This window comes from Azolla caroliniana, unplaced genomic scaffold (assembly GCF_043228905.1).
Source record: "Azolla caroliniana isolate FFs.n. ecotype wild unplaced genomic scaffold, voAzoCaro1.0.p SCAF_21, whole genome shotgun sequence".
Classification (NCBI taxonomy): domain Eukaryota; kingdom Viridiplantae; phylum Streptophyta; class Polypodiopsida; order Salviniales; family Salviniaceae; genus Azolla; species Azolla caroliniana.
Window position 1 is genome coordinate 3,460,272 of NW_028230456.1, and position 72,089 is coordinate 3,532,360.

The window sequence follows — 72,089 nt, forward strand, 5'->3', positions numbered from 1 at the left end:
ATGGAGGGTGTGGAAATGACTGGATTCTCATATGGAGAAACTTAGGAATATTAAAATTGATCTTGAATCTTTTGTCTAAAGAAAAATTCCGGTGCACCCATCACAATTTGCAAATCCCAAGCCATATCCCTTTGATGCAAAAAAGAGTAATTAAAATATACATAACCAAATCAAGCACATCTTACCTACATTTTCCACATGTGCATACACAAAATAGATGAAAAGGTGAAGGATCTAATGAAAGGTCCTTCTGAGGCGAGCAAATTCCCCAAAAAAGTTGTTTTAAATAATGTTATAATAAACGGAACATTCAACTATGACTTTCAATGTGGTTGGAGATTTCTAATTAGTCATTAGAAAGGAATAATCTGTGAGTGGTTGCCTTCATAATCTTGACAACATCTTGTCGTAAAGACTTGTTTCTCCGCATGCTTAAATTTCAAACGGAGGGTGACCAGGAATGTTTTAGATGAGCCTAATAGTAGTAGTACGGATTCACTTTGTTTCCTATGGAGAGACTACATCGAATGGAATAAACACATAAATGCTAAAAGATCACCCACACAATAAGAGAAATTTAAATACATCTTTATATTATCGATCTCATATGAGAGGAGATAGTCAACAATTTTATTTCACATGAATATGTTAAAGCCTCATATCTAGACATAATGGCATAATATATATTCGTGCATGGATGTATACTTTAAATCATTCCCCAAAAATGTGTACTTAAATGGTGGCTTTTTGTGTGCATATGTTCCATGATATCTTTTTTCCTAGGCAAAATTCATGATACTCTTTACTAGATGGTCCCGTTTCTATACAACAACAATATGCTTCACAAGATCTTCTCCAACCTACAACAAAATTTAGATTTGACAACCCAATTATAGAGTTATTAGCCTTTGTAGTATCTTTCATAGAGAAAATTAAGAACCACTATTTTTGCCTTTTTTATTGAATATTCACTACACTAATTTTGATCATTGATGGATTCTTCCCCTCTCTTTCTAATGTAATGTTTTTCATCATTTATTGATTTGTTCTTTGTCTCTCCTCCTCTCTGAATGACTTGTATGGTTTATTAATGTGACTCATTGAGGAATATTGCTATTTATGGATTGTATGGGAGGCCTCCAACACTGATGTTTAATTCTGATGGTCAATAGTAAGGAAACAATCAAGGGATCTAGCTCCGATGAAAGATGGAGGATATGATATATCCAAGTCCCTCTTAAACTTTTCTTGTAAACCCTAAACCATGAAAATACATCTTAACCATGTTTTAATCCCAATAACAAGCTATACATAATCGAGGTGACCCATGAAAATAAATGTTGAAGTTGAGGTATTGAGAACCTTGTTATAGAAGCTCACACTGTAGAAATATGTCCAAATAGATATTGCCAGGAGGCAAATAATAAAGTGATACCTACTACGTTTCTAACAAGAATATTTTGCTTTCTTATGGCGACCCTTATGGGTGAATGCCTATTATGACCAACTAGAAAAATATCTTAGCCCCAAACGAAAAACTAGGATACAAACCCATTTGTATCACATGTTGCCACCACATTGTGGGCTTCATTATTCTCCATTCTCTCATCCACTCATGCATATAAATTAGAATTATGATCTAGACATCATTTATTTTTACTTTAGTAAGACACCTTTTTCCTTCAAATGCTCAACTAGTCTTAGATGAAGACTTGAGGAACTCTGCAATCAAGCATCAGAAAATTGACTACCCAATCTCAGAGAAAATAAGTTTGTAACTTTGAGGACATTCCAATATTTGAATGACACCTATATTGTTTGTTAAAAAGAAGGACGGTTCATTGTGTCTATATGTCCATTATCAAAGCTTCAACTAGGTCGACAAGCAAAATCTTTACGTGATGCTATTGATTCTCGGGCTCCTCGACCAATTCCAAATTGGACACATATTTTCCATAATTGATCTTAGAGGCACTTACATTTTTACATTTTGGTTCGTATTAAACATGTTGATGAATGGAAGACCACATTTTGAATATGATATGGAGAATTTGAATATATAGTAATGCCATTTTGAACAATACATTCAATGTATGGTGAGTTATCAACAAGTTGAGTGGTTCAATCTCTCCTATTAGTTGGGTTTGGCCTACAATGATACTCTTCATTCCTCGATTGGTGCCACACCCTTCTTTGCCAACTATGCATTCTATCCCTACTTTAGTGTGGCTATGTATTTCTATCGGTATCGCGTAAATGCGTGTGCATGTGCTACTCAAGCAAGACCACAGGGATCTTGGACCAATGAGGACGTGAAGTTAAGAGGACGTGAAGATTGGGAGGATATGAACATAGGGGAACTTGTACTTAGGAGAGATTATTTATTTATTTATTTTTAACTACGCCATAGTTTCCATTACCAATGCAATAAGCAAATACAAACCTATAATGGTACATTTTAGTGGCGGGTAAGATATCCCCCCTTACGTCAAAATTGAAACGAACCTCCACCTATGGAGGGAACAACCATCGTGGGGGTACATATTGCCATTCCATTTTGTCATTTCTCTCCACAAAAACTAGTAAATCCTTCCATTTGCCTTTAAAGGATTGTTGTTTCAGAAAAATCATATCTTCATTACCCATGAAGGAGGCATATTGACCTTTTAGAGTTGAGATAAGCATCAACCAGATTTCCTTCACACAATGAACAGGATTTTGCTTTATTTGCTTAAACACATTTTGGCATCGACCTATCCAAATATTCCATAGAACCACCGATGATATCGTAGCCCATATTGTGGCATCCACATTCCATCGATTTGGGCTTGAATATGGTATGTACTTAGGAGAGATTAGCACATGGGATTAGGTTTAATACACTTGGTTAACACAAGTACACAAGATTAAGATCAAAATTAACTCGTATATAATTGAGATCTAGATTCACGAATATACAAGAAATCCTTTTATAATGTAGGGTTTACAAAAGATATGTCGTGAATAAGCACAATAATGGTAACGAGAAGTGATACAATGAATTATTAGAAGAGATTTGGGTACGGTAGGTTCATTGCTAGGATCCAAGCTAAGTAGACTTCGACGAGGCCTTGCCTACCATCAACGGCTACGCCCACCTTCATTGTTGAGAGAGTATCCTCGTTCCACTTTGAGCCACTTTCATCGAGTGAGGCAAACCCTAAACACTCTCGAGTGGAAAGAAAATAAGAAAAGGAAGAAAGAACCTAAACTTTCATGAAGATGATGAAGAAGAAAACCCTCAAATCTCAAATATGTTGAGGAAAAGAAGAAACAAACCTTAAAATTCGAAGAAGAAGCCCTAAAACCCCAAGTAAAGGGAGTAGAGAAGAAGAAGATTAAGAAAAATCTCATAAGAAGGAAAGGTTGCGCACTCTCAAAAACCATGTGGGAACTTGTTAATCACTTGACCAATGCTCCAAAGGTAGTTCATGATTTTCATTTGCTTTATCCACACAAACCTACACAACTTGGAAGTTGATCCATGATGATAAAGGAGGGGATAATGGCATAGCCATGTATATGTATACTCAAATCTTGTACATTAGTTTCCATTTGTTGGTATTAGGGAGTCGAGTATATGGGGAGTCTAAGGTGGTGTGTAGGAATTGGTAAGCATGTGATAACTCCATGTATATAAAGGGTTATAGATCTCCCTTGTTAAAATCAAGGAGATCAACACCAATTACACCCTTGTTTTAGCTTCTTATGCACTCATTTTATAATCTTGTTCTTGTTCTTATCCCTTTATTTGTATTCGTAAATATTGTCCTTCATAGAATGTCTCAACCACAATTATCTTTTATCACAACTCATGGTTGATAAAGATCTCCAATAAACATAAAAAATGTCAAAATAGTGATTAGGATTTATGCTTGTATAGAACAACTGATAAACCTTTATAGGAGATCCAACATTTTTGTGATCCTTAAATTATCCCATTAACTATAAAGATTCAAAGGATCCTACAACTCATCCAGATTCCACTCTAAAACGAGAAAAAAGCCCTCCCACATTCCATATTGTCAACTTTCGTCATTATTAAACCCTTGGATCTTCACTACTCCCTCTCCTCTAATGCTAGTGTTTCTATGAAATCTTGGAAAAAGATCTCCCAAATGTGTATAAGATTTATGTTGAACACATGATTTTGTTGGCTTAGAAACATCAACCTCTTATTATGTTCAATACATCACAAAGCAACTTTACTCGCCCCTGATGTGTCATCCCTCCCCAATTCACTAAACTGTGTTGTGTTTTTCTTTTCTTATCTTTATTTATACCCCTTGATAGTTTTTAATTAATAATTCCAAATATCTTGTATGTGGCCTTCGCTTCTCCATTGCCTCTTACATTTCCCATCTCCTTAGCATGATCTATTAGTTGTACCACGAATATTTTATTTTATTTTCAAAATGAAGCTACTTTCCCATTAGTTAGGAATGGTTATTACAAAGAGACTATACAAGGAGGCTTAAACATAGATCGGGGAATCTCCCTCCAATCAAGTTCAAGAAAATAAGACTAGTTACAGACTGACTGCTTAATGTAAGTACCTACAGCTAAAACGGTGCCCTTCAATGATGGCTAGTACGAGACAACTCTTGGGGTCGACAGCGAAGGGAGGGTGGTAAGTGAGCCGAAAACAGCCAGCGTGGGGGTTGGTAGTTCCACCTCGGGCCACTTCCTCCTTGTGTCACCATAGGCGTGTTCCGCCATTTCTGCCAAAAGCACAAACGGGCAGTACCCACGTCAGTGGAATGGCTGAAAACCTCGTCCAATTGCCCTCGTAGGCAGCTAATAAGCACAAACCATATGTCCATGATCACTTCCTCCGGGGGCCGCACCAGATCCTGGAAGACCTTTAGGCAACGCCTTTCCATACATACCACAGGGTGAAGCCTGCGATCAACATCCAAATGTCCGAGAACCTAGGGGATGCGGACTGCAAGCCTCTCTCAAATCGAATCTTGGCGATTTTGCCTCATGCATACGTAGCACCAACTATCCACATTGAAGGCATCCGTCCACCTATCAACGGAGTGATCAAGCTATGCCACAACACTCCACGATGTTGTTCCTTCCACTTCACATGCCACAAGGAGGCGAGTCACTCTATCCCATACCTTTTGAGCGTGAGGGCAATAACAATGCCTCAGAGTCTCAATAGGTGAATGACAAAGTGGGCAGCCTAACGGGCCGCCACGTTTACCTAGCCATTCACCAACAGGAACCACATTATGACCGATTTGCCACCAAAAAAACTTTATCTTTTCCGGCAAGTGGAGACGTCAGAGACCTTTCCAAAAGGTAATGAGCACCTCATCATGGATGCCCAATGTACGCCAGCCATTGCATAAGGGGTCGTCTAGCTGTAGTTGAAAGGTCTGACCCAGTTTAGTGTTGTACTCGAAGAAATGGCGAAATCTGCCATCATGTTTCCACCTGAAATCCCCTAGGTCCCATTCTAGTTCAATGAGGGGACAACAACCATATACCCATAAATTCCAATGGGGTTCCACCTTAGCAACATCCTGTCATGATATGGCAAGACTCGAACCCATGACCTTAGGTTATATGGGTCGAGCTCTTGACCATTAGATCATCTATTGTAATACATAGAATATTATTTTCATTTACATTTTATTATAGGAAATTAGTGTATATTCCAGATTTCTCTGGAACATTCTAGAAGCTTCAGGATTACTCCTGAAAACACTATAAAAGAGGGCACTAGGCATTATGTTGAACCAAATTGGTTCAACGCCAGTCTTAAGCCTTTTAGCCACCATTGTATATTCTCTTCACATAATACATATATTTCTTATCATCACTCTCTCCCTCTCTCGATCTCTCTTTTTCTCTCCGTCTCGCTCACTTCTTCCTTCTCTCGAAGAAGTTCTACACCTCTCATAGTACTAATCCTTCGTTTAGTACTAATTCCTTCTCTGTCTTAGTACTGTTCCTGACACATCCGGGTCTGTCTTCCTCTTCCAGATGTTACCAACCTGCGCCACCATGCGGATTGGGTGCCAAGAGCCCCTACTCTGACTCTCCCCAAAAATCCTGTCTCTTCCCGATCCGCCCACGCCCTTCAGCGCCTTAACCCTTCCAGCCTCATCAAAGAGACCGAACCAAGCATTTTCTCTCACCTCCCCCATTGGAACCCTATCAACTGCCTCAACTATCAATCTCTGCATCTTCATGGCTCCCCTGAGGGGAGGGAATGGGACCTCCTAGGCTCCTCCTAAAGCCACCATGCGTCTCCAATCATCTAAAGAGTGAAGCCCTGTTTGCGCCATCTTTCCCCGTCCTAGGCCTAACATCATGCCGTCACTTGTTCGTACCTGAGGGTTCCAAAATAATGGTTGTCTAGACCACTCGATTAGTGTCTCCGTCGTGTGCTTGACCAAATGATGTTGTACGTGACACCATGCCTACAAGATGGAGTTCGACCCTCTCCTCCAGAAGACAAGCCATCTTGGGAGGGACTCCGCTTGTGCAACACCAATTCAAGGAGTCGGACCAAGGCCTACCATACTTGGGAGTCCCTGCCTACAACCTATTGCGAAGTAGAACCTTCCAACACCCCTTACCTGGCAAGAGGCAACGAACCACCATTTTGGCTAGCAATGCTCGGCTCTGCATTAAGGGGTCTATGAGGCCAAGCCCCCCTTTGGCCCACAGTTGTGTTAACCAATGCCATGACACTCTGGCGGCAACCATCGGGTTGTCCTTACCTGACCATATAAACCCCCTGATGGCAGCCTTAATCGCGTGCAAGCCTGAAGGGTCCATAATCCAGCACGAGACTGAGTGCCACATGGTGGCGACCATCACTTTGTTCGCAATAAGAACCCTACCAGCTAAGGATAGTTTAAACCTGCTCCATTGGTTCAACTTCTTGCTTAGTTTGGCTTGCAAATGGGACAATTGCGCTCCCTTGGGGATTGTCCTCCCCATCGTAAATCTGAGGTACTTGAATGTCGTCCCATCAGGGACCCATGCAAAATCAGCATGGGGATGCCACCTTGGCTTCTCTTATTCATTGAACCAAAGGCCTTGGGTTTTATCTCAATTGATCTTGGCACCAACAGACTGACAAAAGTCTTCAACAAGATGTTCAGCTCGCTACAAATTTGCATCATTGCCCTACAAGAAAAGGACTGTATCGTCGGCATATTTAGATAACAGAAGATCCTCCGTCACATTGGGGATGTGCAATCTCCTCAGTCCGTTGCTTGGTGCTTGTAAGTAGGCCGAGAAAGCCTCGGTTACAAATAGATAGAGATATGGGGCTAGAGGACAACCTTGCCTCACTGAGCAATGTAGTTGGAAGGTGGGGCCCCTAGCACCAGATACCAACACGCTACTGGTAGCAGTTCGATAGAGTGCAGAAGTGCAATTCCTCCATTGCGGGGGAAGGCCCATAGCTCTCATCACTCTTTCCAAAAAGGGCCATAACACCCTGTCGTAGGCCTTCTCAAAGTCTAACATCAAAATAGTCGAGCTCGATGCGGTGCGATCTACCAATGCCATAACTTCCTAGAGAAGCAGCACAACCATGCTTGATTATCATGTATGATGTCCAATAGGAAGCTTGTTATCTGCCTAGCTAGGACTTTTGCGAGTATCTTGTATATCATGTTAAGGATCGTGATTGGACGCCATTGGCGCAGCTCGAGGCTTCGCCCTGTTGCTTTAGGGATGAGATAGATCATCCCTAAAGGACAACCTTGTTTGATTCTCATGTATGATGTCCGGTAGGAAGCTTGTTATCTGCCTAGCTAGGACTTTTGCGAGTGTCTTATATATCGTGTTAAGGATCGTGATTGGACGCCATTAGCGCAGCTCGAGGCTTCGCCCTACCGCTTTAGGGATGAGATAGATCATCCCCTCCGCCAGGCCAGTTGGCATCGCTCCTGAGGACCAAATCTCCTTAATCCTAGCTTCCACTGATGGGATAACAGTTTCCCAATGAATCTCAAAAAAAACTCGTGAGAGACCATCAGGGCCGGGGTATGCTCCTCTCCACAAATCCCTAAGTGCCTCCGAGAGTTCTAATCGAGAAAATTTGGGGCTATCGAGCACAACTTCCATCTCATGGGTGACCTTGGGGTGAATGCAAGCCATCACTCTCTCAGCCAGCTCCGTTTTTTGCCGCATATGCATAGGTGCGAGCAAGTCATGATAGTAGTATTGTGTTACCATATGCAGAATCTCATCCTTGTCCTCCGTTATTGAGCCGTCTGGTTTGCACAGCCCTTGTATATGTCCACCACCACCCTTGGGTGCGCTGGAGTGAAAGCAATGACGGTTGTTGTACCATGTATATTACATTTATTACCTCCTTCACCATATCCTTCTTCTTACCATACTGATTCTCCCATTTTGAGAGCCTCTACCATTTCAAGTGGGGTATTAATACCTTTTATGGGTTGTCTGCCATAAAATAACCTAACATTTTGCACCAAAAACAATGTCACACAAATGTACGCCATTTAAGCATAAGACACCAATGTGGAAGGTTCCATGATTGTGAAAAAGAGGGATTTCACACTACTAACTTCTAAGGGTTGTTCCAAGAGTTTACTGTAAAATGTTTCAAATATGAAGAGCAACTTAAAGATAGGCCAATTGTTAGAATATCATCAAATCAAGGTGGAACTCTGGCCACATTTTAAAAAATAATAAAAGTATCCTAAATAAATAAATAAAGTTTAAAAAGTACATAACTTTTAGTAGAGAGCGTGTTAAGGTTTATACGTAAGTTCAAAGCACACAAAACATGGCATTTTCATATTCTCATTCACATATGCATGTAGTGCACAGATAGTACCAAATGTTTCAAATAGCTATCCTCATCTTATTGATGAGATTATTAGTTCCCTAATGAGCACCCACTTTTGGCATTTGCATTGATTGATACCTAGAATATTACAATGCTGACAAACAAGTATGTAAAATTTCCACCCAAATTACTACACGTCACCTAGGTCATGGACATTTTGTCATGTGTACAAATTCAATGTAAATGACTTTTGGCTAATTCCTAAGATTCATAAAAGTGGTGCTCATTTCTTACTTTCCTACATGAAACAAGATACCATGGTTGTACCCCAAATCTTGTTTCTTTTTATCAAGAAAATGATTTATTAATGTAGTAAAGCATGAGTATAGGACAATGCAAGTAAGGATGTAAGATATTTTTATGCTAAGGAATACCTTTGCTTTGTGTAGAACACATTCTATAGCTTTGGAAATGGATGGTGCACAAGTCGATATAGAAGCTAAAAAGGAAGAGACCTAGGAAGAAATGTCTAATGTGTCACTTATGCTAAGATTGAGTGACAATGGAGAGAAACAATCTAGCACCCAAGGGAATCCTAGTAAGTTTGGGAGATAGTACAGACAAACACAACATGAGAGAGAGGAGGTGAGGACCTAGAGAAGGGAGGATGTCCTTATCCTTTTAATGATGCTACACTTTTGCCTACTACTTGCTACTCCCTACAAACACCGACCCATATGGCTATATATCGGCAAGCAGTGAACCCATCCCTATTGCCACCAATGTCCATGGATTGCTTCTAGTAGTATGCCAAGGTTGAGTTCCATGCATAAAATAATAGAAATTGATTAGAATGATATACCATTTTTTACTAAAAGACATGTTTCTATAAAACAAAATTCTTTTTCTAGGAAATTGTGTGAAAATGCGAGGAGTTGGTGGGCCAACAAACATGAAGATGAATTTTGTGGTGAGGAGAATTCCATCTTTTCCGTAGTCGAGTTGTATCATAGTTATGACTAGTGACGTTGTAGGAATGTACGATGATGGTTTGAATTGAACTCTTTTCACAACATAGTATGATATTAAAACAATGTGATAATGCACAAAAACCTTGTTGTCCCTACAATAGTAAGCATCTTATGGCAAGGTATACCCGCTAGTGTGTTGTAAGACTAGGTGACATAAAGGCAACTTTTTTAAGGACAATATACCCCATAGAACTTAATCTCACTTTCTATTACATATGTTGCACTCACGTATACATCCTAGAACCTATCCCCTTCTTCATCATTTGCCCCACTACATTAATTGTACATTCTCACAAATGTGAGATGGGGTGTTGGGGCACTAATAAGGAAATTCATTAACAATGCATGTTTAACTCCAACCATAGTTTATTGACACTAATAAGGGGATTCATTGACTATGCATGTTTAGCTCCAACCATAGTTTATTCTACTATACTTAACCTCTATCACATTTGAGTTCTAGCTCCCCAAAATTTCAGCCTTGATCTCTCTAACATTTCTCTCATAGTAATACTGTGCACTCTAAATTGCAAGCCAATCACGAACGCCATACGCACTACGTGAAAATGTTTCACTTTGGTCTCATTGGTCATTTCTAACCTGTTGTGGCATTACCAAAGTCTCAATCTTGACCATGGACCTGGCCTCATCTTGTACATCACAATTCTCTTGTTCCCCTCTCCCTCTCTCACTTGAAAATGTTATATTTTTTGTCTCATTCTTCATATTTGACCCTATATACGATAATAAAATCTCTCTATATATATAACTTAAACATACAGTTATATTAATTGTGTGTGTTAACATAGGTGACACATTGCTACAACTTTCCACGAAACATTATTACAACTAATTCACTATCATTGTTTACATAGGTAATGAGACACATTGAAGAGCCAATAGCCATGAACCATGAAAGTGGTGTGCATGTCCAACATATAAAGCGATCCCCAATACCTACAACATAAAATCAAACTCCATCACTAATTTTAGGTTGGGTTGTTCTACCTTGCTTTACAACACATGAATGTTTTAATGAGTCTTTTTAAGCTAAGCAGAGATGAGAAGGATAACGTTTTGTATGTATTTCTAACTCGAGATTTTCAGGAGTAGAAAAAACAGGTTGTTGCATTAAAATGCATATCTTCTAATGGAAAACATTGTTGTGATCTTGCTATACCATTCTTCCTTCTTAATGGTGATTTAAGATCAGATCAGTTGACATGTTAGAATTCATGCATTTAACATCTAATATAGGATTACTTTTGTTGGATAATAAGGGCAAGCTTGAAGTTGAACCAAAGATGATAGTTCTCCTACACATCTTAAGCAGTATTTGTTCTTGGCAGCAGTGATGAACATTGATATTAAATCTAGAACAACATCTCTTTCGGTGATGAACATTGAGATTGATGCTAACATTTACCTTTGGTCCTTTCTCGGATGATCTATACTAGTTGAGATGGAAAATATTATAGACTATTTGTATATTGGCTTTGGCCACTTTAATTTTAATACCAATGGAGGATATTTTTAAATAATTAATTAATTAATTTAGGTTGGGTTGTATAAATTGTGCAGATACCCTCTTTCTCTTTCTCTCGTGTACTAGATGGTTAGAGATATTAATTAACTTGTAGGCCTTGGGTTAGAGATCCACACATATCTATATTTCACTAGATAGTCATAGATATTTAGGTGTTGAACATAGTACTCAAGCATTTGGTATTCTAATGGTGCCCAAGACGTTGCTATACAATGATATCCACCACCTACATGTGTACACAAACATGCTAGGTATACCTTGTTGGTTTTAAGCGTAGGAATTAGGGAATGAGGTATCCTAGCAAGCAAAAGATTGTGGGACTTTTCTATGCAGTTGTATCTTTTTTTCATGAGCAAGCTTGCAATCTCGATTGTGTATCAAACTTAGATGTTTCCAAATCTTGAAGTTAGAGTCGGCAAGCATAAAACAATAGAAAATTAGCACTCCAATTAAGAATTAGACATGCACACACAAAAGTGATAATTGAAACACCCCCACCCCTACCCCCCTCTCACTTTATCATTCCAAGTGTCAATGTCATTTTCTCTCCTTCTCTCACTTTCCAGCCTCTATCTTTCCGAATGGCATTTTGAACAGATTCATTATTAATGAATCCATTCCCTCACACACATATATACTAAAAAAAGATTGGAATTTGGCATTGAGAATACAATTGCTTTTTCATGATTAGCTCTCTCACACCCAATTATACTTTAATCCACGCACAATTAGATATAAGATGGTTCGATGCATGGGGTCGGCAGCACTCTCTCACTCTCATTGCCATTCATGTTGCACCTCATGATTAAGAAAATGAATTGAATGGCAAATACAAAGGTTGCCTTATCATTAAATCTCAAAAGCATCTTAGGTTTACAAAAAATCTCTCGCCTACTTATTTTTATTGTATTTAAGGGAGCTTCACTTTAAAGGTTCCTTTTTACATAGTGGATCATAGAGAGAGAGAGAGAGAGAGAGAGAGAGAGAGAGAGAGAGAGAGTAGAGACGTTTGCTTTTGTCACATAATAAGACAAAATCAATCTCTCTCTCTCTCTCTCTCTCTCCCATCCCCAAGGTTCCAAACCCTTCAAATTCTTTTTATGCTTTCTTTTTGTAGCCCTTGTTTTCTTCCTTGCACATCATTGCCTCTAGAAATTCTACATACTCACTTGGGTTGGTTGGTTTGTTTGTTTCTCAAGTGCCAATCCTTATTCTAATCTCTCCTCCCCCCTTCCCCCCAAGGGCCTATAAAAATGCAAACACTCATTAAAGAGGAATCAGCTTATTGGTGCTTCACTTCCTTCATCTCTAGTCTTGCTTCTTTCTTCCAATACAACTGATCCCCCCTCCCAATACTTACCCCTTGTAAGACAACTTACTTTCCAAGTGTTTATCCTTTTTCTATAAGAATGTCCACCACTTTGCTTTCTCGCCCAACCCCATCTCCATCCCCCTTCCCCTTCCATCAACCTCCTAAGTCATCATTCTTAGATCCAGATCCAAATCAAATTTACTCAATTCCAATTGACACCTTACCCAACTCATATATTTGGCCCGAGCAAGATAGACCTTCATGCATCCATGAAGATACATATCAATCCCCATCAAATATTCAAATACCCATCATTGATATGAACGAGGGAGACACGTGTTCAATCATTGAGAAGCTTACTGATGCTTGTGAGAAATGGGGCATTTTCTATGTAACAAACCATGGTGTCCCCCCCAATTTAATAAACACAATGAGGGAGAAATCAATGAAGCTCTTTTCTCTTCCACTTGACATGAAAATGAGGGCTCTTAGAAAGGATGAAACTTTTGAAGGATATGGTAAGCCAGTAATTGCAAAATTCTTTAAGAAGCTCATGTGGGTTGAGGGCTTCACTATGATGGGACATCCTAGCTCATCTATAGTTGATACCACAAATAGAATTTGTGGAGGAGAAGACAATGAATTCAGGTGTGCAATATGTTAAATGAATATATTTGTGTCCATGTAACAAACTTACAAAAACTCTTATATGGATGGTTGAACATTAAAAAAACCTTCAATAACACAAATGTAGGTGATTTTTAGTATTGCGCTAAAACAACTTCCTTTTTTTATCAATAAAATTGGCATATGGGTATTAAAATCTATTATAAGGTCAGCATTGGTTGAAAGAAGTCATATGGTAGTACAAGTGAAATCATTTAAGATGTAACTTAACAATTATCCAAATGGTCATTTATGTTGTTTGCTTTCTCTTAACTTTAATAAGTAAAACATTCTTATCTTTTGCCTATAGGGAAACATTTGAAGACTATGATGTTGCAATGAAAAAATTGTCAGGAAAGCTATTGAGTAAAATCCTTATTGGTTTGGGGATTGACATGGACCAATTTAAGAGTGAGCAATTCATTCCTGAAGAAGATTGTTATGCAGCATTACAACTTAATCACTACCCTCCATGCCCTAACCCATTGATGACCATGGGCCTTCCAGCCCACACAGACTCAACATGTCTCACCATTCTCAACCAAGGGGAGGTTACAGGATTAGAAATATATAAATATGGTGATTGGATTCGTGTACCCCCGTTGCAAGGTTCTCTTGTCATCCATGTTGGTGATATGCTTCAAGTAAGTATCTTAAACCCTCACATTTTCAATAAATTTTGTTCCTAAAAGACAAGCCCTCATTAAGTATCACACACCTAAAAAATCAAATGCTACATTTCATGTGATGATAAGTTTCAAACAAATGTTTGTGAAATATAAACATGAATTCATGTACACTTAGGTATACAATTTTAGCTAATTTCAACTTACCTCTTCATCTTTTTAACTTCCAGGTCCTAAGTAATGACAAATACAAGAGCATTGTGCATAGGGCAATTACAAATAAGACGAGGCCTAGGCTAAGCATAGCTTATCTATGTGGGCCCCCTCTCCATAAGACTATCAACTCCCCTCATGAAGTTGTGAAATCATCATTCGAGCAACAACCTATGTATGGGCCAACAAAGTGGATAGAGTTTCTACATGCAAAAACCATTCATTTCATGGGAACTCTAGATTACCTCAAGGCTAAATGGCATCATAGCAATTACATTTGAGATCTAGTAGGAAACTAACACCCATGTAATTGTTTTGTATAATACCACTTTAGAATGTTACCATGTTCATCACTAGTATTGTTTGGCATTGTATACATTTTCTATGGATAGACTTTTCATATGCACTTGTTGCTTATCTTTCTTCTTAACTTTTGTCAAATCATTGTATCATGCAATGATGATAAAGAGTCAGTAAGGTGGTGATGTACGTGTGCCCAATGCCCACATGGTTCACGAAAAAAAACTAGAAAAGTTTTAATGAATCAAGTCACCATAGAAATGTGTTTGTAGTCCAAGGGTTCATAAAATTGACGGGATTTAGATAATCCAACATTCAAACATTATTTATAAATTGAATAGAGAAGGAGCTTCCAAGATATCAATTTTACAAGCATAGGAAGAAGCTAGTTGTTAAAGATCAATTTGTGCTCGAGGGGACAATTGAAGAAACATGGACAAGGTTAAAGGATTCGGACCCTTCACCTTGAAATGTCCAAGCAACTACGTTACCAACTTGTATCAAGTTGATGTCATTTGGTTTGATTTCAAATTATTTCGCTTTGGTAGTTTGCAATATATCCATTTCAAAACCGTGATTTAATTAGCTCAAAAGATCAATTGACATAATGGTTTGTCGCCTTTATGTTTATTAATTTCATCAACCTCTTGTGAGTTATGACTTTTTGTTTTCATGTAATCAAATCGTTAGAACTTTGTTCTCACATTTTACATTTTTTGCTTCATATTTTAAAGTGATGAGTTTCAATGTTATCGTTTATGCAAATTGATTGATAAATTTTTTACAATTTAAATGGTTTGGGTTTGACGATGTCTTAATCAATTCAGCTTAGGCTTGAGAATCTCTTAAATGGTTTAGTTTAAACGGTTTCTAAGTCATGATCACTAAAGTTTCAATTTTTTAAAACAACTTAAGGTTGAAACTCAAAACTCTGTTTGAGTTGAACCACACTATTGCCAATAGGTCATTCACTATCAACACATTACTCTCTCTACAACAATCTTTACTAATTTAAGCTTACAAACCTACCCTAACTATTGTAACTTTGTTATAGAAAGAGTAATGTATTGTTCCTTTGTGCCCCCCTTTTAGCACGCCCTTTTTAGCTAAGCCAACCCAAATGTGTACCTTTGTATAAACTATAAATTGAGTAAGAAGTAAGAAGCTAACTAGGTTGGTTTTCATCTCTTATGTGCAGTTCACATATTGGTGGAGAAGCGGGCACCAGTTCCCCACGTCCAAGTATCCACCTCTTCCCCCTCACCTTAGGTTGCCCACTAACTTCTTGTCCCACGAGTTTCTCCAATCCCCTTCCTACATGATAGCCCTCCTGTCCCCCACATCAATCAAGTCTAGGTGTCCCTCAGTCCCCAAGAGCGATTGATCTCTATCCTCTTGTAGCCCTCATGTCCCCCACCTTAACCAAGTCCAGGTGACCCTCAGTCCATAGGATTGATTGATCTCTATCCGCCTATAGCCCTCTTGTCTCCCACCTCTACCAAGTCTAAGTGGCCCTCAGTCCACAAGAGGGATTGATCTCTATCCGCCAATTGTTAGCTCGTTTTCCGTCACTAACCTCGTCCAAGTGGCCCTCAGTCCACATGAGGGATTGATCTCTATCCGCCAATTGCTAGCTCGTTTTCCGTCACTAGCCTCGTCCAAGTGGCCCTTAGTCCACAGGAGGGATTGATCTCTATCCTCCAATTGATAACTTGTTTTCCGTCACTAGCCCCGTCCAACTATCATCTGATCAGGGTCACCAGTTCCATGGAGATCTCCTCAATGTCGTTGCAGCTCAACTCGGTGTCCAGTAGATGTTTACGTCCCCATACCATCCTCAGACAAATGGCCTCACCAAACGCCTCAACAAGACCCTCAAGAAGGAAATTGCCGCTTACATTGATCCATGCCACAAAACCTAGGATCAAATCTTGCCTTTGATCACCCACGCCTACAATACATCTGTATAGGCGTCAACACAAATCAACCCTTTTCGAGCACTCTATGGGCGTAACCCTCACCTCCCACTAGAATCATCCATTGATGTACATTCAAAACCTACCAACATGGATACCACTTGGGGGGCTCTATCTCCACAGATGCTCCCCCTCCTTCAACAAGCATTGCTCCTATTCCTGTTCCTGCTCCTCAGTCTCTTGTTTCTCTCAAGGGGGAAATGTGGTGTGCGTGTGTTCCTTTGTCCCTTTTAGCACACCCTTTTTAGCTAAGCCAACCCAAATGGGTACCTTTGTATAAACTATAAAATGAGTAAGAACAAGAAGCTAACTAGGCTGGTTTTGATCTCTTATATGCATTTCACAATGTCAAAATGAATTATTATTTATCATCTATTAGCAAACACAAGCAATTCATATGCACATATGTAATCATGAAAACACATGGGTACGTAAGGTTAGTTGGGACCCTTTGCAATGGACGTGGCATGATCCTTATGCGAGTCAAGGAAGCAAAGCCATCCCTTTCTTCCAAGTCATGACTACATTGGGTTGCCACCTTCTAACCGCTCAAACCGCCCGCAAGCCAACTGCTGCAAAGGTATGGCACACATATCATGTTCCTCATACAATTATCACGAAGTTTTGGTAGAAAATCTGGACACAACAACATGCTAGGCGAATTACCATGTTCCAATGGCTATTAATACATAAGTCACTACCGGTTGGAGTGTGGCAACATGGGAACCTTAGCTCTCCTAATTCTATAGTGTGCCCAAATGCAACAAAATCAATCTGACACACTTTGTGGGACTGCCTAGAGACTCATCGAATATGGGGGGGGGGGGGGGGGTTGGCCGCCTATTGCAAGTATGCTAGGTGCAAGGCACAATCAAGTGGAGAAATGTATGTTGGTTATCATGGTAGGCCCTAGTTGACATATATGAACATCATGAAAAGGGGATAACTTTGGTGATAAATGCACAAGAGGTTCTTTTTTCCACCATCAACAATATCCACTCAACTCCTATTAATGTCAAACCTCAAGTTGTGTTGGAATTGGTCAGCCCAATAACTCTTTGGATTCTATGGAAACAGCGATGTAGACGAGTCTTCTCCAACCAAACCATGCATCCAATAACGTTAATGCAAGAGATATGGCGTGAATTTGTAGCTATTGTAAAGAGGCAATATGATGGCTCATGGTCGGATCACATAAGATGGAACTATCGTGTCCCTACAAGGATTTGTATATAACAATCCGATCTGTAAAATTTTATAACTAATGGAAGAAGTTTTTTTGGAGAAAAAAAAAGAACAATTCATATGCAACACAAAAGTCATCTAGCATTTTGTGTAGACTTGATAGGGTGATACGAACTTGGTCGTGTAGTTGCCAACACACTAGGAAGTCTAGAGCGCAAATCCATTTACCTTGTGCTTGTTTCATCAACACTTTTTTGCACACAACATTGTACCAACTAGATAAATATTATTTATAATTGAATATTGCAATCAAGGGAGTTTTCAGCATGCCTTCAAAACTAATGATATAAATGGCATAGTCATATAGATTGGTGAATTTGTGCTAACCATATAAAAAGCATCTCTTTTTTAACCATTCAAGGTTAGTTGGCTTAGCTATAAAACTCAATGAGCAACTTAATGTATGTCGCCAAGTTATTTTATTCCATCCAATTTGAAATGTAATTATGATCCCTTTCCTCTCTCAATGATAGAACAATCCGAAGTTGTGATCCATTTTCCATGAAGTCGTCTAGAATTCCAAAACTTGGCTAGACTTAGTTAAGAAGCAAACATAATATTGATGAGTCCTTACACAGGGTTTTCTTCTTCAATTTCGAATATATTGACAATTCATACCCTCGAGTCACCAACAAGATTACAAAGTTACTCAAACTAGTTTGTAATTTGGTTCTTAATAGAAACTTGTTTCTCTACAAGTCCTATAATTATGTCAATCTCGATGCTTGTGCAAATGTACATGTTACCTCATGAAGTCATATGTGGTCTCTCTCAACTTAGAAGTTATTGAAAGCCCCATGAGTAAATTTCTAAAACGGATTATTATGCCTCCATTTTTTTCTTGGAGACTCTCAAATTACAACTACAAGTTATGGAAAGCCCCATGAGTAAATTTCTAAAAGGAATTATGCTTCCATTTCTTTCTTGGAGTCTCTCTCAAATTACAAGTTAGGGAAGGCCCCCATTAGTAGAGAGCATAAATTAAGTATCAATTTCTAAATGAGATTACATCTCCATTTTTTCTTTACCTTATGAAAGGCAAATAATCTAGAATTTTTACGTTATATTATATCAGACATCATGTACAATGTTGTTGCAACTAAATTGATCTTTCTTCGTACATTTATTTCCACCATTGATATCAATTATTGCGAAATACATGATAATGCATTATCTATTACCTGATAATACATGATAATGCATTATCTATTACCTGATAATACATGATAATGCGAAATACATGATAATACAAAATGAAGCAAATTTTCTATAAACATGGAATCTGAAAATGGACAAATGGTTGATGTTGAAAATGAAGCAGATTTTCTATAAAGATGGTGTTGGAGGGTGAAGCAGTTTTTTATGACTGTCTGAGGAGAGTGATTCATTCGATTTTTTGAGGGTGTATATAATATTATACTTTATTATATTTATTGTTTGATGTCTATATGTTAGGATGTTTGATGGAATCTGCAAATGGACAGATGGTTGATGTTGAAAATGAAGCAGATTTTCATAAAGATGGTGTTGGAGGGTGAAGCAGTTTTTTAGGAGTGTTTGAGGAGAGTGATTCATTCGATTTTTTGATGGTGTAGGGGCTGAAGCATACTTTCATGAGGGGAGAAGGAGAGCACATTGGATGTTGGTCATCGCGTCTTCCAATCTCAAGGACCTTCGTAGTAAAAGATGACATTGTTGATATGGACAACGAAGCACATTATCTATTTCTGACAAGGATGAGTGACGATGGTGTCGGGGGCAGAAGCATAATTTCATGAGGGGATCCGGAGAGTAGTGTCATTATGTTTTTTGTATGTACAGGGTTTTGGTGGTCTACGACGAGAGATGGTTGAGGTGGACTTTGGTGGTAATCGGCTAGATGTTGGATGGGGAAAATAAAACAGATTCTTGTTTGATAAGGATGAGTTGTGAGGTTGGCGGGGGTTGAAGCACACTTCACGATGGGAGAGTAGACGCATTTTCTTTTTTTGTTTTATGAGTGTTGATGTTGTGGACTTGGAAGGTTTTTCTTGAGGGTCAACGACAATACATGTTTTGAAGCTTGGAGATTTTTAATGTTTTTAAGACACAACAACTCAGGCCAAATGTGTTGATGTCATCGGAAGACATTGATTGACTTCAGACATTGGAATTAGTTGATAAAGTGATCACATTACAGGATTTATGAGGTTGGTTGATTTTGTAGGCATTTTTGTTGTCCAAGGTTGAGGGCTAATGTGGAAAAAAGAAGTTCGAAAAAACTGGATACTCTGAGATGTTGTTTATATGTTGACTATGGTCTTCAGATGACAAGGGGCAAAGGAAGATGTGTTTCAGACACTTCTAACTACAAATGTAGCCATTTGGAATGCAATCATGAGAAAATGGACTTGTTTTTACATGCTAGAGATTGTTTTTCCTTTACATGTGGTCTCCTAGCTTGCCGTAGCAAAGGCTTGTGGAAGTGTAGAAGCTATTGACAAGGGAAAAGCGGATATGGCTCTTGTGGATAATGATATAATGGTATTGGGCAATGCTTCAATGGACATGTATGACAAATGTGGTGGGTTTGGAACAGCCAAGGAAGTGCTGGAAAAGTTTGTTTTTCATTATAACATATGTCCAGCATGGACAAGGCCACAAAGCACTCGATTCATTTGAACAAATGCAAAGCATGGGCATTTCTCTGATTTGGATAATGGTATGGTATCATTGTAATTTCTTTGCCTATAAAGATTGGCAAGGGGGGTTTTTTCTTACTTATCTTACCTAGAAAGACTAGCTAGAGTCATTCGGCATGGCTTTACAATATTTGAAGTAATATTAGCCTATTTTGTACATGGCCTTTGGCCACTTTCATTTTAATACCAATGGAGGATATTTTTTCAGGAAAAAAAATAAATGCATTATCTATTACCCATACACCCATCGAAGGGCTCCCTCCATTCCAATTTTCCAAACTTGCTGATGTAGAAATACATTTCCGAGAAAACAATTTCTTTCATCCTTCACATGGTAGCCTGTGATGAGAGGGTTATGGGTTCAAACCCACAACGTGTTTCACATGTGTGGACATCAATGGTCATGCACATTGCTCAAGCAATAAAGATGAAATTCCCATAATAGAATATTAGGGTAATCACTCCCTTTCTGATGGATCAGTAAAGATCTAAATCCATCAAGACACGTGAGAAGGTCAAAGATGCTGAGAACATGATTCTAGAAAAGTGTTTGTTTGGTTAATTACAGTATAATTATAGTGTTTGTTTGGAGATAAGCAACAAGATTAGCCAAGCACGTCTTGAGGTTGAGCTTCTATAGATAACAAAAGAGTAAGTTCCTCTCGCGTAAAACAATGGCAATTGCTAAATATCGACACTAAAATGTTGTAACCATGACCCATGGATAAACTAATATACATTACAACCACCCTCCTATTAAAACAGCCCAAACCCACTAAATATGGCAGCTCTTAACAATAATGACAAGACTAATCACTCAGAAATCAGATGAATCAAGTAGTTCTCATCAAAAAGTGAAATCTCTTATTCCCTGTTGTATGAGTGCAACAATCAATCTCAAAGATAAAATCATTACAAAACAAAATTTAAATGTTCTCTATAGACATGCTACCTAGTTCACATTTGGTACCACAATGACACTAAAAAAAGTTATTGGGCACTTTGAATGGCATTCTTTAAGCTCCAATACCCATATTGCATGTAGAAATAAAAAGGACAACATAATAAGAAATGTACTTCAATTATGTCCAACTATTCTTTCATTGGGAGGAAACTTGTATAACAAAGCTTGGTGTGTATGTATCATCCTTATTTACATTTCAGCACCATCTTGAAAAGAATATCTAAGAAAAATATAGACAGAATATATTACAAAGATCAAGCATGTCGAGAAGCTATTGGCTATTACTAAAACTTTTCAAGAGAAAGCAGGACAACCGTATACTTCAATGCCAGGGGCAGTGGGGCATGACGCGAATGGACAATTATCAAGATTTGCCCCCCACCACTGAAGAGAGATGTCCTCCCACCCTAAAAATATATATAACATTATCCCCATAAAAGCAAGTCCTGCATCTAAGCCTCCAGACAACACATAGTTATACCGTTGCCACCATGCTTTTCTGTATCGGAATATGACAAAACTAAAGAGAAACCCCATTACACACCAACTGGTGAAATTGACTGCAGTGGCAGGTGGCATCATGCCGGTAGCACCAATTAAAATGGGCATATTGATTAGCCTTATCCATTTCTGATTCGGAAAACGTCGGCACAATAGCCATACTAAAAAAGGAGCAATTGCCCCAATAACGAAAAACCAATTCACAGAAGAGTAAAGGCCAAGGTCACCAAAAATTCGCCGTGGACCAATAAGCCCCCATATGACAGATGCATCAAAGAAGACACGATCGCCAGGACATGTCCAAGGACTATTAGAAGGCAATATAGCTTGATCGCATATTCCAGGAATATTCTCAATCATATACCATGCTGTTACTAAATAGGATACAGCTGCAACAGCTGTTCCTACCAGCTGCACAATTCAAAACATTTAAGTGCCATTTCAATCATACGTTGACCACAGTAATCACACACAACAAAAGAGCATTTGTTCTTTTTGGCTTTTGAGAGAATTTTCTTTGTACTTTTTTCGACAGCATTTCATTGTTCTTCATTCAAGAGCATTGCATTTGCTCTTTCTTTGAGTTGCATTTTCATTCATGTATTAAAGCATTTCTTTTGTTTGGTTTTTAAAATGCATTTCATTGGTTGCTGGTTCTTTCTCAAGAACATTACTTTGGTTCCTTTTTCGAGAAGGTTTCTGTGGTTCTTTTTTCAACTGCATTTCCTTCTTTATTTTTTCCACAGCATTTCATTTCTTTTTTTGTGAAAGCATTTCATTCTTTCTTTTTTCTTTCATTTTCTGGGGATAAATGTATATAGATGGATACCTGGGCCATGAACATTGCTCGAGGAGGAACTTTCATGTAGTGCCCAAGCTTGAAATCTTGCAGGAATTCAAGTGCTTGTGACATGCTAATATATCCATAAACTTTGAAGCATACATTAGCGACTGGGTGTCCAGGATAAAGATAACCAATCAAATACTCGGTAATAATGTTGATGCCAGGTGACTGAAAATCATCAACACACACGAGTGAAATTAGTAAAGAGAAGTAAAGATTTTCCCAAACAAACTAGTGAAAATAGAAGAGAAAAAATATCAATTTCCCCAGCCCATGAATGAGGTCAGGATAAAAGCATTGTTTTCTCAACATATGAGTCTCTAAAGGATAAAAAGCATTGAAAACCCAAATTGTTTACTTTATTTAATCACCTGATTTGTTGTTGCTCTTATTATCCCAATTGGTAGAGTGAATAGAAATGCAATAATACAAGCCAAAATCACACCCCACCACGGCAGTTGCAACTGCTCATTATAGGTCTCACAAGCAGCTACTGCAATGCCAATGGTCACAACAAGAATGCCCAAGAACCATGATTGAGGAACTTGCTTATATTGCCTCATAAGACGTGTATGAACATCGACATTTCGAACCTTGAAAGCAGCTCTGCTCAGCTCCAAAATATCTCTACACATCAACAAATTTACACTATATTGAATGTCCGTTCAAAAGTGTTCATCATCTTAAACTGCAACATGTAATATGGTTGGAAAATGAGATTCAACCTCAAACCATAAACCTTTATAACATGTCCTTTGCTCTCACAATAAACTGTCTCTCGCGATTATTGTTTTATTGGACTCATTAGTATGGTCAAGAAGCTAAACCTGTTCCTAAAGCCATCTACCATAATTGCCACATAACTTTACCCACTAATGTTGCACAGTTGGTGAGAATAACAAACTGGTAAAGGAAACAAGAGTCATATAAAATTCACCTGCCATGGAAGAGTATCACATGAACAACAGTGGCACTGAGAGCTGCAAATCCAATACCATATGAAAAGACAAAGAAGGTGCTGAGATGTAATGGTCCATAAGCAGAGTAAGCTGCTTGATCGAGCTGGAAATTTGCATCGATAATCTTTGAGATGTTGTAAGGTTGACCCGATCCAGTAAAGAGCCGGTCTGAGAAGATAGGAAATTTTCTTGCTTCAAAGACATTTGAGAAATAAGTTAATGGAGTGACTATATAAACAACAAGGACATAGCCAGCTAGGACATTAGCTATGGCAAACCATGGAGAGGCAAGAGGACTTCCAAGATAGGATGATACTGCCGACCAGTCAAGGCCGATTGCACCAAACCCAAGGCCAGAGAGACCAGAGCCCAACTGCTGAGCTAATACAGATTGTGGGTATACCCAACAAAGCCATGATAGGGAGGTAAGCATTGGGAATAGGTATCCTGGTAGAAGATAATATGCAAAACTGCACACCAATGTAAGAGCAAAAAATTGGTTCCTTGTCAATCCTCCCTTGGGCCGATTGTCTTTTTCATGCAAAGCCCTGTGAAAGGAAAGATTAGTCCATATTAGTGTCGTGATATCTCTAATGCATCAATTTTCTAACATATAGCTTAGTCCCTAATCCATAAATCCGTTTTCATATCTTTCAGTCTTTAACACATCAATGTGTTAGAGAATGAATGGTCTGAAATATCCATGTCCATCAATCCTCTTTCATATCATTCAGTTTCTAACTTATCAGAGCATTAAAGAATGAATGGTCTGAAGTATCCATGCTTGTGAGATCTCTAACACAACATTCCTCTTTAATATCATTCAGTCTCTAGCATATCAATGCTTTAGAGAATGAATGGCCCAAAGAATCAATGCATTAGAGAGTAATCTAAAGGATCCATCCATTAGAGAATAAATGGCCCAGAGGATCCATGCACGCATTAGAGAGTGATCCAAAGGGTCCACACGTTAGAGAATGAGCAGCCTGACAAATTACCGCATTAGAAAATGAATGATCCAAAGGATCCATGCATCAGTGTCTGATCAGAATAGTCCCTCTCTAATGCATTGATCTTGCAGAACTTTCATTCTCTGATACATTCATCCTTTGGAACATTCATTCTTCGAGTTAGAAACCACAGCTTTTGAATAAATGATATGCTTACCTAAACAAGGAGACTTGTACCAAGTTTGATGGCCACCACATAGTGGCTGGCTCGACAAGATGTGTACGGAATACGCCCGCCCACCCGAATCCTAGAACCTTTCCAGTTCAACACTCTAACAACTTCAGGCCAAAAAACCTTCTACCAATTACCACAATACACAATACAAAAGGGAAAATTAACAAAATACCACCCTAAACCCCAATTTCAAATATTTTAAAACATCCCTATGTGCAATTTCCTTGTATCTCCCTGCAAATTCTCTTTCCAAATGGGTATATTCAGGATCTCCTGAAGAATTGAAGGTATTTTGATCAATTCCCCCACAAACATCTCTATGCTCTATGCCCCTGCAACCTTTCTTTCTTGTGGGGGATTTCAGGAAGAATGAGATGCATTTTGGTAAGAAATAAAAGTGATCTGATACTCAAAATCTTTCAATTCAAAAGAGAAACAAAGAAAAAGCAAAAGCAAAAGTGAGTTAGTTATGTAACCTGTGTAGTAGCAACAATAATAAAGGCGACTGCAAAATTGAGGGTTTTCTTGTAAAAAATCTTCACAACAGTAACGATATGAATAGCATAGACACTACCAGCACCCGCATTAGCAAAGATAGTGATAAGAACATGTTCTTTCATATTGAATGGGCCTGGATTAAGAGAAAATCGCCAATTTGTTCCTGGAAAGCGCATCTTCCGTGTTGGCAATGTGGCGGCCATGAAGCGTCCCAGAGGTAGAACAGCAATTTGGGCAGACACTGCCGTTATACTCAGTGGCTCAGTGCGAAACCAAAAAAATTGGTTCAAAACGGAAAGCACAACACATGAAAGAAGACCTAATGTCCACATTCGGAATGTAACAACCGGAATCGAAGGGTCGTCTGTGATAGGAACTGTTAATGCTACTTCTTCGATAGGCGATTGATCCTTCTCATACGGAAGCTCTAGTTCAAATTCTTCCTGTTCTTCCTCATAGTTTTGTTTTCCTTGCTTCTCCTGCCCCTCTTGTTCTTCTTCTCTTTCGACTTCCCAACTCTGTTTTGCCAAAAAGGGAATATTTTCTGGCGAGCGATAAGATCTGCCCATATTTTGTGTTTCCTGATGAGTAAAGGATCTATCCGTCTTCAGAACTGCCATGGAAGAAAACTTACTTGGATCATTTAACAAGGAGAAAGAGAAAAGGCATAACTTTTGACCTCCAAAACCAGATCTAATTCCCAACCATATGACCACATCATAGTATTAATGTTTCAGAAAAACAACCCAGATACATATACATACATAAATATATGCAATAATTCAGAAAACAAAACACATATATATAAATGTATGTATGTATATAGAGGGAGAGAGAGACAGAGAGAACTTACGTGGGACAGACCTTCCATCCGCCATGGCTAAATCTCTGCGTTTAGATTCTTCTTCCTCTCTTCCTTCTCTTTCTTTTCTGTGGCCTCCTCTCTCTCTCTCTCTCTCTCTCTCTCTCTCTACCCCTGTTTTTCTCCTGTTTTCAAGAGATAAAATCCAGTAGCTATATTATTTGCTCAGAGAAGTTTAGGAAAATCCCAAAATTAGCCCTCTTCTTTTTCTTAATCCTGAAATTGACCTTTCTCTCTCTCTCTCTCTCTCTCTCTCTCTCTCTCTCTCTCTTTGGTAAAAAGCACACAATTATATTCATTGTAATTTGTATGTAAAACCCACTCTTACAACTTCTTAATCTTCTTTATCTCTACCATCTATTGTTGACAGTGGGACATCTCGCCAAATGCCATTAGAAAACCTAAATATTATGCAACTGAGCAAATGATCCTCAAAGGCCTCTCACGTCCCAAAATTCCACATGAGAATGCCTAACGTTCAACTTCTTCACATAGGCTTTACCTACCCATGTCTACAGTCGAACATGAAAGCATTACGCATCTTCCGATTCTGTTGCAGTCCCCAGGTATCGTAAAAATTGGAATAAGATCTCCCTCCAACTTGTCATTCTAACCAGTTTGAACATATTGAACAAAAACCCATTGTTGAGGCCACGAATAACAACGAGATAAAACATGTCAAATCTCCTATCAGTACTTCCAAACGGTAATATGTGTTATATGGCATCTAATGAACCTATGTGTATTGTCCTCCAATGGAATGGTGCAAAAGAAGCACGTACTTGACCCTAGTCATCTTCTCCTAAAGGTTGAACCTTATGGGAGCCCAACAATCACAACTCTCCATATGAATTACCTTTGCACGAAATGGCAAATGGGAACGCCAACCATTTTGCAATGTTTTCCACCACCTTGCATTCGACTTACATATATATCACGCCCTTTTGTTTTAGGTGATAGTCAATAAAACGATGACATTGCATCATGATACAATATATTTGTAGTGACCTTTAATAAGCGCGTACCATCCTTTGATCGCCAATCCACCCAAGGCACACCATTTGTTTTCATTGGCAAAGATACATGATGCAACAATGGTATAAATCTTGTGATTTCTCCCAACTAAATCCATAATTGGGGAGATAAACATAACCATCATTTAGCATCTTCAAATTTTGACAATCATTGAGATTCATTATCAATTATAGCAATGGGCCCGATTTTGGCTCAAACCTAACTGAATCATTAAGCCATTGTTTAACGGTTTATCAGTTCCAATATAATTAAATGGTTTGGTTCAATTATTATTGAACATTTTGGTTCTAATACTCGAGTTTATCGATTGATAGGTTTTAAGTGGTTCAATTTAATGGTTGACACATATCTCGTAAATTGATCTTGTTGACACATATCTTTTAATAATGCAAATCTATGGGCCATCAAATGCATTTCTAAATTAAATATTAGTAACAACTCCTCCTAACCATTTGGGAGTATTGAAATGATCCCATGAAATCCACGTAACTCCAACGTTTTCTCTCTTCCGATACAACATAAACCGAAGACGTTGCAACAATGTTTGCAATGACTTCTTAGTCCAAGGGAGTTATGGTAAAAAGTATAATAACACGGGTATCATGCATGATACATTGCACTACTTTGATCCGTACATGTAATGACCATAATTGAGACATCCAATACGTCAAATTCGCCTTCAATTTACCACAAATCAAGAAATCCAATTGCACATTTGTAACATCAACACTAAATGGATATACCCCAAATTCCAACAAGTTGATCCTCGTGTAATCACTAACCCTTGTCATCCCAAACATTCCAAATCACTCTTCATATACGAAATAAGGCGAGACTTCCTCCAATTTATATGTAACCCTAGATCCAAGGCAAGTTGATCCCAAACTTACATACTCCTTTCTATATTTCTTTTTCAGGCCTGAAGAAACATAAAATAATCATCAATTGGGGGTTGTGCCACTAGTTGTCCCCCAAAAAGAAGCTACAAAGCCAAAACGTTACCACTACATGCAAATTTGAACAACCTTGTGGCACCATCTACTAGCCCCCTAAGTTGCCTACAAATGTGAAAGTGAGTTTCCAAAACAATTAATTAAAAAGGCACAAGAAACCATCTAATGACACACACATAATTAAAGCTTTTCAAGGGAAAGTATGTGTGCTCTATTATTGATGACCCTAAAATTGAAAGGATAATGGAAAACCTATAGTAATGGAGGGCCAAAATTAGCAAATTGTTGTGTAGGAATATATAGACGAAATCATGGATGTATTGCATCTAAATAGCGAATCCATATTTCACATTTTTAGAAATATCTCAACGATAAGAGTGGACAACTAGCACGACGTCTCCAATGTCTAAAGCATATATAATATTCGAAGACGTTTGCACAACTAGCACGGTATAATGTTGGCATTGTGTATTGAGAGGCCAAATTTGCATGTTAAGAAAGAAGACAATATAGAGAAGGATCTTACATCAATGTTTGCAATTGATTATGCTAGTTGGAGCAATATTGACATAGAGTAATACTTGTAAGTTGTTGCATGGTTACTTTTTAATAGATAACAATTACATTATTCGCCTTACATTGGTAATTTACAGGGTCATTGGTGATGAGAAATTGACACATGATTTACAAAGTGGCATGTCAAGGCACCTCAAAACAATATATTCCTTGTATTGCCTTCATAGAGATTCTAGAACATGCAATACCTTTTGGAAAAATAGGATTTAGATAGCTTTCTAAAATTATAGCCCTATGAAAGTGATACCATCATGAGTGCCTTATTGAATGACAAACCTCTGGTATCCAAATTCCCAAAACATGTAGGTTTTAAAGTAACTTCTTACAACAATAGTTTGTGTTTTTTTAGAGATCGTGTAGATCTCATTAGCTTTTTAATTTAGGAATATAATTAAATTATCAACATTAGTTGTAGGTTCCGGGCATGTGAGAAGGACCTGGGACATCGTTGAGAGGATGGGTGGTACAAGGAGGGGTTGAGCCAACAATATTAATGTTAGGTGGTGGTGTTGACACATTTTTATACTTTTCAACATCGATGTTATCCTTCCGTGAAGGTGGTGGAAAGCCATGTCGCTCACACCACTTACACTTGGGCATACTTATATGAGAAAGCTCTTGGTTGCAATGTCCATGATGATGGCGAGTTGCTCCAATGTTTAAAATACCATGTTGTGGAAATTGCTTTGTTGATATATCATCATATGATATGATTGAAGCACTTGGAGGTACAAACGATGATGGACTTGGATGTCGACTTTCACACTTCCACATATGAGAATGCTTGTGAACATGGTCCTTATGGTGATGGTGGGGTTGATGATGATGAGGATGAGGAGGATGAGGATGAACCTTCTTGAACGATCTCTTTAAAGTATCATATTCCATGGACTCATTAAGTTTTTTAGGGCTCTTTGTAATTATTATATCATTCATAGTGATAATATTACTAGAACTTGCAAGATGCGATAAGTGGGGATGACAATGAGGACGATGAAGAAAAGGTACACTGTTTAAATAAATATGTTTCAAAGGCTTATGATGCCCAAGGGAGTGATGATGATGATGCCTTTTCATCAATGTTTTCATGTTCTTCTTCTTCTTGTTCATATGCATCATAATAGTATGTTTGTGGTAATGTCCTCCACCCATGATTTCAATGAAGAAAAAGGCCAACTTGATGAAGGCGCAGAAGTATTTAGTTAGTCCTTTAACTATTATAAAAGTTTGTGAGTTGTTCTCTATGTAGTGTAGAAGTATAAGTGTCTTTTTATATCCGTTTTTTCCCTTTCCCTTTGCCTTGCAGTCCACTCCATTCCATTCTTTGCCTTGCGTTGCACTTTCACATCCTTTAGAGTCACGATATCTTTTTCTTTTTTCCTTCAGCTTTTTCACCCAGCGATGCTGTTATTTATTTGGCTCGTTGACTTGTGATGAGTGCTAGTGTAATGAAAGTGATGCCAATAAATAAGTTTTGAAAACCAAGAAACCAAAAGTCATTCAAACAAGGGGTGATACAATTGTTTTAAACTTCTATTTTGAAGTTCACACATACACATACATGTGTACCCAAATGTGGAACCATGGGTATTCATCCCAAAGTGGTGAACAACATGTGCTACATAAGATGTAATGTTACAATACAACAAAACAAGCGAAGAGATGAAATGAAAATGGTGTGCAACATGCACATTTTTACATCAATGTGGTTTTTAAGTGTTGATGCTAAATGTTGGCATTAAGTTTATGATACATGTCTTTGAATGGTACAAAATTGTCATTATCTTTGAATGATGAATTTGAGGTTAAGATTTCAAAGATATTACTTAAGGCCGGAGTCACAACGAATGGGTGAGGCTTATGATGACGATGTTACGTCATCTCATCAATCGAAAGAACAACGGATATCATATTTCATGAAGTGAAACAAATATAGAGATGTTGTGAAGTCACTATACTAGAACTCATGTTATAAGGGTACCATCCATGATATTATTAGTGGGAGATCTCAAACCCAAGCTAAAAAATGCACGAGGTTACTAGTGGGAAACACAAACACAAACATGCATGGATACAAAGACACGCATGCATATACACACTCACAAACAGATGCACATGCATACAACACATGCATGGATACAAACACACTCATGCATAGATGCACTCCTAAACATATGCAGATGCATACAAACACATGCATGGATACAAACACACTCATGCATAGATGCACTCCTAAACATATGTAGATGCATACAAACACACTCATGCATAGATGCACTCACAAACATATGCACACACATAGAGACATACACATGCATCGATACAAACACACTCATACATAGATGCACTCATAAGCATGTGCACGTGCATACAAACACATGCACACACATAGAGACATACACATGCATACAAACACAGTCATGCATAGATGCACTCACAAACATATACACATGCATATGCAAATACATTCATTCACGAGCGCACACACACACGTGCACACACACACACACACACACACACACACACACACACACAAGCAGACATAAGTGGCATGATCGCACAGATACACGAGTTTTTTGGTATTTATGTAGTAACTCGATACAAAGGATTGAAGGCAGAGAAGGAGATGAGGTGAAGCTTGAAGACCACATAAAAATGAAAAAGAGAAGACAAGACAAGTGGCAAGCAATGAGAACCTCATCCACACACACACACACACACACACACAAAGAGTTGGTGGTTATGAAAATAAATAAACAGAACATTGAGAAACACTCTCTGAAAAGCCAAGGAGTGGGAAAAACAGAGTATACTCTGGTTATCTCTACATCCCAAAGCCTCTCTGGCTATGGCCTCCTCCATGACTGTCTGCAACATCTCCGAGTTCACTGGATTGAAGTCATCATCTGCCATCACTTATGGAAGAAGCTTCAATACTGACAGTGGCACCTTATTTGACGGTGTCATGGCCAGACAAGTATTTATCAAGGTATGCTAACTAGACAAGTGATATATGTACGTGTGTGTGTGTGTGCTTTAAATGATGGTGTTTTTTACCATGTTTTCTTGTGTTACCTGATCTGAAGTCATGGTTCTTGAATGTGGTTTTCCAATGTTGTTGCATATGGTTAGATGTATAATCATGATTCTGGTTTTCCAATGTTGCTGCATATGGTTTTAAGGCTGAATCTGGTTTTGGTAAGTGGGTTTCCAATATTTGGGGTGTGTATATACACAATTTTTATCATCATGGAATTGAAGGCTGAATGTGCATAGCTAGATGTATAATATCATGGTTAGAGGCTGAATGTTTTTTTTCCGTATGTGGTTTTCCAATGTTAAAACAACTTGGGATGTCTATATTTAGATTTACATGTGCATACCATATTTAAGGTCTGGGTTTCCAGTGTGCGAGTTATGTGAATGTTGCATATTTAGATGTATTATACCATGATTTTAAAGCTGTTGTTTTTGAGAAAGTTAAACACTAAGAATGTGTTTAGGAAAGCATGGTTAATGTCGAATTTGCTTCTTGATGTGCTTTTCTCAAGTTAACAATATGAATTTGTGTACATTTAGATGCATAGGATGTTGTGATGGAAGGCTGAATTTTATTCTTAATATTAGGACATGGGTCAAGTTTGTTATGTGTTTTCCATTGATAAGAAGACTTTGTGAAAAGAATAACAGCATTTATGTGTGAATTGTAGGCTAGGTCAAATACTGCTGTGAAAGGGGAAACTGTTGCTAAGCTCAAGGTTGCAATCAATGGATTTGGACGTATTGGACGCAATTTCTTACGGTGTTGGCATGGACGCGAAGATTCTCCTCTCGATGTCATTGCTGTTAACGACAGTGGAGGTGTCAAAAACGTAATGGCCATCATGATTTATTCATCGTCATCTTTGATCTTCGAATATACTTCCATGATGAGTACTACATTGACATTTAGAGATACTTTAGAGAGATTAATGATGTCAAGAATACTAAGCACATTTCCAAATGATATGTGTCTAAATAGTGCCAATGCTTTTAATGGGGTTTAAGTCAGTAAAGATGGGTTTAAGTCAGTAAAGATGCATTGAAATCAATTTTAAAAGAACCTATTCCACCTCCAAATGCTATTCTAAGTGCATTTTGAAATGATTATGCCACTTCGAATTATTTGATTTAATGTTAGTTCAAAAACCCTAGTGCACTAACCACAGGTTTAGAGATGACTTGTAGTGCATTAAGATAAGCATATCGACCACATGTTGAAATGATCGTCATACATTTTGATGTTCAATAATAATGCTAGTACTTTGTGCATTAAGACTAGCATATCGACCACATGTTGAAATAATCGTCATACATTTTGATGTTCAATAATAATGCTAGTACTATATACCTCAGTTTCAAGATGGTTTAATGCAAGTCAAGATAAATTTAAGAACATTATCAGATAATAGTATGATCATGTCAGTACTTCAAGCTAGTCTAGAGATGAATTAAATGGGATTTCCTTTAATCATGTGTTTGAGGCAATAGTCATGTCACTTTGATCAATGTTTTTGTAGGCTTCTCACCTCCTCAAGTACGACTCCATGCTCGGAACTTTCAAAGCTGATGTGAAAATTGTCGATGACAAAACCATCTCTGTTGATGGGAAGCCTATTGCTGTTGTATCAAGCCGTGACCCACTCAAGCTTCCATGGGCCGAGCTTGGTATTGACATAGTCATTGAGGTAAGTAAGTAAAAAAGAACTCATTTATGGATATATGTATTATGACACCAGTATTTATGGTACATGATTGGGATGGTTTATTGGTGTACTAAGGTTAAGGGATGATTTGTTCCCTATTATATCGGTCTAGTTAAGGTTTCAATGGGGACTTTTGTGGTGTGCATGTGGTTATCTATAACAATATCCAGGACATAGTTGTTAGAAAACGCGTATTCTACATTTAGAATATGTTTTAGAATACTCTGAAGTATTCTACACGTATTGTACATTTTAGAACTGCCATTTTTCAAATTTTCACAAATTCTAAAAATTTGACGTATTCTACGTATTTAACAAGTATTTATCATTTCAAAAAAGTTTAAAATGATTTTTTTTGAAAAAAACTTTAAATTTTAAGAAGTATTTACTGTATTTTACAAGTATTGTACATATTTTTAGTATTCTACAAGTATTCCACGTATTTTATCTGTAAAATACGAATTTGAAGTATTTATAAATAAAGTTAGAATACGTAGCATATGTATGCTACATGTATTGTATGCCAAGTATTCTATAACAATGATCCATGATGAGAAACAAAATTAAATTATAAGACATGGTAGGGTACTGGAGTTTTCGTTGATGGCCCGGGAGCTGGAAAGCACATCCAAGCCGGAGCAAAGAAAGTCATCATCACTGCCCCTGCCAAAGGTGCTGATATCCCCACCTACGTTATCGGAGTGAACGAGGGAGAATATTCTCATGAGGCTGCCAACATTATGAGGTAAAATTTGATTTAACTACATGTCAAGCTAGCACATAATTTTGCTGATCTGCATGTTTTTTCGTACGACCCCAACTAAATTTTTCTTTTGTGTTTCTGCATGTCGATAATAGTAATGCTTCGTGCACCACCAACTGTCTTGCTCCCTTTGTCAAAATCCTTGATGAAGAATTCGGTAAGTAAAAAGTGTGTACCCAATGCTACGAAGAAACAAACGGCTATTCTTGAATGTTTTGGATGCTAGATGGGTGTGTGTTCAATGATTAAGGGTGGACTAAAATACATGTGTCCGAGACACAATTATTTAGTCCACACCTAATGAAGCGTTCCATCACTGGGTCAACTGCATAACTTTTGTTTGGGGATTGGTATACATACCATTGCAACTTAAGTGATGCGTGTTAAAAACTTGCAGGAATTGTAAAGGGTACCATGACCACCACCCATTCGTACACTGGTGACCAGGTATTTTTGGTCATTGCTTAGCATATTGCCTGTCACAACCACATGTAGATGTGATTCGATAATCTAACATGTTTATATTTGTTGCATTGTTTTTAGAGGTTACTCGATGCGTCTCACCGTGACCTTAGAAGAGCAAGGGCTGCTGCGCTCAACATTGTGCCGACAAGCACAGGTGCCGCAAAGGCAGTGTCACTTGTGTTGCCCCAGTTGAAGGGCAAGCTCAATGGCATTGCCCTTCGTGTTCCGACCCCAAATGTATCGGTGGTTGACTTGGTCATCAATGTGAGCAAGAAGGGACTTACTGCGGAGGATGTGAACGATGCCTTTAGGAAGGCTGCTGATGGCCCTCTCAAGGGGATCCTTGCGGTTTGCGATATCCCTCTCGTGTCTGTTGATTTCCGATGCTCCGATGTGTCATCCACTGTCGATTCCTCCTTGACCATGGTCATGGGAGATGACATGGTGAAGGTGGTAGCTTGGTATGACAATGAGTGGGGATATAGGTAATGATGGGCTCTCTCTCTCATACAATCTTACACACATACACACAATCTTACATCTTCATATGAACAAATACTAGTCCTCTATTTTTATCTACATGTGACCAAAAACAATTCTCTTTAGCTCTTACACTAAAACAACATGAACAAACTCCCCTCTAATTTTATATCTAAGATTCTAGTCTATCAACAAAGACCTCTACATGATAACAAATACAAGTGTCAATCCCTATATTAAGATATGAACAAAAGAATCTTTATCTCTATATTTATCGTTGAATCATGGCCCACTAATATTTAATTTCTAGTTGTAGCATCAAATATCATAAAATTTGAAATATTACATAGAAAAGTGGATCAAATTTGTTGAAATCAAAAGCTAGCAATTCATTCAAATTATAAATTGAGATATTGAAACTATGCAAATCGGGGTTACAGGCAATTGGGATATATAAGAGATAGTTGGAGTAAAATCCTAAAGTTCACATTGTATATTGCGTTAGTGGATAAACTAGAATAATGTTCATAACATCCCCCACATCTTTTTAGGAATTTGCCACATTTTGGATAGTCCTCAACTATAAAACACACATGAAAACATGTGATGAGATTATGCTACAACATTTCCGCTTTCTTTAAATAACATAACTATTAAAATGTATTTGGAATTGATTTTTACATTTTTTAGGGCAATGCTCTAACTAAAGTTGGTCTTCCTTTGTTTAGCCAAAGGGTGGTGGATCTTGCACATCTTGTAGCAGCAAAGTGGCCTGGTAGTGAGACTACTACCAGTGGAGACCCTTTGGACGCCTTTTGCAAAACTAACCCTGAGACCGATGAATGTAGAGTATATGAAGACTAAATGTCGCTCTTTAATTGGGGCTTCATTTTCATTTGTTCCTTGAACACTAAGAGTTGTTACCAAAGGAATTCTTTGGTCGTAACGGCTCTAATGAGACATTAAGGTTGTATATTAGCCTTCTAAAATTCATTTGCTCCATCTTTGTATATCATATAACTTGATATAAAGGCTTTTTATTTCGAATAATTTAGAATTTGTATAAAGGAAGGCTTTCGTGTTAGACATTGCACAAAATAAATGCAATTAACTCTAAGATGTGTTATGAATACATACATTTATAAATTCATAGGAAGCTGTTCAAACTTGAATTGTGTTGAGCCAAAATTTAACGCTATGATGTTCACACAACGTATGATGTGTTGGCAAGTCGTAAAGGGCGAAGAAATTGATTGGACATACATTTTGACTGGATGTATTCTCAAAACATGTTGATCATGCAAAACTTTTGTCCGTCTTGAAAGATCTCGGGATAAAACGTTTGTCCTAATTTTTTTCCAACTAATTTATCTTTACCGCAAATTGGTTTGTACACCGAGTTTAGGGTTTAGGGTTTAGGTGATCTAGCCTTGATGAATGCATTAGTATGTGGTGCATTGGGGACTCTCATTTTAGTTCCTGTCATGTGTTGAAACCTCACCAATGATTGCTTCAAACATTCTTTTGGTCCCAACGTTTTATTCTCATGTGCTCTCGTTACTTGAAATCATTCAGCTTGTGGGTTCAATAATATATTCATTATTATATGTTTATGACAAGAAATTGGCTAGAGGAGTTGCTAAACACTTTGTAGCTCAGAGGAATAGCTCTAGAGCCTAGACCATCATGAAAGAAATCATTGATCACACTAATACATGTTCCCTATTCACCACTCACCAATATGTACAGAAAACAATCATCCTGATTCCCATCCTCAAACCCCACCAAACTAGTATATTTTTCACATCTCTAATATTATGAATCATGATAAGTCTTTGTTAGCTTTTCAACTTAGATTCTTCGCTTGTGATCTCATCTAGCTTCGACATTTTATGCTACCAACAAAATTGTCAAAACAGACTAGTCCTTGTCACAAACATAGTAAAAAGTTCTTGTCACAAACAAAGATTGTCTAAATTAAGGTAGATTACAATGTAGAGAGAACCTATTCATCACAAACATAATAGTACAATTATTAGGATTGAAAGCACAATTTCATTTTAATTTATTTTAGTACAAACCATAATGAATCCAATAATAGTGTGTGCATCAATGAAAAGTGAAAGATTTTGTGAGTAGGATTGTGTTAAAACCATCAACAGCCTAATATAAGAATATATTCGGCTCGGAGTAGAGTTCCAACTTTTTGTGCTACCAAGGCAATAGAAGACCACTAGTAAACCGATGATTTTGATTTGATGGAGGTAAGAAAAGAGTGGGCTCAAGGCTCTTTGTACAAGAATTTGGCTTTATATACAATGAGCCATCGTCAAATGAGCATTGTAGCAACTTTATTTATCGTTTGTAGCTAACTTTGTATCTCTCTATCAAGTATTGTCCACTTGTTATTGGAGGAAACCTACAAGATCACCAAAATAATATGATATCGCCGAAATATACACTACTCTATGCAAGATTAGCACATGCATATGTAGTGCATGCCTTATGTATAACATCGAGGGAAACTACATGTGATATTGTCGTGTATGTGTAATGTGGAGAAAACTACACATGGTAATCCATTGTGTGACACATGCATACATAAGAGAGACTAATTAAATGTGTGATGACTATTGGAAACACCCATGTGAAAACAAAGGAAAAGGGAGATACTTCTTATGGTTCATCAAATACCTGGGAGGGTTCCACTTTGAACAACAAGTAGGGACACACTCCACCAAGCAATCAAAATTGGGATCAAAGAAGAATGCAATCTGCATTAAACATCCAAAACCTCGGATTAAATTGGTAGGTGGAGAGAAATATGCAATCGCAATATGGGCATCAAGTATAGTCGTCATTAATTACCGAGTATCTCTCTTGCCCAGTCAAGATTACTCGATGCAATGTCGATCTGCAGGTGGACATTAAAGTAAGCTAATGGTCTTCAAATTAAGGAGAAGTAACTGAAAAATTCAAACATAATGTGGGAATTCTTATATTCTTGTTAAATTTCATGGCTATATTTATGTGGCAAGCAAGTTGGCCTCACAAAGCATTTGTAAAAGTATATTTTGCATGACTAGAAGATGATGGGCACGATTTGTCCATGTGAGCTTGTTGGTTTGTCTTGTTTCATGAAATTTGTATGAGAAAAACACGTGAAGTGTGTTTCATTGCGCAAAAGATAGTTGAGGATGAGCTTTTGAGTTAAATTCCTATCCTTCCTTTCGATCTCCCCCCAAATTACAATATCAATTGTAGGTTAATTATGAGTGAATTTGTTATATTTATCAATAATTACAATATCAACTGATTAAATATTATGAGTGTGATTAACAATATATGTAGTGCGCTAATTGTAGTTGTGATTAAAGTAATTAATCCATTGATGGGGGGAGGGGTGCATGGATGGTCATGCATGGGTCACATACATGTAAGGTCCAAACCCCATTATTTCAAAAGCTCGTCATCCTATTTCAAAGAAAGCTCAATGTATAGGGTGAGAACCTCCCAAAAGAAAAATTCAAAATTTTCATGGGTCCAACAATTAGATGCAAGGGTGGAAGCTTCATTTATGATGTGAAGATCTTGTAGTCACCTTGAACTTGTGTTCTGTGTGCGGTATTTCATCCTCTTCGGTACATTGTTTATAACATTGTGAAGAGAATGAGGTACCATACACAACACAATTCAAGGTGACTACAAGATCATCTTTTCTCTCTCACTTTTTAAGTACATTGTATGGTAGAGAGAGACATTGATATTTTCATGTTCTCGAGAGGCAAGAAACACGACTCATGGGGTTATGCACGTATGTTTCGTAAGGTCACATCTATACTAAGTAGAGACCATATATATGTGCCAAAAAGAGGTTGGTGCATAAACTTAGTTCAGTAAACAATTAACGGTAAGAAGCATTGTATAGATAAGACAAAGAGATAGGGAGAGAGCACCTAAATATTCCATTGCTCCAACGTTCAAGCATATCACCCAAGTTTACAATGAAAGCTCTGTTGCAAGGGAAAAATTGATGCCATTTGTCAGCAAGATATTGTGAGATATATGAAATCATTATGGCAAGGCATATTTAATTTTGTGGAGCTTAACTATGCGCTTGAGTTTGACGCCTTACCAAGCATGCGAATATATGTAGGAGCTAGGGTCATTTTACTTTTAAAACTTATAAGTGAGCATGTTTTTTGAAATATAGAACAATTGAATTCTCCTAGCACAAGGCCCCCACCCCTCGCCCCCGTTCCAAAAGAAGAAAAACAAATAAAACAAAAGTCTACTATTGTTGGATGTGGTAACTAATTATTCATGTTGCTATCTTGACATGTTGTACAAAGTCATTGCATAATCCGTTGCTACTAGTAGTATAAACTGATGCTAAAATGCTAAGAATTGTGTGTTTGTTGCGACTCACCCCTTGATAGGTTGTACATTTTCCCACACTTGCGGAGATGCATCTTTCTCCCTGCAAATCTAAACACCATAATATTCATTAGATTTTATTCTATGACCAATTACTCAATGAACTGATGCCAGATTTTATTTAGAACGTTTCGAGTTGGGGTGGGGAAGAGCCCCCTGAATAGTGGTCATGGGTAGCTCCCATGCGATATCAAAGTGATCGGGCAATGGACATGGGTGGAGCATGGCAACTAGCTCTAGCTAGGCACGATTTTCGAGGGCCACAAAATTTTCCATTGACACTTTGCCTAGGTATAAATGTTGTTCGAGAATGCAGTGCCATAGTTTAGGTAGATGCAAAAGTGCATGATACCACAAGCCTAGGGCTATGTACTAATACAACAAGCCTAGGGCTAGGTACTAAAACCTCTAACCTAATTATATGTAAGAGATCATACATAAGATCGTCGAGCTTACGAGAAGCGATCCGGACACACATGATATGAAATACGGTGAATCATAGAGATACCTGTAAGCCAGGGACACTGTCCGTGGCCAACATTGTGATCATGCCGTAATCGGAATGAGCCCCGGCTCCATATATCCCGTGCTCGGGCCTCGAGACCTCGCCTTGTAAAGTGGACAACAACAATAACAAAAAAAACAAGAAGAAAGTTTGAGGGGTATTTTGAGGATTTCCAAAAAATCAGGGAGGGGTATGGCTTGTAAATATTTCCATTTCTTGTTTGATTGTGAAGAAGAAGAAGAAGATGATGATGATGATGGGAGTTGAAGAAAACCTGAGTAATGGAGTAGCCTGATGTAGGCCATGGGTGAATCCATCATTCCTGGCCTCTCGAAATAATCTATGTCCAGATCCAATGCTAATGCCAGCAATCTCGTGATCGCCCGCCCAGCCTTTCTGCTTGCAATCCAACCGAAATTTCTTATTAAAATCCTTGTATTCAACTAGAATCGAATGTAATCCAATCCAATCGAGAATGTTAGTTTTAACGATCCTTCCCCGGTTCTCCTGATTGATTCATTTCGGTCAATGATTCATCGCGGAGGTTAATGATTTCATCACTCGATGATTTCATCACGGTTCTTAATGATTATTATTATTATTATTCATGGTTTAGGGTCGTTTATGATCGCTTCAAACCGATCGATTAATGTTCATCCAGTCCTTGATAATGAATAACAATTTATGATTATACATTAATCTGTCTATTTATCTATCTATATATATACACACACAGAGAGAGGATGGATTTCTCACAGCATTTGCTCGTAATATTTTTCCATGGTTTCCCTCCATAATGGCAACAGATCTGTGCGGATAATTTTTTTTTTGTTAATACACAAACCAACTTAATTTAATACAATATTGTTCTGCTCCTATACCTATCCCTTCATTTCTAATCGACTCGACATTTCTGTTTTTTTGAATGAGTAAATTAATCCACTTGAGCTGTATGGTGCTTATTTTATGAGCGAAATTGGTTTAATCAACTGCTAAATTATCAATTAACTAACTGTTTAATCAGCTAGTTATTTTTATTTATTTATTTATTTAATGAATCGGTTTTTTGTGTTGATCCTACCTGTGGGTGGCCATTGATTTGGTCCATGGAAAGCTTTCATTTCTTCTTCTTCTTCTTCTTCTTCTTCTCCCTGCTTTTTCTTCATTTCTGGCCCAATGTAGAATCCCTCTTTACAGTCACCTGGTTAGCATAATCCTAATATATATAAGTTACTACTTCTAATCAGTCAATTAACCATCCACAATTAGGCTAATCAATCCATTAAGTTAGGTCAATTAGCCTAAATAATCAATCTGCGAATTGCAGGCTTTGTCTAAATGTTGCATATGCACATGAGAAGGCGTGACGATAATCAAACAACAGGTATCAAGCTAATGACAGAAAATTAATTTGATACTAATGATTAATGACAATTCGCATGACAATCAACTATAAAATTCAAAAGATTATATTAACAAGCTAATGACAGAAAACCAATTTGATACTAATGATGAATGACAACTCACAGGGAAATCAACTATAGAAATCAAAAGATTATATTAACAAGCTAATGACAGAAAATTAATCTGATATTAATGATGAATGACAAGTCACAGGAGAACCAACTATAGAAATCAAAAGATTATATTAACAAGCTAATGACAGAAAATTAATCTGATACTAATGATGAATGACAACTCACAGGTAAATCAGTTACAATAGAAATCAAAAGACTATATTAACAAGCTAATGACAGAAAACTAATTTGATACTAATGATCAATGATAACTCACAGGGAAATCAGTTACTATAGAAATCAAAAGATTTATATTTCATGAAGGTAAAATGATTTGCCAACAAATTAAATATCGATAACATAATTGGGAATTGATAAGAATGCTAAGAACATAGATTGCAGGCAGTAACTTAAGGAATCATCAAAGAAAAAAGCCAGAGTACTAGAGATCATCATCATCACCACCATCATAATCACTGTCAACATCATCACGATCATCATCATCATCATCATCATCATCATCATCATCATCATCATCACCATCACCAGCATGAATCATCACTATCATCATGATTCATCACCATCATCATGATTCGTCAACATCATTGATCATGATTCATCAACATCAACATGATTCATCAGCATCATTGATCATGATTCATCAGCATCATTGATCATGATTCATCAACATCATTGATCATGATTCATCACCATCATTGATAATGATTCATCACCATCATCATGATTCATCGCCATCATTGATCATGATTCATCACCGTCATTGATCATGATTCATCACCATCATCATCATTGATCATGGTCAGTGCACCAGTACCTTTGGTGACCTGAGTGGAAGGATCGAGCGTCTCGTCCTCGAACGGCGTGTATCCGCGGTAGTTCCTCTTGCCATCTCGGGCCACCTTCATCTTCTCGTGGGCCGGCAGCGCGAAGAACGCGCGGCTCTGCGCGAGCACCTCCTCCTCCACTGCAGCCTCCACACCATGATTGATCACATAGAAAAATCCGCAGTCCATACATGCCTAGAGACGGAGCCAGACCAGACATAATTCGATCGATTAATGCATGCTGAGTGATGAACCTATCTCTACCAAGATTTACAGAGTTTAATCCTTTAAGTGCTTCAATTTTTATTAATCACTACTTATGTTACTGTTAAGCATCAGATGCACCCAGCCAGGGAGCACAGTCCTATGTGCTCATTGGCCATTAATCCTCACAATATTCTGATTGGTATCCAAACCAAGAGTGCAAATTGGATAGATGACAATAAATATATAAGCTTAATTTTTGCTACCACCATGGAATGAATGATTTAAGACAAAAGCAAGCAACAACAAATCATTGCAGACAATTATAATTTTCCAATCAAAAGACTTGATACTAAATCCACAACAATGGAATGACAAATGATAGATGAGTGGATCAGAGGGAACCAATCAATATTGGCTACCACCATGGAATGAATGATTTAAGACTAACAACAACAACAACAACAACAAATCATTGCAGACAATTATTTCCAATGAAAAGACAATACTAAATCCACAACAATGTAATAACAAATGATAGATGAATGGATGAGAGGGAGCCAATCAATATTGGCTACTACCATTGGATGAATGATTTAAGACAAAAACAACAACAACAACAACAAATCATTGCAGACAATTATTTCCAATCAAAAGGCAACACTAAATCCACAACAATGTAATGACAAATGATAGATGAAGGCAGTGATAGATGAATGGATGAGAGGGAACCAATCAATATTGGATGTAATAAGGGTGGGGGACCTGTTTGAGGATGGAGGCAGTGAGGTGGAGATCTGGGCAAGACAGGTCCACAAGGCTTATGGTCATGTTTGTCATGTTTGTGGTCACCGTGGTACAAGTCTATTGGAGCCACTCGATATAAATAGACCCCCCCCCATACTGTCCGGTCATTGTCATTCGGTCCCGGTTATTGTCCGGTCAAATATTTCCCGCGGACATCTTGGGTCGGTCAATTCGATCGGGTCCATTCCTTCTTCCCTACCATGATTCCCAACATGTCTCCTTGACTCAAATCATAATACAGGTCATTATATATATATATATATATATTCACTTGGATTATGTGTATGTTTGTCCACGCGCATTTGCGTGCATATAAGTCTTTGTGTGATCCGGTCGGTATAAAAATGCCGTACCATCTCCCCCTCCCCCCCCCCCCCCCCCAAGATGTCACCTAGTCAACAAAAAAAATTTCGCAATGATTTTTGAATAGCATCTCGTATGGAAAAGTGTACAATGCCCGAGATCTTTGTTTAGCGAACCCCATGACACTTCCCCTTGAATATGTATGTTAGGTTATAAAGATATTAATGCGCATACGATTGAAAAAAAAAAGAACTTAAAATTGTTAGACCAAGTGTGGTTTCTTGTAAAATTATTGGAATCGACCAGTATTTCCGACCCGAGGAGTTACGTTTCCTTTTCCTTTTCCTTTAAATTAAAATGTACCACGCGCAATATATTTTGACATTGGTATATGAATGTATCAAGTAAGTTCACAATTTAGAGTCGATTCAAATATGAATCGGAAAAGAAAATACGGAAATTCTTATGTGTTTAATGGATCATGACATCACGTTCGATTTCATGTTCCTTTTTCCAGACTTCATCAAATGTACAATGAGCTAGATAGAGGGGATTTCATCCAATTTCAGCTCTCTCGATTCATGAAGGCAATTATTTGTATTATCATAGGTAACCACCATAATTATTTGGGAGCTATAGTTAATGAATGGTTAGTATATCAGCAACATAAATAAAAAATTTAACATTTCCTTCCCATGAACAAGACGGTCAAGAGGTAGTCCCAACAATTTTTATGGTTGGACTAGAACATAATCGATGTGTATGGCTACAAGAAGGATATAATCAAATTTTATTGAAGAAGGTTGTTTTTGTGGGTCAAATTCATGACACGCTTCACTTTTAGTAGGCCACTAATAATGTAGAAACTAATGAAAGCGTACATGACCCTATTCTCAAAAGTCTTCAGGTCCTACAATGTTCTAGATTTGAGCGACAATGTTGAGCTTGAGTTATAGAAGAAAAGGGAATCATGATATTCAATAAAGAGAAGGAGCGAATTCTGTCCCTCGCTAGCTTTTCCCCCATAAGAGGGTATGCACAAGCACCCATAACTTTCAGAACCGTGGGTCTTAATGAGCCCCTTTTTCTTAAAAGTAAATCTACACAACTTATAGAAACCTTACAATAGGCTCGTTCTTTTTTCGGAATGCTACTCATAACAATACTTACTTTGAATGGTAATCTAAACCATTCATTGTTGATCTTTTCCTTGCGTGCTCAAGTTGTGGCACATAGAAATGCAATTTTTTGTTAATGGTAATAGATATAAAGGTGTATAGTTTGCCTCATACAAGCTTATAAGCGTCTTTTGAACATCTTCAGCGTTGCGAGTTGTAGACATTATTATTCTTTCTTAAAACACTGTTATAAGTGTCCTTCAAACATGTTCAACATTGCAATTTGTGGACATTATTGTTCTTCCTTAAAACACTGTTGTCACTCATCATGCTGTCAATTAATATTGCTTCTTTCGATAAACTTTCCATGTTGGAAAACAAATGCCGCACTTTTGCCTGTTATCATGCGTACAACTCTACAACTTGTTCACATGCCTCTTTCTAGACACAAGGCATAAATTCATAACTACATAGGTAATATACATGTCCACTAGTCAACATAAATGAGTTGTTGACAGCAAGAAATTTGTGCATTTGCAAAGTATAGCTACTAGTCCCTTCATTTTTCGTTTACAAGGTTTACATTTTTTGTTGTTAATGAAGTTAATGAAATGACATGATTTTGTCATAAGTACTTATATAAAACCTCAATCTTTTATTGAAATCAATGATAGCAAATGCAACGCTAGAAATAAATAAGAATGTGTAACAAAGTTTGGGTACAATATGACAAGTAATAGAATGTATATCTTATATGGCTTCGACTAAAATGTCATCTTATAAACCTTTTCTCTCTAACTTTAATTGGTGTATGTACCACCTATGGTGACACTTTACCATTGGTCAAAAACTTACCTCTAAAATAGTGAGTGGTCAACCTAAATGTGGACCTTCTCTAGACCGCACTCTCTATATGCTTATCACATTGTCACAGACTTATTCCTTTGATATTTTGTCAACAACTTTTAAGATGTCCCCGTTACTATTATTGTTTATATTTATCACATCATGATTTAAGCCATTTGTCTTTTTGTTATGAAGGGTTAAACTTGATTAAGATTGGAAGTGGCTTTTAAACCATGGAACATATGCATTTTGGCATGATCCAATGCTGGGAATATGAAGCAAGATTATTACAGGTAGGGTCCATGAGCTATGGCATTCACAACATTAAGTAAAGTGAACTAGACATAAAGTTAATGTTGTATGAGGACATTTATAATCTTGCAACATAGTCAAACTTGCAATCCTAAAATGTGACCATGCACTCAACTCACAAGAGTAGATTCTCGCGTATCCACGATTACCCATATCACAACGAAATTTGTTTAAACCATAAAAGAACGAGTTAAATTATTTGAAATCACAAAAGTATAACACAATGGCACTTTAACACTTTCTCATTGTATGTGGATTTTCAAAGTCAACTTTTTTTCGATCAAACTGCTTCATTGTTTAAACCTTGTCATCGAGTTATTGTTCAACTATGATAGGCCCTCTTAATGCGATCTAGAAGAATTTTGACCTAGCTTTGATCAAAAAGTTTGAAGGGAGAGTTTGTAGATCAAAGTGAGAGCTTACACTTACATATCTTCCCCGATTCCTTGTTTCTAAAATTTCAAACTCATATGCATGCAAAGTGGAACCTAGACAACTAACCAATCAAATCGTACAGTCAAAATGTTCTTTCATTGTAGTTTTATGCATATGCATTCATTCATGAGTAACAGAATAGTCCGAACTTAAGGCCTACTTTTTATCTTATACATTGTGCCTATATGCCAATTTGTTGCTTACATGCGTGTTTACTATATACCTCTTTTGTTGTAAATTTTTTTGACAATATGCTAAGTGTACTTATAAAACAAATTTACCAAGAATGGTTAAATATATATGCTTAAGTGTATTGATTTTACAATGTCGAGTCTTTTTGTTTTCTCGGACACAAGTTAAAGGATGCTAAATTTTGGATGTTCTGACGATCAAACCATCTGTCAATTTGAACTATTTAGTTGTCTTATTATCGAATCAATCAGAGTTTATTGAAGTTGGGAGATTGTTGCATTAACAAAGTTCTCGATTAGTTGGGAAGGGATGAAGCTGAAGGGAGACAAACTTGATCAGAATGTTTGCCTAATTAAACTTATCATGACTTTTCTAGAGCAAAAATATTGTCTCATATAGTAAAATAGATTGGTTATCTTTCATGGTCTTTGGGCCCCCTTGTAGTTTTCATCAAAGATATATAGCATTCTTTATTATCGGTTTATTGATGTACCACACTAATTATAGTTTCAAACAATTACCATGCGTCATTAATCAAGATTCTAGAGATTGTTGATGTCATCTCTGGCTCTTAACATAGTAGTATGTTGTTTTGTAGAGAATACGTGCCTTCTTGAACTTTGCACTTCATGAGTGGGGTTGTCCCTACCAACATTTGTTATTTGTTGTTTTGTAGAAAAAAAACTTACAACCCACTAGAATTATGGCAAGTTTACAATGTCAAACCCATTGACCAAAAGTTGAACTCATAACCTACTGTTGTAAATCAAATCCATCACTAAAACGTTGAAACAACAACCTTACTATTGTAAAGAAAAAGCTTGAATAGTACAACATTATTTCTATATATTTAATTATTTGTTCAAGTTCAATAATGTACCAACATTATGAATATATTTAAGCAATCATTTATGAGGTCTAAAGCTTCTAATATTGTGCAATTTCATATTGCGCTTGTGTGTGTAATATCTTGTTATAATCCTTTGTAAAAAAACTATGTGATTGGAACATTCTAAAAAAGGAGATTGAGTAGCTTGAACATGAGGAAAAAATGACACTAGAACTAATAAATTTTCTAGCAACAATGCAATAATTGAACCAACCTCCCCAATAAACCAAGCCCATATTGTTTTCCAAATGTCAACCTACAATAACTAATGTATTTTAGAAATATGGGCTAGAAGTTTAATTACCATTTTTCTTGTGCATGATCTCTAATGAGCATTGTTTGTGATAGTTGAGAAAGAGCTACACATCTAAGCATGCTTACTGGTAACTCTAGCTACCTTTAATGGGCAAATAAGTGTTAGGTTGTGGTCCTCATGACTTCATTTCCATGTGATCATACAAATCCATATTACCCAATGGTGGGAAATTAATAATGCAAAATGTTCACCTTCTTGTTAAAAGGCGCAAATTGTGGACATGTTTCTTCTTACCTTGAATTTAAGGTAGCTCCTAAAGTGTGCATGTTCTAGAGTAAGGAGCTAGTTGATTACTTAAGACTCAAGAGTATACCTAACAAACCCTATACCCTTAACTAGTTTAGGGAGTACTTCTTCACCCATTGTATTCTTTGTATGTTAGAACCTAGGTAGTAGTATAAAATTGAATTGTCGGATACTAAACATAGCCTTGCTTGGTGATGAATCTATATGTGAGATATGCATATGAATGATAGAATACCAAATAAATCCTTGATTGGCAGTATTTAAAACAATAATACCAATAAAATATAGCTATGTTAGTTTTCAAATTTCCAAACTTCCCAATTGGATGTGATAATGTATGATCATCACAGTTTTAAACACAAGCTCTTTTATGCCATAAAGATAAGGCGATGTCCTAATGTAATAATAACCTATAAGAAAATCAAAGGGAGAAATTAGTCGAGACTGACCCATTTAGGGGATTACCTTTGATTTTTGAGAACTAGGAATGACACTTTATTTGAAATCATGTGTACTACATTACAAGATCCATCAAACTCATGTCTTAACAAAAAGCAGGGGTTGCAAAAGTCAATAATTAATTGTGCAAATGACCAATCCGTTGATTGATCAAACGATTAAAATGTTTTTTTATTCAATGTTTGAAAACATCGTTAAAGATTTCGGTTGTTCATCATAAGAAAGAAGGAAGAATAACAAGCCACTTATTTATTTATTTGCCCAGGTACAATTATAGTGCGCACAATCTTTGTATTCCTAGGATTACGGTGCTCGACTCTTGTTTTTGTGTGGCGTAGACATTTTGCAAACAAGCAAGAATACTTTTTAAATTTGTCTCACCTATTATCATTTATAAATAGTTTCCCTACACACAAAGTATGATATTAAAATTGCCCCCGAAAAAGGGGGCTTTTCAACTTGGCATTGTGTCATTCAAATTTTCCGAAAGTAGGCTATACGTAATGAAATGGGATTTTCAGCTTTGCCTACTCCATGAACTATTTTTAAAATTTAAACTATTTTTTTTCTTTCAAAATAGCGTGCATCACTCCTTGATCTCGACAATGTATATACCTAGCAAGTTTTTATGTATTAACCATTTGAAAATTTTCTTTATAAAATTAATGGCTTTCCTTCTCTCTAAATCTTCAAAATATCTATAGAGATTTTGATCTTTACAATGTACGTACCTTGATTTTGACAGTACAATAAGTTTAATAACAAATCAAGTTGCACCCAAATTACCATGATTTGAAGTAGGGTTCCTCTAATGTTTTCTTGATTTATTGTTATCTATAATATGACGACAAAAGGAGATATACAAACGAAATATTTTGTGTGTTATGTACAAAAATCTGTTACAAATGCAAAAGTGACAATGGAACATTGGCATCTACTAGTATTTCAACACACCTTGTTTGTTTTATATGGATTGAAAATGTTGCAAGAAATAAAATTGCATTGATTTTGTGTACTTTGTGTATAAAACCATGTCTAGTTGTGTGACCCCCTTGAATCACAAGAGCGAAGCACATGTCGCTCAAGCATAAAACTCCCCATGTCTCTTCTCCTCTAAATTTTTAATTCAAGATGATTACAAGTCTCAATCGCAAATTGCATGGCCTTTGAGATCTCCTAGATGTTAGTAATATCTTGAAAAGCAGACATCTCATGACGAAATCAATACACCCCTTGCATGCACCATCTATCAAAAGTAAAATGGGGGGGGTGGTTTCCTTCACTACCACTATCCCAACTTTGAGAAATTATTAATATCACAATGTTTGAAGCCACTTCCTTGTGATGACTCTCACATCCCATAAAAGATCACAAATGTACAAAAGTTTGATGCGATTGTGGAGGAAAGAAGGATTAAAGCGAATCTAAATATTCAACCGAATGATTTTCTCTAGAATCTTCCTAGTCAAGTTGTCACTTATTCTTATTTCCATTGCATAAACACATTTTAAATCGGACACATATCCATACCTTAATTATGTGGCATCACCATTCTTAATCCAAATTTGTTTTCTTGCCCACCATATTATAATGTTTGAAGAACTTTGATTCGAGATCAAACTTTTATGTAATCACTATCTATAATATAGGTAAAATCTACTACAACTATTTTGATATTAAAAAAGTGCATGCTAGAAAATGGTCATAAATGAATAACCTCATGCATTTATGCGTAAAGAGGATTATAACTATTGTGACCCTTCCTACATATTCAAATCACTTTAGTATTAATGTAGCTCTTATTCCTTGATTTCAATATACTTCAGAAATAGCAAGTTTGTGATTTCAAAACATGATGTGAGAAATTGAAACTTCACTCCCTTTAAAAATACAGTATTTTTAAGCCTACCATACGCTCAAAGAGTTAATCTTTGCTTTTAATTTATACTCACATTCAGCATAGTGATCAAGGAGTATGATAAGACAAAGAAACATAGGAAGAGAGAAATATGGATTAACGGGAATAAACTGATGAACACAATCAATATGTCTATATATGCAAGTCCTAGGAACAGACGAATATGCAAAGATACTAGGTTTTCTATAGGGATACCCCCTTACCAAGATTCCTCGTCCAAAATGTAGTGAAATGTTTGGCTCATATTTTCCTAAGGTTAAGGTGTAATATAGCCTAAGTGTTTTTTTTAGATTGAGTGTGAAATGCAACCAACTATCTATGATATGTCAATATATGTAAACATTTAATTAGATAGCACAATCATCAAGGATTTGATGTTCTACACAAGATACAAAACATAAACAATTAGGATTGAGCATCAAACTATTGGTTATGTTGCATTGACTTCTTCATTGTTGGTGCTTTTTTCTCCTCATTATAAGTGTTTCGTATATCATTTCATGGTTTTTTGTAATATGCAAACATAACTTGTACGACACTTTTTTTTGCCCAAAAAAACATTACTCGCATTAGTTAGCAAACAAAGTACATCAAAGTTCAACCATTAAGATGCACAAAGCCTAACCTCAGAGTGATCTATATATCCAACAACTCCAAAATTCAACAAAACTCATGCCGATCTTCCCCTCACAAATTTGATCATAATCCCCACCCCCTCATTTACAACAAAATTATCCCACCTACTCTTTTACAACAAAGTTATTTGTGTACCACAACTATAGTAACTTGTACCGCAACTATACATATTTACATCTCATGTCCACTAATGGGAGCCTTGGTGGAAACAACCACCTGGGTGCTTGGTAGTTCCATTTAGGCCTTGTCAAAGATTTGACTATCATAGGAGAACCGCCCCATTTAGCAAAAACTTTGACCGTGCTCTTTCTGCTTCGTTTGATTCCCCCTGAATTGAGCCATACCGTCCACACAACCAGGATACTAGCGCGAACTAGATATTTAACAACGCCTCGCCGCTTATGAGCTTTTGTTGTTGAAAAACAAACTTACTACGCCTGGTCCAGATGTGCCAAACTGATAAGCACGCCACCATCATCCATATCTCCTAAAAAAATGCAGAGTTTGTGCCAAGGTCGCACACCAACACATTGGAACACACTGCCACCCTATACTATAAATCCATGACCACGTGGGTTTAATTATTCCACCCATCCTTCCTCTGTTAACTTCAAACCCTGTAAGGACCCCCAAACAACTTTCCCATTCACACTGAACTTGTACCACACTTCATTCGTGTGAACTTATTGCTTTATTTTTTGGGGGAGGAAAAAAAACATCTAGTAAGTTTGCACAAGAGACGTGGGTCACTAAAACAACATTGCTTGTTGATTTGGGTCCATGAACCATTTGTAATTGTAGTGCTTTTATAAAATTATTGGATTATAAAATCACTTAAGCTTACAAGTGAATTACCAAATGAATGCATTGCGTCCAAGAAGAGAGATATTGTCATAATTGAAGAAGCTTCGAGGGAATGTGGTGTGCTCCCTTGGGCCCCAACAATTGAATATTTTATCACGCCTATAAATGGGATGAAAACTAGTTAGGCCCTATATTGGAAGATATTCCACTAAACGAACAAGAATGAAAGAGATATTATTCCCCATTGTATGAGTATAAGGATATCATGCATAGTTTTTTATTAACCAACAGTTTATAATATAAGAGTTACAAATGTTTGAATACAAACTCACTTGCGTCTCTAAGCTAAGAAACATAGTTTGAAGGAAGCACCAGATCAAAACATTGGACGTAAAGAATATTGTGCCAATGCGTGAATGATTGAGTCCAAGGATCTTAGTTCTTGAATTGTTGACATCAAAGTGAACATATTTTTAAATATTCCTTGAACAATTTTAAATCAAATATAATTTTCAAAATGAGATTTCCATCCAATCATATAGCCTTTCTATATCTAATAGGAAGAAAAATAAAAAAATATTCATTGCTCATAAATGTGTATCATAAATATCTACACAATATGCTTACCCTAGAATTGTATGCTATCCTTTTCTCGAGATATTGGTTATTGTGCTTTTCTTTGTTATTCTCACTACTTGCCACTTAAGTTTTACTAATCTCGAGGGTTTAAAAAAAAAAGGTTGTACATGTTTTGAAAAACTATACATTATATTTACATTGCAAATATAGGAAAAGTGTGTTTAATTCATTGAAGAAGTGTTTTAATTGTTATTTATCCACATGTTACAAAGAAGATCTAATGAAACCTCAAGAACAATGAGAAAGGATTTGCTCGTCTTCTCTCCTTTGCCAATTTGCACCATGCAAAATAACATAGTATTCTTATTGCCACCAAAATAATGACTTCCAAAAGCTACTCTTCGGGTGAAACTTTAAAAGTTCACCCATATGGTTGATGTATCTCTCATGACTCGTTAAATACATTCCAATCATCACAAGTTATTTCCCATTACTTGTACTCAAGATAGCTCCAATTACATCATTGCACCACATACTCAATGCATGGATTCTAAACATGACTATGCCCTAAAATAACACCCTCTTTTGACAACTTTGGCATTTAGGACAAAGTAATGCACCAAAATATAATGCCCTTTTTTATCATTTAGGCCATGTTACATGAGCTTGCATTACCACACTGCAAAACATAGCCTTGAACTATATTAATATGATGAGAGACAAATAATTGGATTTAAGTTCTTGATTTAATGGTTGGTTGGTCACTATAAGGAGAATTGTTTCATTGTAGTGCTTTATACATGAACCTTTCAAACATCCATGTCCACTAATGTGCTTACTCCAACTCTTAATCCATGACATTTTGGCACTCCTATGAAGTGAAGGATCCTAAAATTTCAAGTTGAGTTCAATGTCACGGTTGAGTATTGCAAGTGAAATGCAATGACATGGATGAGATAGAGGTTTTTTTGCAGCGGTGTTGCAAATATACATGCGTGCGTCTGAAACGGGAGTGGAACCTCCGGGGGAATTGAACTAGAGAGGATGGGTGTGAGTGAATGCGAATATACATGTGTGAAAGGTGACTCCAAAAAGTTTATAGCCCTTGTGTGTTTATATATGTAAGTCAAAAGGTTAAGATGTTTTAGTGTATTTAATAATGTTTAAGTCTGATAAAGTATGACGGAATTATCTTATATAAGAACATAAATGAGTTTAAGGATATATTTTAATATGCAAGGCCAACATGTCTGAAGGAAGGTGTATATGTTGCTTGTTAGTGTAAGCATTAACATGTAAGTGTGTATGTATGCATCAATATATGAGAATGTGCTAATGTGTTTATGTATGTTTGGATATGTTATGTGTATGTATATTTGTCTTGTATGTGTGTTGTGTATGTGCTTGTTTTTAAGTTAACATGTAGGTTTAGGAAGTGACGTGCACTTAAATTTTAAAGTGAGGGTTTGTGTAAGAGAATAAATATATATATGTGGATTTGTATGTTCATGGTTTGGGGAAAAGAAAAGAGTGTAAGTCTTGTGGGTAGGGTCCTAATAACTTCCCTTTTCCTTTTTCTAAAGTATAAAATGATGGGTTGAGGGCAGACAACGTGGTCAACCAACATCATTTGAAGATGCCAACAACAGCAAGCGACAACAACAAGTGTAATAGTTGTCACTACTAAGCATGGTGAGTATGGAATGGTGGCGGTTGACTTTGGTTTGAGCAATTCCCTCAATTATGAGGAAAGCATGAATCACGAGCATTCCTTGAACTAGAGGAAAGTTCAAACTAGAGCTTTCCTAGAACCAAAGCAAAACTCAAATCAGAGCTTTCCATGAAGTTCAAGAAATGGTCAAAGGAGAGAGAGTGTTTATTGCTCAAAGGATGGGTGGGTGGGTGGGGGGGGGGGTGTTCCTTTGCGGAAAGTCTCCTTTCCACGTGTAAAAGTCTCCTCGAAGAGAACCGTGGAGCTTTGAAAGCTTGAAGGTGACCTTCATTTGAGGAAATTTATTTTGAAGCATTTTTCGAAATTAGTTTCTAAACCCTTAAATTTGTTTTAGTTCGTAACGTTTTGCTTAGATCTTGGAATCGCGTTTTGGAAAATCCGTCACTACCCTCACAACAATTCCCTTGCATGATGACACAAATCCTTTGCTATGAAATTCTGAGATCCTCATTTCATTGAATTCAAGGCAATTCTAACATAACTTAATAGGAAGTCCACATTAATTTTTCATTAGGATAGTAGCTTCAGTAAGTTTTTTGTAGATACAGGACTTTGGTGGTAGACAATGATATGGTGATGTGGTCATGGAAGCATTTCTATTTGGTAAGGATGAGTGATGATGTTGTAGATTTTTATGAGGGGATGAGGACAACACATTCACTCTAATTTTGTTTGTACAAGATTTTTGCGGTGAATGAACAGATGGTTGATGTGGAAAATGAAGCACATTTTATTTTTGTAAAGGATGAGTGACGATGGTATAGGGGGATGAAGCATAATTTCATGAGGGGATTAGGAGAGTAATCTCATTCTATTTTTGTAGGTACATGTCCTTGGTGGTATACATCGAGATGGTTGATGTGGTCATTGAAGCAAATTTGCATATTTCATTTTTTTAAGGATGAGTGAACCATGGACTTGGGCAGTAAACAAACAAACGATTGATGTGGAAAACGAAGAATATTGTCTATTTTGGTAAAGGATGGGTGACGATGGTGTCGGCTGAAGAAGCATAATTTCATGAGGGGATCAAGAGAGTAGTGTCACTATGTTTTTTGGTACAGGTTCTTGGTGGTATAAATCAAGATGGTTGATGTGGACATTTAAGAAAATTGTGTATTTTTTAAGGATGAGTGAATCATGGTGGTGTTGGGGGCTGACGCAGTGTTGGGGGCTAACACAATGTTTTTATGAGGGTATGAGGATAGCACATTCACTCTATTTTTGTTTGTACAGGACTTCAGTGGCAAACGAACAGACAATTGATATGGAAAACGAAGAACATTGTCTATTTTGGTAAAGGATGAGTGACGATGGTGTCGGTGGAAGAAGCGGAATTTCATGAGGGGATTGAGAGAGTAGTGTCATTATGTTTTTGTTTGGTATCTACAGGATTTGCTATGCTATGACGAGATGGTTGATGTGGACATTGGGGGTAATCGGCGACATGTTGGTTGGGGAAAAGGAAGCATATTTTCTTTGTTTGATAAGGATGAGTGATAACGTTGTTGGGGGCTGAAGTAGACTTTCATGAGGGGACGAGGAAAATAGAAGCATTTTCTTTTGCATGTGATTGTTGTATTTGACGAGGTATATTCTGAATTAATATATCCAGAAGTCTGCGATTCAGAACTTCAACGCAATGCAAGTACACACATGTTGAAGGAAACAATTGTAGGGGCAGCAAGGAAAGTTTGGTATTTACAAATGCAACACCCAATGATTATGTTGTTTTTGTGCTTTTGAAAGCTTGTGCTAAGCTGAAAGTTGTGGAAAATGGCCAACAGATACATGCACATATTTGTGGGAATAGGGAAGTGGAAAGTAATGCTTTTTCTTTAATGGACATGTATTCAAAATGTGGTATGATAGATCAAGTCAGAGATGTATTCGATAAGCTCTCAGTTCGTGATGTGGTGTCATGGAATGCATTAATAGCACGACATGGTCTTCATGATTGATATTAGGAAGTGTTGGAAGGTTTTGAGCATATGCAATGTCAAAGGATCATCCCAGATGAATAGTTGATGTCATGTTGGCTCATTTGAAAAAGCAAAAGAGGAGCAAGGTGAGGACGTGTTGATCAAGTCAAGAAGATGCAACTTTTGGAGATGAAGTCACATGTGCATGCATCTTGAAAGCTTGTGGGTGCATTAGATCCGCAAACAAGGGCAACGAGATACATTTCGATGCTGAGAGGAAAGGGCTTTTTCGAAAAAACCAACTTGCTTGAAATACACTAGTAGAGATGATTCGAAATGTGGCTTCCTAACAAAAGCAAAGGCAGTGTTTGACAAACTTCCCATATGTGATACAGTGACATGGAATACATTGTTCATAGGTTATGTGCACTATGAGAATGACGAGGAGGCCCTTAATGCTTTTGAGCAGATGCAAAAGAAGAGAATCTCTTCTAATTCTATCACATTTGTAGGTACTCTAAAAGCTTGTGCTAGCATTGGAGCAATAGAAAAGGGTAGAGAAATGCATGTAAAGATCGAGGAGATGGGGAGGCTAAAGAGAAACCAGGTTGTTGGCAAAGCATTGCTTGATCTATATGCTAAGTGTGGAGTCTTAGAGAAAGCATTTGATATGCTTCCAACTCGAAATATAGTCTCTTGCAATGTTCTGATTACAGGATATCATCAAGTTGGAGAAATTGAAAATGTGTTTTTTGTATTTGACCAGATGAGAGGAAATTGAGTTTTACCAAAGCCGGTTGGAAATGCTTGTAGTCATACAACCATGGTAGATAAAGGTCAAATATATTGTGAAGCCATGGTGATGAGCAATTATTACATATGCTGATGAGCATGTGAGAACGAAAGAATAATGACGTAGTATCTATCCACATATGGATACATGGATGAACAATGAGAAACTACAATTTAGTGTTTAAGCTAATGATCACATGAGATGGAAAGAAGATTCTTGTATGTGTTCACCGTTCTTTGTAGTTTTATACTCTGAGTCTTTGAGTTATTTTTTTCTTTTTTATTGGCCTATCACGGTGTCGTGAAGAATTTCAGCCAGAGGCGGAAACCGGGAAATATTGGCTACATCGGTGGGGTGCACCATGTGCACTCACCCTTGTGTAATTGTGTGAATAATAGGGGTTAAGTTGGGATGAAGAATCCCATGTAAATCGGGATTTATCCCACATTGTAATGCATCCCTCTCCTTGTTCTATAAAAGGAAGGGATGGTCCCTTGTAGAAGGGTTGCCCGTTTTGTGTTAGAGGGTATACCATTAGGTTTAGAGTTAGTTTTCTTCTTCTTCTTCTTGGCGGGGAAGTCGACCGTTGAGGGCTGTCTCTGCTAGGTCTCCTGTGCAAGACCCCACTCCGCGTGACGAGCCTGAGAGCTCCCCGGACGGCGGCTTGGCAACAGACTATTGCTGTAACCTACCTACCCTACCATGGTCCGGCTCGAAGCCGGGGTTGCATTCTTTCCCTTGTAATACTTACATTTGCGTTTGTCTGTGCATATTCGTGTCTCTGTTGGTGTCGGGCGCTTCCCCTTTCCTGCGTTTCCTGTACATAAGGGCGTGAGTCGGGTCGGCTTGTGTGTGTGTGTGTGTGTGCGCGCGCGAGTCGGTGTCAAGCGCGCGCTCCCTCTCTTTCTCTCTCTCCCTTTGGTTGCTTCCGGAGTGCTTCTGGGATGCCCCGGAAACGGTGAAGTACGACTTCCTACGCTCCGTGACTCCCTAGTCCAAGACCCCTGTGGTCCCGCCTTCCTCCACGCACGCGCGTAACAACGCGATATCTTTGGTGAACCCGACGTGAAAGGCAGCAAGGGAGGATGGAGTCGGAAGACGACGACCTCGCGGCGATGGTGGCCGAAGTGGTGTTGGAGTCAGCACGAGTGGTGATGAGGCGAGAAGCAGTGCAACAAGCGGTTGAGCGAGTGGTCGAAAGAGTCGGCCGTTTCAATGGGGACAAAGTCCCATCTTACTTGGAAGCCTACAACGCGGAAATGGAGGAGCGAGACGTGGACGAAGCGTTGAGGCTGGAATTCTTCTGTCGGGCTGTCGCCGTCCGTATGCACGCGTAAGTAAAGGAGCTCCGACAAGCTCATAGTTCGTGGGAGGCCTTTGAAGAGGCGCTCCTGCAGGCATATGGAGGACGGCGGAAGAGCCGGGGACGACACGACTTTGACTAGTGGGTCGCATTGGCAAAGACCCACCGGGGCTCGGCTCTCGGAGCGGGAACAAGGTTTGGTGGGGACGGACAAGGTCCTATTGTTCGTCAGGTCGATCGACCGAGCGGAACGGGAGGCCATCGGGATGGAGCTCGAAGATGATGACGGAGTAAATGGGCTTACGAAGGACTGGTCGAAGGTCGGAAGGGTGTGCCAACGGCTAGACGATGAGCGAGCCGAGAAGGCTAAGTGGAAGACGCGCGACGGCTTGCCATCATAGTGGGAAGAGGCCGAACGGCAAAGGGAGCTGGCAAGGGTCAACGTTGGGGCCAGGATTGCGGAGGCGTACACAACTCTCGAGGCGATGCTCGAGGAAGAGGAAAGATCGAGGCCCCAAGCTGAGACCGAGGAGACGGTCTTGCCCCACGAGATGGCGGAAGATCGGTACCACGGTACCACGGGAGAGGGTGCGGAACAAAACGCCCTCTCGACTTGCGGAGAATTGCCAACCGAGGACAGGGTCGAGAGCGGAGAAGAACCCTCCACACGGATTCCGGAGACTTCGGCGGTCATGCCCGTGTGCCGTCATGAGGCCGGAGAGAAGGAAGGCGCCGACGAGGAGTCCTGGCACGATGCCAACGAAGAGGGATGGGAAACGGCCTGCGAGGAGGCCAAGGATGGAGGCGGCATGGGAAGATCGACATTCCGATTCGGATGGAGCAGAATTCGGTCGTCGATCGTTCGATCGGGGCCGTATTCGGCATGAAAGTGCCGATACGGAAGAGGGTGCGGGACGAGCGGTCCTCTTTTACATGGGGAGAAAGACCGACCGGGCGAAGGTCGGGAATTGGAAGGGAAGTGGTCAAGGGTTCAGAACGAGTTCGGAGAGGTCGGCACCAGAACCGAAACTACGGATATTGGAGAACCAAGCCCAGGCGGGGCTTGGTTGATCACAAACCAGATGCTTCTCACCATACGTACTTGGGAGCAGTACCCCGAATGAGCGTCCGCAAATCGTTACGGGACGGAAGCCCCACGTCCTATCCGGAGACTTCGGTAGTTTGGCCGACGTGGCAACATGAGACCGAAAGAGATGGAGGATGGAGGCGAGAACGCGAAGAGGAGAGAAACGACGAGTTCGGGAGAAGTACAAGGGATGAAGAGGAGAACGAAGACTGGTCCTACAGGATCCCCACACCAGTCCGGAGACCCCGGCAGTTCGGCCAACGTGGCAATGTGAGACCTAGGGAGAAGGCTGGTGGCGACAAGAGAATGGGACCCAACAATCTGGAGAAGGACGAACGGACCCGGACGAGAACCGGGCGGAGCGGACTCCCGGATGACCATTCCGGGAGGGAGGAAGAGAGTAGGCCTACGAAGAGGCCGAGGAGACGGTACGTTAGTACCACGGGAGAGGGTGCGGAGTAAACCGCCCTCTCGGCATGCAAAGAAGGAAGACCCGGGATAAGGGTCAGAGATATGGCAAGCTCGAGGAGGATCCTTCACACCGGTTGTACAGAAACCGGCGGTCGGCCCGAGAGCCGATGCGAGGCCTAAAGTGACGAACAGTGGCGGCGAGGGGACGAAGGCAAAGGGCTACGGATGGGCGGTCTACGGAAATCCTCACACCGATCCGGCGGTCGGCCGGAGAGCCGGCTTGAGTCCTATAGGAAAGGACGATGGCGGCAGGTGAATGTGACCAACAGAAGAGAAAGGCGAAAGCAGAGTGGAGCAGCTGTGACCTTACACACACCGATTCTAGAGACTCCGGCAACCAACGACAAGAGGAGGAGTGAGACCTAGAGTAAGGGACGGTGGCGGCGGCAAGGCGGGAAACCGAAGCTAGAAGGGGAGGTCCCACGAAGACACTCACACCCATCCGGCGGTTGGCCCGAGTGCCAGCGTGAGTCCTATAGGGGAGATCAGTGGCGACAGGAGAACGTGATCGGACGACAGGAGGTGACGAATGGCAAGGAGGTATGAGGCCGACAAGGTGGCTACGGACCATCTCAAACCTTCCGGCGAGGTGAGTGGGCGTAAGGAAGTCCGGTCCTACGAGATCCCCACACTTAACCAGAGACTCCGGCAGTTCGGCCAACGAGGCAACATGAGACCGAGAGAGAAGGTTGGTGGCGGTGGGACACGGGACCTGACTACACGGAAGACACGAGGAGAGTCTGGGAGGGACTCAAACAAAAGACACCTGGATCTCGGCAAGCGACGAAACGATGACCGGTCCTATGGGACCCTCACACTGATCCGGAGACCCCGGCAGTTCGGCCAACATGGCAACGTGAGACCTGGGGAGAAGGATGGTGGCGGCAGGGAACGGGACCCAACGACACGGGGTAGCGGATCGGGAGTCGGTAAGACGGGGCGGACGAAGTGCGAAACCCTCACCGGCCGGTTACGGTTTCGGAAGTTGCCGGTAGGGGCAAACATGGGAGGTGTGCTGGGCCGAAAAGGCACACCGGGGACGGAACAAGTGTCTTGCAAGTGGCCATCGTGGGCCGGATCGAAGCGTGACTACTGGACGGTGTTCGGCACGGGCGGTGCCGAACAAAGGAAGCGGAAGACGGCACAAGGGAGGTGCCGGGAACGGGGTGACGGGTGCCTTGTGGACTGCACAGGGTCGGAGTCAGGGGATGACAAGAGAGGCCGGAGGAGGATCCTTCACGGTCGCTTCGTAGATCTCGGGAGCTCCATCGAAGTAACGAAGATTGACACGACAAGCCCGGGGTGACAAGCTGGTGGGGGTGAGGGGGACGACGGCAAGTGGGAAACTCAGGACCTGTTGCAACAACATGAGTGGTCGACGGAGGCCAAGCGGGCCACTACGGGCATTCTCCAAGCGTAGGACATCGGGCATACGGCGGAGAACGGAGCGTGCATACGGCCGAACAAGGGCCAGTGGAAGTACGCATACTACGGAGATCGCGGCGAAGGACCCATCGACGGGTCGAACGAGCCTACGGAGAGGTAAGCGCGAAGGGAGAACTGCAGCCGACGGTTCAAACTGGCACCGAGCCGGGATGCGGATTACGGAAGACCGGTTTCTCACCGGCCGAAATCTCTCACCCTTCACCGGATATGGCACGTACTAGTGGACGTGCGGTTAGGTGGGGGCGGATGTCGTGAAGAATTTCGGCCAGAGGCGGAAACTGGGAAATATTGGCTACATCGGTGGGGTGCACCATGTGCACTCACCCTCGTGTAATTGTGTGAATAATAGGAGGGTTGTCTCTGCTAGGTCTCCTGTGCAAGACCCCGCTCCGCGTGACGAGCCCGAGAGCTCCCCAGACGGCGGCTTGGCAGCAAACTACTGCTGTAACCTACCCTACCATGGTCCGGCTCGAAGCCGGGGTTGCATTCTTTCCCTTGTAATACTTACATTTGCGTCTGTCTGTGCATATTCGTGTCTCTGTTGGTGTCGGGCGCTTCCCCTTTCCTGTGTTTTCTGTACATAAGGGCGTGAGTCGGGTCGGCCTGTGTGTGTGTGTGTGTGTGTGTGCGCGTGAGTCGGTGTCAAGCGCGCGTTCCCTCTCTTTCTCTCTCTCCCCCTTCGGTTGCTTCCGGAGTGCTTCTGGGATGCCCCGGAAACGGTGAAGTACGACTTCCTACGCTCCGTCACTCCCTAGTCCAAGACCCCCGTGGTCCCGCCTTTCTCCATGCACGCGCTATCATGTTGTTACGCGCGCGCGTGGAGAAAAGCGGGACCACGTACGCCTCTGCAATCCTGGCCTCAACGCCCCTTGCCAACTCCCTTTGTCGTTCGGCCTCTTCCCGCTGTGATAGCACGCCGTCGCGCTCCTTCCTCTTAGCCTTCTCGGCTCGCTCATCATTTAGCCGTTGGCACACCCTTCCGACCTTCGACCAGTCCTCCGTAAGCCCATTCGCTACATCATCGTCTTCGAGCTCAATCCCGATGGCTTCCCGTTCTGCTCGGTCGATCGACCTGACGAACAATAGGACTTTGTCCACCCCCACCAAACCTTGTTCCCGCTCCGGAAGCCGAGCAAGTCGTTGCTCGAACTCTCGGAACGCCTTGGTCGTGCCCTGGTGGGTCTTTGCCGATGCTACCCACTGGTCGAAGTCGTGTTGTCCCCGGCTCTTCCGCCGTCCTCCGTATGCCTTCAGGAACGCCTCTTCGAAGGCCTCCCACGAACTATGAGCCTCACGGAGCTCCTTTACTTCCGCATGCATCCGGACAGCTACAACCCGACAGACGAACTCCCGCCTCAACGCCTCGTCTATGCCACGCTCCTCCATATCCGCATTGTAGGCTCCCAAGTAAGATGGGACTTTGTCCCCGTTGAAACGACCGACTCTTTCGACCACTCGCTCAACCGCTTGTTGCGCTGCTTCTCGCCTCATCACCACTCGTGCCGACTCCAACACCACTGGTGCACCCCGCCGATGTAGCCAATATTTCCCGGTTTCCGCCTCTGGCCGAAATTCTTCACGATAGCGCGTAACAACGCGACAACGGCTACAACCTTTATAAGGTTGTTAGACTAATCATTTTGTCATGTATGTGGAATTTCTACTAATGAAGAATATGTTTTTGGGAAAAAAAAAACTTTGTGCACCATACTCAAATTTTTGAGCTGAAAAATCTATTGCGACCATAGTATGAACCATATGTACCATACGTACAATCATTCGAGTATGATAAACACCCAGAAGAATGGTAAATACCATACTTTTGGATTAACTATTTATTATGAGGTAAATAAACCTAAAAAACGGAATTTTAAACAAAAAATAACCTTAAAAAAAGGGGGAAAAAAACTGAAGAATGTTTGAATAATATTTGCATTCGTTTTCCAACGTAGGAAAACGAATGTTATGCTAGATGAACACGAAGTTTACGGACTATGATTGTGACCTCAATCGATTATGACGGGATTATGACTCACTTTAGATAGTAGGCTTACCAAAACAATAATCCTTGTAAGTATTAAATTATTGTATCATATTCAAAGGTTTAAGAACTAATTTAGATCACGACTCCGTTACATGGAGTGGCCAAACCAGTTCAACTTTGAAACTCCCAAATTGGTTAAATTTGCTTAATCGGTTTGGTTTGGACAAGAACAAACCGGTTAAGCTAAAATTGTACCATTGTTAGGGAGAGGGAGGGAGAGATTTTTATTAATATTTCTAAACCTTTTACAAAGGTTATTCTGACTCATTGTAACATATTCCTAGAGCTAAATCTTAAGCATATTTTCTTTTATTATAATTAGCACAAAAGGGCAATAGAAGCATGTGAAAGGAACCAAAACGGTTTCCAACTTGTAGAAAAGGGCAAGTGCTCTATTGTAAAAGCGGCCTTTGGGTGCCCTAACTTTGGGGCTACCTTTTGGCTATCTACTTGGAAGTTTGCGAGGCGGTGGTTTGGGCCGTATGTGGTGACAAGCGCCAACGACAATGCGGTATACCATCTAGCAAAGCTCGAGGGGACGAGGATCATGGTACCGGTTGTGGGTAAACAGATCAAAGCGTTTAAGAAGCGACACGAGTCGGAACCAGATCCGGAGGTGGAAGAAGAAGATGACGAGACTGAGGAGCCGGACGAGGACCTGATCGATGACGGATTGGAGGAGGAGGAGTAAGGAATGACCAGGAATCCTCACTGCTTCACTAGATCAACACATACTGAAGGATGTGCGGTTTGGTGGGGGTGGATGTCGTAAAGGATTCTGGCCATATGGGGAAAAACGGAGTCGGATACATGTGAACGGGGGTGTACAAGGACGCACACAAATGAGTCCTTACATGCACATAAAACCTTAAAAATAACATAGGACTAATAAGTACTAGACAATGTGATTTGGATGGGTACTTTAATGACCCACAAATTGAGAGGAATAAAAGTGTGTGATGGGAAAAAATTATGCAAAAGGATCTCTGACGAAAATGGTTGTCTTTATGACTGATGTAACGACCTCTCCTTGAGCCATAAAGAGAGAGGACCAAGGGAGAAAAAGTGAGCCATTGACGGTTTTGGAGAACAAAGTGATGTCAGATTGAGCTCTGCAGGTTTCTAGCTTTTGTTCTGTCATTCCAATGAGCTTCCGCGATGCCTCTATTTGCGCTGGAAGCCCTTGTGCTCCTGATTAGAGGCTCACTAGTGCCCGCGTGGGTGTGTTAAGAGCTCGAAGCTCTGTTACTAGCTGAGTCTGGGTGTATCTCCCTCTGTCTCAGTTTAATTGATTATCTCTGTTGTACGCTGATTTCTCTGTGTCATTGTGTGAGTCTTTGTCTCTACTTGTATTCTTGTCTCTGTTCCCTCTCACCTATGTGTGTACTCGAGCATCTGAGCCCATGAGCTCATCGTTTTTACCCGGTGAGAGGTCCATAATTGTTTGGGTGTTAGGACAGTTTGAATGGCTAAGCATGTGTGCTCATCGCACCAGAATCCGACGTCAATGTTGGAGCAGAGTGTGTGTCCAAGCCCATGTGTTGACCATCCGGTCTCTAGAGACGTTTTGGATTAGCTACGCGTCTTCGCCGCGTTTCAGTGAAGTTATCCGGAAATGAGCCAGGTAGTCATTCTCTCCCACTTCTCTTATTGGTTCCTTCTTCCGAGACCCTGGTGGTCCCCCGGTGGTCCCGCTCTATTTCAACGTATACTCACAAAAAACCGGGATAGTGTGAATGAGGGTGTGCAAGTATGCACATGAACAAGGACTAATGTACAAAGAAATGTAGATATAGGTAGAGTATTTATAAGTACTAGGTAGAGTAGTTAATGGGTACTTTAATGTCCCATAGAAAGAGAGGAATAATGGGATATGATGTGAGAGAGAATTGAGGAAGAATCGCTAACATAAAATGGCTCTCATTAAGCATGATGTAACGGCCTCCCCTTGGTGCTATAAAAGGGGAGGTTTGAACTGTTGCAAGGGGGTACCGCGTTTGGGAGGGAGGAAGTGTTGCCATATTTCAGAGTTGACTGTTCACTTCCTGTCTTTGTCGTTGTATTGCGAGGCCTCTATTTGCGTTGGAAGCCCGAGTACTCCCGATCAGAGGCTCGCTGATGTCTGAGGGGTGTGTGAGTTGAGAGCTTAAAGCTCTATTGTCGACCGAGTCTGGTTGTACCTCTCTTTGTATGTTAGTTAATCGATTTGTCTTGTTGCATCTAGTTTTTTTTGTTTCTTGCGTGCCTCCTAATTTCGGTCACATTCTCGTCTCTGTTTCCCCTTTACCCATGTGTATACCCGAGCATCTGAGTCGTGTGCTCTTCATCCGGTGTCCAAGGACTGGTCTGGAACAGTATACGCATTTGAGCCCATTGTCGTAGTATTCCGTGTGGATGTGTCGAAACGGGGCGGGACCACGAGGGTCTTGGACCAAGGAGCCGGTGTGAGTAGGAAGGTTGTCCAGATCAGTTAGCGATTACGAGTCTGGTCCGAACTAGTTCCCGGATGTCGGACGGTGAGCACACACACTCGGGTACGCGTATTGTTCTTTACCGGGAGCCGGCTGGCAGCGATGAGCTCTTGGCGCCATGCAAACAGAAACACAACACAATAGGGATAGACTAGAAACAAGAACACGGGAAATCCGAAACACACGGGGAGACTCAACAAACCAACGATTAACAAAGGAAATTGGAAGGATTACAACCGACCGTGGCCGGCAAAAGAGCTTTGACCTCACTGTAAATACTCACACACACTAGCGGGTCTCCAATCGGGAGCACACAGGCTACCAGCTCGAAGCGGAGGCCTCGCAGTATGAGGATAGGGGAAACCGGAAAACGGGGAACAAGAAATAAGCCTACAGAGCTTGATCCAGAAGCACTTCGTCCTCCCAAAATGTGTATACCCAAACAATCTCAAACCTCCCCCTTTTATAGCACAAAAGGGAGACTATTACATCGTGATCAATGTCAGAGATTCTCCCCGATTTCTTCACATCAAATCCCCGTATCCTCTCTATCCGTGGGGGGTCTTTAAAGCCCCATTAAATCCTAATCCCTACTGCTTACTAGTCCTATGCTATTTACATATGTTTGTACATAAAGACTTAAATTTTGTGTGCATCTGTGCACACACCCGTTAATGCGCATCCAGCTCCGTTTCTTTCTATGGCCGGAATCATTCACGACATCCATCCCCACCAAACCGCACATCCTCTGGTATGTGCCAATTAGTGTAGTTGTGGGGATTCCGGCGTAGCTTTCACTCGTCCTCTCCTGGATCGTCACTGATTAGGTCTTCTTCCAGCTCCTCGCTCTCACTCCCGCCTTCTCCCGGCTCTAGATATGGTTCTGGCTCGTACTGCTTCTTGAAGGCCTTTATCCGCTTCCCCACCACCGGTACCGCAATCCTCGTCCCGTCAAGCTCGACAAGATGGTATGTCGCATTGTCATTGGAGGTTGTCACCACGTACAACCCGAATCACGTCCTCGCAAACTTCCGGGTCGATTGGTGCTGGTTACAAGGTTGTTGTTGTAGACCAACACCCAATCGTCCTCTTTGATCTTCTCCGGCCGGAGTCGGTGTGTTCGGTCGAACCGGCCCTTGTTCTTCTTCCATGCCTCTTCTATCATTGCCGTCGCTCGTCCCACGTCCTCCGGCCTTTGCTCGAGCTGTTGAATTCATGCCGCAAGCAACTCTTCCCGGCTCACCTCTCCCGACCAGTTGACCGCCAACCACAAAGAAATCGTCCTCTGCACTGGCATGATCGGCTTCTGTCCGAACATCAGCTCAGTCGACATGTATCCCGTCACCGAAATGTGCGTAGTTCGGTCAGCCCATAAAGCGTAAGGCAGTAGTCTCGCCCAGTCCATTGCATGCCCTCACTAATGCTTTCACAATTGGTCCGTGTCTATGCTTGATCTTCCCATTGGCTTCTGGATTGTATGTCGTTGTGAGGGACAACTTGACCCCTAGCCTGTCAAACAACTCTTCGGCTTCTTGCGCATCTAGCTCCCCTTGGTCGGCCACGATCCTACTCACACACCCATACCGGCAAATCACATCTTCGATCAGGAACCGACATACGGCTGCGGTTGTCTTGTTCGTAAATGCTCAGCCCTTCACCTGATTCGTGAGGTCTTCTCTCGCAAGCACTAGGTACTGTATCTTTCCTACACCCATCGACATTGTTACTAAATCGACCATCTACTTGAAGTGTATGGCTGGCGGGTAGGTCGGGTGTAGCTCGTCGCGGTGCCGGATACCGGAATGCATTTGACAGCTTTTGCATGTTGCCACGAAATGATGCGTGTCGCGATACATTCCAGCCACCAATACTTCTCCTTCAATTTCTCGAATGTGGCCCATGTTCCCCGGTGTCCGGACCAAGGGCCCTCATGGAATTCTGATAGGAGCACCGCTTGCTCTTCTTTCTTCGTCACCACCCAGAGTGGTGTGCCAGTTCGTCTCTTTAGGTGTTCCATATCTTACCGTTGTCGAGATATTACGCAAGTGCGTGTGAAAATGAGGCGGGACCGCGGGGGTCTCGAACCAAAGAGCAAGCAAGGGAGGAGAAAGAGAGAGAACCGGCTACGCAGGACCGGGGATACGCAGGGACACGGCCCTTCAGCACGGAGAACGCGAACAGACACCGACACAGACAGATGCGAATGACTAAATATGTGTATTAACAAAAATGGCTAACACGACTACAACCCTCGATGGGGCACAGGTTGGTTACAACCGAACAGGCCGGCGAACAGATGCCGATGCCTGTTCGCTTCGACGCACAAACGGGGTAGCAGGTCGGAGGTGCTGCCGGAAGCACTCGGCGTTCCTCGAAACAGCGCGAGCCTCCTCGGAACCCTGCACAGGAGCTATGGAGCTCGAGAAGGAAGGAAACACAGAGAGAGAGAGAGAGAAGCGTCCAGAAACGGTCCGGCAGCACTTCGTCCTCTCCGCCCGAGATCCCTGCAACAGCTCTTTCCTGCTCCTTATATAGGCCGACGAGCAGGCCGTCATGTCAGCTTTATTCCCTGTCCCTTTTGGACAGGGATCCGCTCCGTTTTTCACGCATCCGCGTAGTTACGCCGCCGACTCGTACAGTTCGCGCGCGCGACCGAAAAGACTGTTCGCGCAGTCTTTGTCTCCACTTGAGTTAGGGCCCGTTCCTGCCGATTATCCTCCTAATTCGCTTCTATGTACAACTTGGAGCGTGCGCGCGTGAAGAACCGGTTCCCACGCCTTGGTGCGCCGATTCCGCCTATGGACGGTTTTCTTCACGACATCCGCCCCTACCTAACCGCGCATCCTCCGGTATGCGCCAAGAGAGTTGGGACGGAGAAAACCGGCCCGTCTTCATTCCTCGCCCGTCGGTTCTTCCTCGTTTCCGGATCGTTCGTCACTGCTGACTAGGAGAGCCGGGTCCGGCTCGTCGTCATGTCGCTTCTTGAACGCTTTGATCCGCTTCCCTGCAACCGGTATCGCCACTCTCGTGCCGTCAAGTTCCGCCAGGTGATATGTCCCGTTGTCATTGGCGCTCCGTACCACGTAAGGCCCGAACCACCTTCGTGCAAACTTCCGTGTAGCCCGGTGCTGGTTGTCGAGGCTGCTATCGTAGACGAGCACCCAGTCACCTTCTTCGATTTTCTTCGGTCGGAGCCGGTGCGTTCGGTCGAACCTGGCTTTGTTCTTCTTCCTCGCCACCCGGAGCCTCTCCGCAGCCAGTTCCACGTCCTCCGGTCTCCGCTCGAGCTGTCGTATACGCGCGGCCAACAACTCCTCCCGGCTCATCTCGTCCCTCCAGTCGACCGTTGCCCACGAGGAGATCGTCCGTTCCATCGGCATGATCGGCTTCTGGCCGAACATGAGCTCCGTCGGCATGTACCCGGTTACCGAACTGTGCGTGGTCCGGTCTGCCCACAAAGCATAAGGTAGCAGCCGCGGCCAGTTACCGACTTGGCCTCCGCATGCCCGAACCAACGCCTTGACGATCGGTCCGTGTCCGCGCTCCACCTTTCCATTCGCCTCCGGATTGTACGCAGTGGTGAGCGAGAGCTTGACTCCCAGCCGGTCGAACAGCTCCGCGGCTTCTTCGGCGTCCAACTCCCCTCGGTCAGCCACGATCTTCCCGACGCACCCGTACCGGCATATCACGTCCTCAATTAGGAACCGGCATACGGCCGCGGTCGTTTTGTTCGGAAGGGCCCGGCCTTCCACCTGGTTCGTCAGATCCTCCCGCGCTAGGACCAGGTACCGCATTTGTCCCACTCCCATTGGCATCGTTACCAGATCTACCATCCATTTGAAATGGATGGCCGGAGGGTACGTAGGGTGAAGCTCGTCTCGATGTCGGACTATGGAGTGCATCTGGCAGCTCTCGCAAGTTGTCACGAACTGATGCACGTCCTGGTACTGCCCCGGCCACCAATACTTCCCCTTCAGTTTCTCAAACGTAGCCCAAGTTCCACGGTGTCCAGCCCAAGGGCTGTCGTGGTAGGCCGTCAGCAGCTCCTCCTGTTCTTCCTTCATCGCCACCACCCGGAGCGGAGCGCCGTCCCTCTTCTTCGGGTGCTTCCATAGATAGCCATCCCGGAGGAAGAACCGGTACGCTTTCTTCCGGATCCGGTTGGCCTCGTCCTTCGTCCATGACGCATCGGGCGTCATTGTTTTCAAAAACCCACCGATCTGCAGCCACTCCCCGTCGTACTTGCTCGCGTCGAAGTCGTTGAGCGCCGGAGTGCTTGTTCCGCCGGTTGTTACATACGCAGTCTCGAAAAAGTCCACGCCGACCTCTTCGTCCTCCGAGACCATGCCGCCCTCGTCATCGAATCTCGCCCTTGAAAGCATGTCGGCCATGGCGTTGTCTTTCCCGGAAATGTGTCGTATTACCGGGTCTAGGGACTTGATGTACGCTATCCACCTGAGCATTGCCAGGTCCGGCGTCGCGCATCCGGAAACCATGCCGAGAATCGGCATGCAATCCGTCTCTATGATTACCTCCGTCCCGATCAGATAGTCCTTGTCGGCCTTCACCGCCGAAACGATACCCCAGAGTTCGCGTTCGCTGAGGACCTTCGCGCCGAATCGGATCGGAAACCGATTGCCGTCCTCGTCTTCTTGGTTGACGACCCACCCGATTCCGGTCGGACTCGTGTCAACCGTCACGTACACTGGGGCGCCCTTCCTGTAGACGGCCTTTCGGAGCGCCGGTGCTGCCGAAAGAGCCTCCTTCAGCTTCCGGACCGACTCCGTGTGCTTGTCTAGCCACTCGAATCTTCGCCCTTTTCTCAATAATCCGTATAACGGCTCCGCAACGTGGGCGTAATGCGGGATCCATATGTGGTAGAATGCGCATGCCCCCAGGAATCTTCGTACTTCCGTGACCGAGCTGCAGTCGGGCTTCATCGCGGAGATGGCTTCCACCTTTGCCGGAGACGGTTTCCGGCCATATGGCCCACATAAGTGTCCGACCACCATGATTTCCGACTGCCCGAAGGCTGATTTCTCCCCCGAGAAGGTGAGTCTCGCATCCTCTAGCCTTTGCAGCACCTTCTCGCAGTCGTCGATGTGCGTCGCCACGAATCGCCGGCATCCGTCCGGCCCGATCGTCTCGTCCTTTTCTTCCACCGGGCATCCCTTGATCGGGATGTCGTCCAGAAACGGCATGGTGATGTCCGGGATACAGTCCCTCAGAACCTTGTTCATCGCATTCACCATGTGGGCCACCGAGTTGGTCCCTCCTTGCGGCAGTGTACACATCCGAACTAGGCCGAGGGGAGTTCGCATCGTCGTAATGTCTCTGCTCTCCACGGCTAGCTGGAACTGGTCGTACCCTGAGTATAGATCCCCGACCGAGTAAATTGACCTTCCGGCGAAGGCCTCCGCGAACTCGTCTGTGGTCGGTCCGATCCCTGCGTTCCGAATGGTCACTCGATTGACCGGCTGCAGGTCCTGGATGAAGCGCAACGAACCGTTTTTCTTCGGTACGGTAAACCATCGATTCGAATATGGGGCGCTCGACGGCTCGAGAATTCCCATATCAACTTTCTGCCTCAGCAGCTCCATCAACTTCGGGATGTGAGCTCTCGGAACCGGGATTGGCTTGAGATTCCACGGTACATGCGGTACCGTGAATATCACCATTGGCTCCACGATCGTCGGGTCAACGCACCCGATTTCCTCCGGCGAGAATGCGAAGGCTTTCCCGTGCCTTCCGAGCATTCTCCGAAACCGGTCTTCCTCCGCCGGCAGTAGGAACCCGCCCCCACCGATTTTGAGCTCTCGGAGCGTCTCGTCGGTGAAGGTGTGTCCTATGCAGGCCGGATCTCGTAGACTAGGGTCCGATGCAACCCCTTTGATTCTCGACGCGCTGTCCTCCGGTAAGGGTGCCGCGACTGGCCTTACCTTCCGGTCCACAGTCTTGTACTTGGTGCTTACGTGGGCCGTCCGAACTGACTCGAGCCCTCGACCGAAGTCCGCGATGACTCCGTACATCTCCTCGGAACACACCGGTATCGTCCGGTCTTCGTTAAGGCCTTCTTCGACTACCTTTCCCAGCATTCCCAAGGTGTCGTCGAATGAGACCGCCTCCACGGCTCCGTTGATTTCCTCGTCGGGGCCGAGAACTCCGCACGCTCGAAGTCTCCCCTCCGCCTTTGTCT

General features: G+C 40.7%; 4 protein-coding genes across 5 annotated transcripts; 2 read left to right on the forward strand and 2 right to left on the reverse strand.

The window, feature by feature from the left end:
- Positions 1-12,669: 12,669 nt before the first annotated feature.
- Positions 12,670-15,111, forward strand: LOC147850375 (gibberellin 3-beta-dioxygenase 1-like). 2 transcript variants are annotated; one of them, XM_087336092.1, is made up of 4 exons: positions 12,670-13,367; positions 13,696-14,029; positions 14,242-14,511; positions 14,868-15,111. In XM_087336092.1, the coding sequence occupies exons 1-3, from the start codon at positions 12,817-12,819 to the stop codon at positions 14,503-14,505; spliced, it is 1,149 nt and encodes a 382-aa protein (XP_087192218.1). In that variant the 5' UTR covers positions 12,670-12,816; the 3' UTR covers positions 14,506-14,511; positions 14,868-15,111. The 2 variants fall into 2 exon arrangements, with proteins under 2 accessions (XP_087192218.1, XP_087192217.1); XM_087336091.1 differs by lacking the exon at positions 14,868-15,111 and having other exon boundaries at positions 14,242-14,654.
- A 6,379-nt stretch (positions 15,112-21,490) lies between these two features.
- LOC147850376 (oligopeptide transporter 7-like) lies at positions 21,491-26,350 on the reverse strand. The gene is made up of 7 exons (XM_087336090.1): positions 26,231-26,350; positions 25,356-25,990; positions 24,862-24,959; positions 23,673-24,242; positions 23,107-23,362; positions 22,721-22,903; positions 21,491-22,302 (listed from the first exon to the last, which is right to left on the reverse strand). Exons 1-7 carry the CDS (start codon positions 26,253-26,255, stop codon positions 21,685-21,687), a joined length of 2,385 nt encoding a protein of 794 aa, XP_087192216.1. The 5' UTR covers positions 26,256-26,350; the 3' UTR covers positions 21,491-21,684.
- Positions 26,351-31,610: 5,260 nt separating this feature from the next.
- Positions 31,611-36,319, forward strand: GAPB (glyceraldehyde-3-phosphate dehydrogenase B subunit). Its single transcript, XM_087336094.1, has 8 exons — positions 31,611-31,792; positions 32,514-32,675; positions 33,363-33,530; positions 34,133-34,293; positions 34,407-34,468; positions 34,709-34,758; positions 34,855-35,261; positions 35,985-36,319. Exons 1-8 carry the CDS (start codon positions 31,652-31,654, stop codon positions 36,118-36,120), a joined length of 1,287 nt encoding a protein of 428 aa, XP_087192220.1. The 5' UTR covers positions 31,611-31,651; the 3' UTR covers positions 36,121-36,319.
- Positions 36,320-37,288: 969 nt separating this feature from the next.
- Positions 37,289-43,639, reverse strand: LOC147850378 (kihadalactone A synthase LFS-like). The gene is made up of 11 exons (XM_087336093.1): positions 43,530-43,639; positions 42,551-42,755; positions 41,280-41,399; positions 40,955-41,006; positions 40,473-40,594; positions 40,202-40,302; positions 39,686-39,744; positions 39,213-39,269; positions 38,125-38,170; positions 37,951-38,030; positions 37,289-37,675 (listed from the first exon to the last, which is right to left on the reverse strand). Exons 1-11 carry the CDS (start codon positions 43,602-43,604, stop codon positions 37,612-37,614), a joined length of 981 nt encoding a protein of 326 aa, XP_087192219.1. The 5' UTR covers positions 43,605-43,639; the 3' UTR covers positions 37,289-37,611.
- Between the last annotated feature and the right edge of the window lie 28,450 nt (positions 43,640-72,089).

What these genes read in the sequence shown, in the direction of transcription:
- LOC147850376 (XM_087336090.1), bottom strand. Translation starts at nt 26,255, where the DNA reads ATGGCGGATGGAAGGTCTGTCCCAC. An exon ending in TTATTGTTGCTACTACACAG is followed by an intron (nt 24,960 to 25,355) that starts GTTACATAACTA and finishes TGAACTGGAAAG; the next exon opens with GTTCTAGGATTCGGGTGGGC. An exon ending in TAAGAGCAACAACAAATCAG is followed by an intron (nt 22,904 to 23,106) that starts GTGATTAAATAA and finishes GATGATTTTCAG; the next exon opens with TCACCTGGCATCAACATTAT.
- LOC147850378 (XM_087336093.1), bottom strand. Translation starts at nt 43,604, where the DNA reads ATGACAAACATGACCATAAGCCTTGTGGACCTGTCTTGCCCAGATCTC. An exon ending in CTGCCTCCATCCTCAAACAG is followed by an intron (nt 42,756 to 43,529) that starts GTCCCCCACCCT and finishes CTCCGTCTCTAG; the next exon opens with GCATGTATGGACTGCGGATT. An exon ending in AAATCAATGGCCACCCACAG is followed by an intron (nt 41,007 to 41,279) that starts GTAGGATCAACA and finishes TTATCCGCACAG; the next exon opens with ATCTGTTGCCATTATGGAGG.
- GAPB (XM_087336094.1), top strand. Translation starts at nt 31,652, where the DNA reads ATGGCCTCCTCCATGACTGTCTGCAACATCTCCGAGTTCACTGGATTG. An exon ending in CCAGACAAGTATTTATCAAG is followed by an intron (nt 31,793 to 32,513) that starts GTATGCTAACTA and finishes TGTGAATTGTAG; the next exon opens with GCTAGGTCAAATACTGCTGT. An exon ending in ACAGTGGAGGTGTCAAAAAC is followed by an intron (nt 32,676 to 33,362) that starts GTAATGGCCATC and finishes ATGTTTTTGTAG; the next exon opens with GCTTCTCACCTCCTCAAGTA.
- LOC147850375 (XM_087336092.1), top strand. Translation starts at nt 12,817, where the DNA reads ATGTCCACCACTTTGCTTTCTCGCCCAACCCCATCTCCATCCCCCTTC. An exon ending in GGAGAAGACAATGAATTCAG is followed by an intron (nt 13,368 to 13,695) that starts GTGTGCAATATG and finishes TTTTGCCTATAG; the next exon opens with GGAAACATTTGAAGACTATG. An exon ending in ATGTTGGTGATATGCTTCAA is followed by an intron (nt 14,030 to 14,241) that starts GTAAGTATCTTA and finishes TTTAACTTCCAG; the next exon opens with GTCCTAAGTAATGACAAATA.